Source organism: Nelumbo nucifera, chromosome 8, assembly GCF_055504915.1.
Source record: "Nelumbo nucifera cultivar China Antique chromosome 8, China Antique-T2T, whole genome shotgun sequence".
Lineage (NCBI taxonomy): Eukaryota > Viridiplantae > Streptophyta > Magnoliopsida > Proteales > Nelumbonaceae > Nelumbo > Nelumbo nucifera.
Genome location: NC_142656.1, coordinates 2,874,299 through 2,940,401, shown reverse-complemented (window position 1 = coordinate 2,940,401; position 66,103 = coordinate 2,874,299). Strand labels below are relative to the sequence as shown.

The 66,103-nt window shown below is 39.0% G+C and overlaps 4 protein-coding genes across 9 annotated transcripts; 3 read left to right on the top strand and 1 right to left on the bottom strand.

Moving 5' to 3' along the window:
* Nucleotides 1-7,270: 7,270 nt before the first annotated feature.
* LOC104600577 (P-loop containing nucleoside triphosphate hydrolases superfamily protein) lies at nt 7,271-17,923 on the bottom strand. 2 transcript variants are annotated; one of them, XM_019198334.2, is made up of 11 exons: nt 17,793-17,923; nt 17,637-17,672; nt 16,437-16,867; nt 16,147-16,255; nt 15,958-16,039; nt 15,382-15,467; nt 9,648-9,751; nt 9,378-9,508; nt 9,186-9,279; nt 8,385-8,440; nt 7,271-7,527 (listed from the first exon to the last, which is right to left on the bottom strand). In XM_019198334.2, exons 3-11 carry the CDS (start codon nt 16,479-16,481, stop codon nt 7,428-7,430), a joined length of 807 nt encoding a protein of 268 aa, XP_019053879.1. In that variant the 5' UTR covers nt 16,482-16,867; nt 17,637-17,672; nt 17,793-17,923; the 3' UTR covers nt 7,271-7,427. The 2 variants fall into 2 exon arrangements, with proteins under 2 accessions (XP_019053879.1, XP_010261914.1); XM_010263612.3 differs by having other exon boundaries at nt 16,437-16,862.
* Nucleotides 17,924-29,655: 11,732 nt separating this feature from the next.
* On the top strand, nt 29,656-57,667 carry LOC104600575 (F-box/LRR-repeat protein 15-like). 5 transcript variants are annotated; one of them, XM_010263610.3, is made up of 18 exons: nt 29,657-30,020; nt 30,223-30,691; nt 47,017-47,290; nt 47,385-47,517; nt 51,796-51,895; nt 51,991-52,188; nt 52,270-52,540; nt 52,691-52,789; nt 52,897-52,985; nt 53,085-53,184; nt 53,293-53,463; nt 54,503-54,655; nt 54,916-55,076; nt 55,156-55,354; nt 55,729-56,192; nt 56,305-56,368; nt 57,048-57,134; nt 57,308-57,667. In XM_010263610.3, exons 2-18 carry the CDS (start codon nt 30,234-30,236, stop codon nt 57,386-57,388), a joined length of 3,102 nt encoding a protein of 1,033 aa, XP_010261912.1. In that variant the 5' UTR covers nt 29,657-30,020; nt 30,223-30,233; the 3' UTR covers nt 57,389-57,667. The 5 variants fall into 5 exon arrangements, 4 of the variants coding, with proteins under 4 accessions (XP_010261912.1, XP_088749035.1, XP_088749036.1 ...); XR_016079399.1 differs by having other exon boundaries at nt 29,656-30,691; nt 57,031-57,134; XM_088892909.1 differs by having other exon boundaries at nt 29,657-30,691.
* A 2,423-nt stretch (nt 57,668-60,090) lies between these two features.
* LOC104600574 (auxin-binding protein ABP19a-like) lies at nt 60,091-61,019 on the top strand. Its single transcript, XM_010263608.3, has one exon. It carries the CDS (start codon nt 60,158-60,160, stop codon nt 60,779-60,781), a length of 624 nt encoding a protein of 207 aa, XP_010261910.1. The 5' UTR covers nt 60,091-60,157; the 3' UTR covers nt 60,782-61,019.
* A 2,131-nt stretch (nt 61,020-63,150) lies between these two features.
* On the top strand, nt 63,151-64,121 carry LOC104600573 (auxin-binding protein ABP20-like). The gene has a single exon (XM_010263607.3). The coding sequence runs from the start codon at nt 63,353-63,355 to the stop codon at nt 63,974-63,976; it is 624 nt and encodes a 207-aa protein (XP_010261909.1). The 5' UTR covers nt 63,151-63,352; the 3' UTR covers nt 63,977-64,121.
* Nucleotides 64,122-66,103: the final 1,982 nt, after the last annotated feature.

Genomic DNA, 66,103 nt, shown 5'->3' with positions numbered 1-66,103 from the left:
GGCATGTTGGGACAGTGTTGGAAGTGTTTTGTTCCATTCAATAATCACGTGATATCAGAAAATTATAAGTTTGGAACTCTAAATCCTCTCCCAACAAAATATGTTCCAACACCGTTTGACATCAAACATTTCATACAAGTCAGGTTTCACTTTTTATTAAGGAGAAGTACGGACACCCTAATGCAGATTTCTGAATTACACTACAAATCTATAAATATTCAAAAGTCAAAAATCCACACTTTATTCATCTATATCCACTCGTAATTAGCATCAATTCCGAACTGGCACCTACCCCAATTATACTTTGGGCCTATGAATTCTAACCTTGGGTGGAATGGTCATTCTCCCCTTTTTATTATGATGGATATCTGGATCTCCTACCCATACATCGTTATAATTGCACATTGGGAACATCTCCCATATTAGCCCAGATCTCTTGGCCACAAGGATCCTACCTACATGGTACTACACTTGTATAATGGGAACATCTTTTGAATTTCCTTTGGGTAGGATCCTCATGAGTAGGAGATCCGAATTCCTTCCGTATTTACATGTTAGCATTAATGGTGATGATGTGCGATCTAGATATTCCTAGCTGGAAGATGATCTGAACTCCAGTTGCGTGGCGAGTTGGACCAAGCTGCAAAATAATAGATCAGAGAACCCGGGGTGGCTAACCTGACGAGGTCGCTCCGATGGTTAAGTCAGTTCTATACTGTGGATGCGAGGTGAACACTTTGATGCTTGAGTGCTAGTAAGTAAATAATCGTGCGTACCTTTGCCTTGGGGTTTGATGTCCTTATATAGTGCAATAGTCGTGGACTTAACGAAAAAGCTTCGGGATCTCCGGGTTGTGCGGATAAAGATCTATTCCGTTTTCGAATGAGAGCAATGTGTCAGTTGATAAGGTTTATTGTTTTCCTCCGATTCAGGCGGAGTTAGGATGAGTCTCGTCGTGATCCCGAGAAATTTGGGGTCCATTGGGGAGACCTTTGGAATTGATTATGTGGCGTTTTGGCTCTTTAGCTCCGAACTAGTACTTTGGTTCCTTAGTCCCGAACTGGATTGGGTCACAAGGTGTCTCTACGCCGAGGTGACGGAATACCCGAGCTCCGATTGTTGCAAACTGGGTTCCTTTGGTTGAGTTGTCACCCCTCGAGCAGATCGCGTCCACGTGACCCCTTCTTACTAGGTCATGCCAAATCACCCTTCATCAATTGCCCCCCACTCCTCGTGCTAGGGGTCCTGACCCGGTGCGAGGAGTTCATGACGAGTCCATGGGGATTTGGCACAAAGTCTAGGTGACTTGGAGGGCGGACCGTTGGTCAGACCTGTTCAATCATCTGGCTCAACCATGAAATGACCCAGATCGCGTATCGGTCACGTGCGAACGTCACACTGTTTATAAATTCCACGGACACCAAAGAGCGTGCTCAACCAATTTCGTCCTCGGGTAGCGCGTAGCCGGTTTTCATGGAAGTTGTCGGATCGCACAGATCTCAACCGTCGATTGTCAGATGTGGTGGATTATAAATAGAGGCCGAAGGGCCCATTATCCTCGCCATAAATCGTGTAACTGAGCTTTCTTGAGATCGCGTCGCAATCCTTCAGCTCGCCAACCCCTCCCCTTGTGTTTGAGGTCGTCATCGCCTTATTTAGTGAGTTTGTCTTCTTTCACTGGTTGTTTCCTTTTCCTTTTCCTGTCCAATATGTCTAGTGCTAGCATAGATAGGTTACTTAGTGATTCTAGCGAGCCTGGGGGTGCCAAGGAGCGGTCCTCAGCTCCCGCCGATGAGGCCAGTTCTTCGCTAGAGAGCTCCTCTTTGAACCTTTTAGAAGAAATGCCTTTACCTGACGTTGGGCCATCTTAGTTTGAGGGACCAAAACCTCAGGTAGAGCGGCTGACCTCCGGAGAGGGGGTCTCGTCTTCTACTTGAGGTCGGGATCCAGACAACTTCGGCCCTTCCACGATGACCTCGAACAGGTTATTATCCTTAATAGCTCATTACCGTCTCCCCGATACTCTCGTCTTCAGCATTCCTTTGGATTAGTACCCTTGGGTCCATGACCATTATGAACTCACAGTTTTTGAGAAGCAACTCGTAGCTGGGTTGCGCTTCCCACTCCACCCCTTCATCATAGAAATTATTAAGTTTTTTAACGTCACTATCGATCAACTACACCCGAACTCCATCCGTACTATCGTTGGTACAATCTCACTCTTCCACGAGTATAACCGACCTCTCACTCTAGACATCTTTAGCTTAATTTGTTCCATTAAGAAAAATTCTTCTCGCCTGTTCGATGACACCCGACAGAGCTACTATATCTCACCTCATCTCGGGTTCAAGGTCTTGTTCGATAACTCGAACAAGGTATCGACCTGTAAGAGAAGGTACTTTTTTGTTCGGAACACTGAAGGATGGCCATTCCTGACTCACTGGCGAGTGGCCATTAAGGACCCTGGGCTGAGGTTGGATGCAAAGACCAAGGCGGTCATCCATTCTTGGAGGGACCTCGACCTTGAGATGGAATATTTCCTAGCCGAGGAGAAGCTTGTACGAGCCGGGCTGAGTTCTCCTGGGAGGCCTCTACCTCGGCACGCACATTACTTCTCCCTTTTGTCTTTTTGTACTTACTTTAGTTCGCAGCTGACTGAAAAAATTCTCCTTTTCTTCTCTTTTGCAAGAGCTATGACAAGTATCGACGCCGCTAACCTCTTAAAGAGTGTTCAAAAGGGGAAGAAGAGAAAGGCTTCGAAAAGGTCCCGTCGAGAGGAAGCCACCTCTTTGGTTCCTGCCGAACCCGATGTCTCAGCGCCAGAGCCATCCTCTACCGAGCTCCCAGGGGAGGAGGTTCACCCCCAACCTCTGGTTGTTGACTTGGAAGAGGATCAATATGAGGAGACCCCACCTTGTGAGCCCGAAGGTACTTCAGTGCCTGAGCCTCAGCCCCCCTCAGCGAAGGAGAGTATAATGACTCCGAGGCTGGGGCTTCTTAAGAGAAAAGATGCAGTATTTCCTGTGGAGGTCGCAGAGTGGGCTAACATGCCAATAAGTCAGCTCGGAGGGAGAGCAGCTACCTAATGTATGGTGGTAAGTAACCTGCCCCTTCGTTTACTTTCTTATCCTTTTGCCAACGATACTTACGCTTGTTTTCTTCTTTTTTTTTTAGGTGAACTCTACTATCCACTCGCTAGTCTATCAATTTGAGATCTGCTTGAAGCGATCTCGGGAGGCCGAAAAGAACGCTCGGAAGCTTTACCGCGAGTTGGACTTAGCTCGGGGTGAAATTCTTAGGGTCAAAAAGGGAGCTCGGAGCCAGGAGGAGTTGATTCTAGTGCTAACGAAGGAAAAGAAGAAGCTCAAGGGGGAGAAGGAAGCTCTCCTCCAGGAGAATGAAAACCTTGAGGCGATGATCAAGGAGTGCATCGAAATCTTCGACACTGCAATTCGGAAGGCGAGGATTCAGGAAATAGATCGTGCCATCAAGGAGTTCAAAGAGTCCCTTGAGTTTCTCGACCTCCAGGTCGAGTACGGTTCTGGTTCGTATCGATCGGGCTTCAAGCTCTGCAGGTGGTTGGTGCGGCAGAAGTTCCCTAAGCTCGATCTCAGATCCATATCCATGTTTGTCGTTACTCCAGAGATGGCGAAGGAGGCTGACGAGGAACCTGACTCCTCCAAGGGAGAAAGCGATGACGAACTTCTCAAAAAGAGACCGTCAGGGGAGGCAGGTCGAGATGACGTGGAGGAGGACCACATGGAGACTGACCTACCTACTGGAGGAGATTCTAGAAAAACTGATGTTTGAACATGCCTCTTTTCTTGGACCCCCCCCATATAGTGTATGTCCCAGTCCTCTGAGCTCAGTTATAGTAATAGTTGTCAAGTACTCGAAACTTTTTGTAAATGAAGTATAATGATTCAAAAAGTCTTATGTGTGCACAAATTCTTGTGCAAAAATCTTTTTAAGTAAAAATTTTTCTAAGTGTCGATTATCCCGAAGTGTCAGGCTAGCGAGCTGGACTCCAGGTAGGAATAACCTTATGTTGTTGTATGCCGAAGTGGATAGACACTGTAGGGTATATACCCGACTTGTCTATGCACGGGCTACTTACTTGCCCAAGCCGAAGAGGCGATTGGGAATCGTTACGCCTATGCCGAGGAAGCGACTAGGACTTATCTACCCATGATGAAGAGGCGACTAGGACTTGTTTGCCTATGCCGATGAGGCGACTAGAACTTGTTTGCCTATGCCGAAGAGGCGACTAGGACTTATTGTAGTGTCGAGCTCTTTTTGTTAGCTTGGCACCATAGCCCTTAGGCTTCTGGGAGTGACTCACAGTCCTCTCTCCAATCGGTCATCTTTTTTGACCAGTTCGACGGTCTCATCAGCTTAAAGAAATTTTGCCTTGGAGTCATGGGCTCATAAGTAGTACCTTCTTAGGTTATCAATGTTCCATGCTCAAGGTAAGCGAGCTTCCCAGTTCAGTCCGATCTTACCTACGCCAGGCTCAAGTACCATAACTTTCCGGAGAACAAGGTCACCGACACGGAACTATCGTTTTCTAACCCAGGCGTTATAGTACCGAGCTACTCTCTACTGGTAGGCCGCGTCTGAATGTAAGCCAGGTCTCGCACCTCCTCACCAGGTCTAGGTTGGTACGGAGTTGTCATCGTTTGTTTCCTCATCATAAGCCTCAAATCACAATGTGGGCACATCGATCTCTACCGAGATCACCGCCTCTGTGTCATACATGAGGTTGAAGAGGGACTCACCCGTCACGGTCTTGATAATAGTTCAGTAGGCCCAAAGGACACTGGGCAGTTTGTTCACCCACAATCCCTTTGCTCGAGCTAAGCGAGCTTTCAATCCGCGAAGTATTGCCCTGTTAGTTACTTCTGCTTATCCGTTCGCTTGGGGGTGTGCCATCGAGGTAAAGTTTTTCTGAATCCCCATCTCGGCACACCAATTTTGAAACTTAACATCATTGAACTGCTTCCCATTGTCGAATATCAGCACTCGGGGTAGTCCGAAGTGGCATACTATGCTTTTCCATAAGAAATTATGTATGTTACGGGATGTGATTGTTACCAGGGGTTCGACTTCCACCCACTTTGTAAAATAATCTACTACTACAACCAAGAACCTCCTCTGCCCTGTTGCTGGCGGGAAAGGACCAAGGATGTCGATTCCCCATTGCACGAAGGGCCACGGGCTAGTGAGGTATTTCAAATCAGCAACAGGTTGGTGGTGGATATTGGCGTGCCTCTGACATTTGTCACATTTTTTGACGAAATCGAGTGCATCTGCCTTCATTGTGAGCCAATAGTAGTATTGCCTTAACACTTTCTAGGCGAGGGCTCTGCCCCCAAGTGTCCATCGCACAAGCCTTCATGGATGTCGTGAAGTACGTGCTCAACTTTTGAGGGTCGCAGGCAGCGTAGATAAGGGAGAGTGAAAGATTTTCTGTATAGCTGTCCGTCTATGAGGATGTACTTGGCTGACTGACGCTCTACCCTCCGAGCCACATTGCGTTCCGCAGGTAGGGACCCGTGGAGCAGATAACCAACGAGTGGGTCGATCTAGCTCGGTTTCGCTTGCAACACGGAAGCGACCTCTTCTGTCCCCCCGAGAATGTTGGGCCGAGGTTAATCCTCTATGTACACAGTTCGCATAGTGGTATTGCTCGTGCTTGCTAGACGAGACAAGGCATCGGCCTCAGTGTTCTCGGACCTCGGAATTTTCTTGACAAAGAAGGAGATGAAGCTATGTAGGATCTCTCTGGCTTTGGCCAAGTAAGCTGCCATAGTTGGGTCACGGGCTTCGTACTCGCTAGTGACTTGGTTGACCACCAGTTATGAGTCACTGCATATGATGACGTGCTTTGCTTTCATTTCCCTTACTAAGGTTAGCCCGACGACCAGTGCTTCATATTCTACCCCGTTGTTCAATGCCTCAAATCCAAACCGGAGAGCATACTCCAGCTTCACTTCGCTTGGGTCATACAGTATCAATCATGCATCGCTTCCCTACTGGTTGGACAAACCGTCGATGTGGAGGATTCAGGGCTCCTCGTGCTTGAGATGGAAGATTTCCTAGCCGAGGAGAAGCTTGTACGAGCCGGGCTGAGTTCTCCTAGGAGGCCTCTACCTCGACACGCACATTACTTCTCCCTTTTGTCTTTTTGTAGTTACTTCAGTTCGTAGCTGATTGAAAAAATTCTCCTTTTCTTCTCTTTTGCAAGAGCTATGACAAGTATCGATGCCGCTAACCTCTTAAAGAATGTTCAGAAGGGGAAGAAGAGAAAGGCTTCAAAAATGTCCCGTCAAGAGGAGGCCACCTCTTTGGTTCCTGCCGAACCCGATGTCTCAACGCCAGAGCCATCCTCTACCGAGCTCCCAGGGGAGGAGGTTCACCCCCAACCTCCAGTTGCTGACTTGGAAGATGATCAGTATGAGGAGACCCCACCTCGTGAGCCCGAAGATACTTCAGTGCCTGAGCCTCAGCCCCCCTCAGCGAAGGAGAGTATAATGACTCCGAGGTTAGGGCTTCTTAAGAAAAAAGATGCAATATTTCCTGTGGAGGTTGCAGAGTGGGCTAACATGCCAATAAGTCAGCTCGGAGCGAAAGTAGCTACCTACATTATTATCTTAGGTCATGTTCCATTGGTGGGTCCATATATTCATTTCTAAAAAAAAGGCCCCAATTTTATTGAAAGTGAAGGCATGATCTAATTTGTTTTTAAGTTTTGCACATGAACCATACGAGTTTTGTAGCTGAAACAGTCAATTTTTGAGTATTTAAAAAGGGGACCCATTTCCGACGGAGATAAACTACTCCTTGAGTTTTTTCCTAATTTCCCAACAACCCATGCATATAATCCAATGCAAAACGTGGTGTACCTTTTCACGTTAATTATACCCAATTAAATGCACTTTTCATACGATAAAGTCAAACTGCCTACAGCGTTTACAAAGGGGAAAAAAAGAAGCATGTCCTGTGTACTCAATAGAAGCGCATTGCTCTGATTTTAATTGTGGGACTGCACAGAAAATGTCACAAAAACTGATGTAATGATTTTGAAACCATAATTTGTTATTTATAGCCTAGTTTGGGAAGAGTGCAAATACAAATATGTACAGTTCAAATACAAGGTTTAGAAATATCGTTTATAAGGTTTTACACTCTACATATTTGTATTTGTAGTCTTTCCAAATGGAGCCTATGCAAAAATCTCCACCTATTCTTCAGTAATTGCCAAGCAAAATAAGTAATTGTACTACTATATTACTATGATAAGGTTTAAACAAAAGGAAACAAGTATTTTGTTTCTCAAAAACCAACTCTTCGTATACCATGCTGCCACAGTACTTGCAATGCCAATTAAGGTTTTCAAGCAACAAAGGGCCCCCTATAACTGTATTTTAATCATCTTCATCCTCCGGATCAAATTCCATAACTTTGACATCCGCATCTTCTCCATACTGAATGCAGTTGTCAATCTGGGACAATACATACTGTATACTGTATGGTTACAAAGATAAATATTAGCACAACTCAACAAGGTGCTCTTCTGAAACAATTATAACAAACAAGCGGTATAAATAAAGTCCACTGATAACGATATGTTTGTAACAATACAAATGAGTTACCCTTTTTTCCTTTTCTTTTTACTTGTACCATATGCAAGTGCATCATATACCATTTATCTGGAATATATCAAGTAAGCTCCTCATCTGTCATTTTGTGTGATCCAGATATGAGTGTATGATGCACTTGTACCCAATTCAAGAACAATATCATTACTCTTAAAAACATATCAAAGAGATAGTTCTTAATGGGGTAATTCACAAGATGATCCTACCAAAATATAATAAGTCAAACTGAACCAATTGTTGACAACTTTAAAGACTAATGCAACTCTTCTTTTCATCCCTATTTTCTCCCTTGCAAGGCCCAGAAACCCAAGAAGTCAAAAACAAGAAAATAATGTACTCTTTAGGTTGTTCCAACAACTCTTAGAAGATGTCACCCCAATTTCAATTGTTCAAAATGGTGATACCCCCCCCCCCCAACCCCACCAAAGATAGTGACCATAATTATCTTTCAATACTACTATAAGAAGGAAAAGAATAAAGAAACTACCACAAAAATTGAGAACAAGTAAAAATAAAGGGCCCAAAAAGGATGTCATGATCTCATTTTACCATTATTTGGCTCAACTAATATCAAGCTAACAAGCATGATAACACAAGATTAAAGTCAAGATGCAGGACGTTAGGTCCATATCTAGTCCACCCTCCCAACATCCTTGTTAGAACAGACCAGTTTTGGGTAAATAACCTGTCCAAACAGACACAGGCAGACAGATAAGAAAGTACCTGCTCTCCTTTCTCAAGTCAAGAGGCAAGAAGCTGACCATGCTATACTCGTCCACCTAATAAAGTGCAACATAAAAGTTAAAAATAATTAGGCATCAATCTAAATAAATAGACGCTTTACCAAAAAAATCTAAACAAATAGGCACATGCACCATACATAGAAAACTTGATATTGATATCTAACTCAGCCTTGTGATGGGAACCCTACTTTATTTACAGGATGTAGAACACAATCTTAACATAAGCCGTGAGGCATCCGAAGTTGCAATCTCAAACATGGGCCTCATGGTTGAATGTCAGGGCATTTTCCCTTAGCCTGCCTAGAAGCTGGCCTCAAGGCATTCTAGAACACTCCGTAGGCACACCATGAAATCCTCCATGAGGAAGGGCAAATAAAGGCACCTAATTGAATAGCTTTCAGATGCCATGCATAGTGAAAGAAAACCCCAGTTTTATTACCAGTAAGGTTGAAAGAGACAGCACCTCGAACTTGCAAGAAAACCAGTAGAGTGCCTTGGTAAAAATCTAACCTTCTGTCTATGAATCTTCAGTGCAATGTTATTTTCTCTCAATTAAAACAAAAACTGTGAGAAAAGAAAAGATTCTATTGCGGATATTTTTAACATCTGAAGATTTTATAGTCTTACTACAAAGACAGAACATAGGATGATTGAATTTCTTCATAACTCACTAACTCAATCAAAGCTTTGTTTGATTTTTCCATAAACTCATTCCACAGATGCAGGAAAGAAAGAAATAGAATTAGATAAGAGAGGGGGTCATTGCCTTCAACTTTCTTACCAGTTCAATTAAAGCTTTATTGAGCTTTTCAAACTGGGGTGCCATGTACTGATTCAACTCTGATAACAAAACCCGTGGCTCTGGATTTAAATAGCTGCAAAAAGTAAATAATAAAAAGAATGATTAGAAGGGGGGAAATGTATATACAAGTTGATAGAGGAAATTGCAGTGGACATTTTAAAAATGGCTCACTCTTCAATATCCCTTTTGTTTGTCACAAGGTCCATTTTGGAGAGAATATTGACATGGGGTAATTCAAGTTGAACCATTGCAGAAAGAGATGCCATGCAACCACTTATAAATTTGGTTACATCTGTAATAAACTGATAAAAAAAGAAAGAAAAAAAAAACAAGTTTTAGATCTATCAAGCGTACAGTGCAGTAGCAGTCAAACTTAATAAGAATATAAGACATTACTAGGTATAAAAATGACGAAATTTCACCAAAGAAACTACTACAAACCTGTGAATCAAGCAAGTATACAGCACAGATATTGAAATTCTTGCGCTTCAAATGGTCCACAAAATTCCGAAGCACTGGGACATGAGAAAAGAGTTCTATCTGGCCTATACATTATTCAAATAAACAACCAAGAAAACATATAGATTATTGACACTTATTTCCTCTCTAAAGAGCACATCTTATTTACAAATATATGCATATAAACAAACCTTTTTGAACTTGTATTGTTTTGCTGTCCTTAATGGTATTTTTATCAGCAACAAACAGAATATTTTATTAATATCAAAGAGATGTATACATTTTTTTTGGAAAATGGTAAAGTACTTAATCATCTTAATGAAGAGAGATACAACAAGACCCAGACCACTAGATCTGCCTGGGCACAATGCAAATTACAAGCTCATCCAAGACTTGGAACAAAACAAAAAGGGTACATTCTGGTTCTTAAATTCCTCATTCACCAACACCCAGGAGCAAAGCTTCCCCACGACTCTCTGCACAATTTCATCCAGGCTTTTAAGTTTACCACAGAAGATTATGTTATTCCTTTCAGTTCAAATGGACCAAAACACAGCTGTCGGGATGGAACTCCAAACAATCTTTCCTTTCTTGCTGAGACCCCTCAACTCTCCAACACATCAGCAGCTCCTTCATAGATTTTGGCATGGTCCAGCTAATCTCCAAAACCTTTAGAAAATGCCCCCAGATCAATGAAGATACCGGGCAGTGGATGCACAAGTGCTCTGTAGTTTCTGCACTCTTTCCACACAAACCACAAGAGAGATCCAGGATCTGAATACCTCGTCTCTCCACACTAGTCTTAGTCAGACATTTATCAAGGGCCATAGTCCAGACCAGAAAATTGATCTTAGAGGGACTAGTTGGATTCCAAATCTGTCTAACAGGGAAGTTCTCATGACCTGAACCGCACAACTTCAGAAATAGGGATTTGACTGAAAAGCTACCATCTGCATTCCACTTCCAAACCCATTCATCCTCTGAGTTCGAATCAATCATCTGATTTTGGAGCAGCCCCAACAACTCTCCATACTCTTCCACCTCCTCATCAAACAAATTTCTCCTACAAAGAGGAGTCCAAATGATAGAATCACCAGAAATGCTAAAATTTTCAGCAACTGAAGAATCTTGATTCACAGAAATTTGGAAAAGAAGGGGAAAAGCATCAGCCAGTGGACCCGCTAAACACCAGGGATCCTTCCAAAATTTGATTCTATCCCCCTTACCAGCTTTAAATCTGATCCCATCCAGAAAGAATTGAGTGCTCTTCAAGATACCTGCCCAGAGGGATCTTCCCCCATTGAGATTAGGCTCCTTAGATCTCCAATCACCCCATTCCACACCATACTTGGACGCAATAAGGCTTCTCCACCATGCATTCCTCTCAGAAGCAAATCTCCATAACCACTTGCTAAGAAGGGCAGAATTAAATTTCTTCAGCTTTCTTATTCCCAACCCACCAGCTTCCTTAGGGAGACATACTTGATCCCACTTTACAATGCGAATCTTCTTTTCATCCTCCCAACCCCTCCACAAGAAATTCCTTTGGAGTTGCTCACATCTATTTGCAATTTTGTTTGGCATGGGGAAAAGAAACAGGAAATAAGTAGGCAGGTTGGAGAGAGCACTCTTAATCAAGGTAACCCTACCCCCAAACGATAGATATTTTGCCTTCCACGAGGCCAGTTTCTTCTCCATTCCCTCAATAATTGAGCACCAAATTGAGGAAGAAGAAAATTTAGCCCCGAGAGGCAGTCCTATATATTTAACCGGGAGGGAATCAATTTGACAAGCCATCACATTTGCACATTCTTCCAAGTTTGAAACATGGCCCACTGGAATGATCTAGCTTTTATTCAAATTAACTTTAAGACCAGACACCACTTCAAACCAACTCAGAATCCCAAGCACTAATTCCAATGGAGGCACAGAGGCATCAACAAAACATAAGGTATCATCTGCAAATTGCAGGATATTTACCCTTTCCTTTCCATGGTAGATTGCAAACCCATTCCATAAACCAAATTCTGCAGCCTTTTTACTAAAAAGAGTGAGTTTCCATGACACAGATGAACAGCAAAGGGGACAAAGGATCTCCCTACTTCAAACCCCTAGAGCTACCGAAGAAACCCGTGGATTGACCATTAATTAGGATTGAGAATTTTGGTGTCTTAATACAAACTCTGATCCAATTTCTCCATTTCTATCCAAAGTTCATTATGTCCAACACACGATCCAGACAATTCTAGTTGATGAAGTCATATGCTTTCTCAATATCAAGTTTACAAATCACACCCGGAATTCCCTCTCTTCTTCTAGAATCAATTAGTTCATTAGCAATTAGAATTGAGACCACCATCTGCCACCCAGGAACAAATGCACTTTGATTATTGGAGATTACACTACCTAACACTCCTTTCATTCTTTCTGCCAAGACTTTAGCCAAGATTTTGTAAAAACTGTGCAGAAGACCGATTGGCCTAAAATCCTTAATATTTACAGCCCCTTCAATTTTTGGAATGAGAGTGATAAATGTGGCATTCAAGCTTCTTTGCAACGAGGCATTTGAATGAAATTCCTGGAACACTTTCATCAAATCTTCTTTCACAAAATTCCAGCACTTTAGGTAGAAAAGGTTTGCTTGTGAGAACATCTGGCCCAAGTAATTTATCTCCTTCTGAATTCTTAATTGTTGCACAAACTTCCTCTTCAGAAAAAGGTGTCTCAAGCCAAGCTTTTTGAACTTCATCCAGCTGCCTAAATGGGAGGTATGTAGGGAAGGGTCTAAACCTTCAACTCTCCTTATAGAGCTTCTTATAAAAAGAAGTCGCAAATGATTTAATCTCTGCCCATTAGTCCCCGCTCTTATCTTCCCACACCAGCTTGCTAATAGAAGCAATTCTAGCATGGGCATTTGCCATTTTGTGAAAGAAGTGTGTGTTTTTGTCACCCTCCTTTAACCAAGTGATTTTAGCTCTTTGTCTCCACTTAATTTCCTCCTTCACAACCAATTCATCAAAACTGTTTTTTGCTTGGGATCTTTTCAGCCTCAACTCATCAGAAATTGGACCCATCTCTTCAGCTCTATCAATCTCTTCAATGATACCCAGTAGAGCTTTCTTTTCAATGCCCAAATTTAACTTTTTCTCCAAATTCCAGATCTTTAGTTTCCTTTTAATAGCACCCAGTTTTTTGCCAAAATAAAGGAACTTGATCCCTCCACCTGAATATCATTCCATACAGAATTCATTAAAGGAATCAGCTTTTCATCCTCATACCAAGCATTTTCAAATTTGAAAGGAGCTCTAATTTTCTCACGGTGACCACATATTAGTTGGATAGGACAGTGGTCGGAAACAGGTCTGGGAAGAGTAATCTGTCTAAAATCAGGAAAGATATCATCCCAGTTTGAAGAAACCAAGAATCTGTCCAACCACACAAGGGTGGGAATTTCTTGATTATTGGTCCGGGTGAATTTGCTACCTTGAATAGGTATATTCATAAGTTCCATGTTATTTATAAAGTCTGCAAACAGCCTCATCTGCCTCGTTCTTCCACTCCTTGTTTTCTTCTCTTCCACCGAAAGAGTTACATTAAAGTCACAACCAATGACCCAAGGATGGTCCAAAGAACCTCTCACAGACTTAAATTGGTGTATAGCCTCAACTAGCCACTTCTAAAATTACAACTTAATGGACCACCCTTGATTTACCAACCCCCAAAATAAATTGTCCCTTGTAGCCCCCTTTTAGCCAAGTCATCTTTTATATTGTTTGCAGCCCTAGCCAAACCAAAACATATTTTTGGTAAATAAATAAAAAGGAAAAAAAGAAAAACAAAATCTCTTAGTGGTGTTTTTGCATCTTTTTTTGTATGAGGTGCCATCTCATCTCTTCAAGGATATTTTGTAATCTTTCTTAAGATCAATAAAGCTTTTTCTTTATGTTACCATTAAAAACAATCATAGTTATACAAATGAGAATAGAATAGAAGTTGGTTCAGCGGTCGGAACAGGGATAATTGCTCTTCAGAAGCTGAAAAAAGAAAAATAATAAAAGATAAAGGTTTTTAAGGTGGGAAAATGTGCTAGAGAACCTAGCAGTAACTGGAGTAGGAAGTCCCAAGGTCATGGAACAGTGCAATTTATGTTGAAGCTTAAAGGACAAAGTACAAAACCTTTTCTGGGGATTGGGGAGGGACGAAATAAAACAGAAAAGAAATACAAGAATAAGCAGAAGAGCAGTGGGAAGTTAATGAGAAGAACCTTCCAGTGTTCAAAGAATGGAGAACAACCTACAGCTATTTACCACTCCATCTTGGATTTTCAGGGCCACCAAACTTTTTGGCAGAATTTAAATATGACCACCTTATGTCTGGTGTAGGTACAAGTGCTCGCTCAGTCTCTTAGAGCACAGAAAACACTAGATTGATGCTACATGGACGCTTGCGATCAGCCTACAGCTCATCTTTCCCCTGCAATGAACTTAAAGTACATCACAAGTCTGCGATGAACCCGCGGTCCACCACACGCTTGCGATGAACCTACACTTAGCGCAAGCCCAAAACCGACTCGAGTTGAACCTGCGATGAGGTTTTACATGCTTTTGGCCTCATATCGCTAGGGGATCTCGATTCGTTAAGAACCGGGCTCGGATATTAGCTGCGCGCATAATTTCGAAGTGGCGAACGTGACAAAGCGCCACGTAGGTCTAATAAGATGTTGTCCGCCAAGCAGTGACGTCACTGGCGCCACATCAATTAAGTGAGGCGCATGGGTTATGAGAATATTCGAGTGAAAGGAAAGTCAATCCTCGAAGAGATCCCCATAGGAACACGTGGCGAAACCCTAGCAATGCTCCTTAACGACTGACAACGAATCCAATATTCCCTTTCCTAGTAGAAAACAAACACCTTTAGCTCCTTCCTTTCAGGATCTCAGGATCTCCCCCATAAATAGAGATCCTTCTCATAACGAAATTCATCCATTCACCCACTGATTAGCCCTGTCATTAGATCCCCTACTCGGATGTCTCATCACTTCCCTTTGCCCTAATCTCCCGGTTGGTTCCTGATTCTTATTCCTCCTACGTCCTTCAAGGAGACCACCCCCCTAGCCTGACCACCACCTTATTTACACCTGACAGGAATACCATTCTAAATATTTATTGAACCAAGATAGGCCAAACTTGTTAAGCACATCCCAGGCCTACAACGGATTTAGGCCTAACTTTGCCGTGAGTGGTAAGCCCAAGCTGCATTAGAAGGATACTTCAAATAGGTCCTAGGTCCATATCATCCATGTTGTGTCCTTGCCATATCCAAGGAACATGGGGCCCAACTTGACTATGACCAAGCCCAATGACAGCCCTAAGTATTTATTTTATCATTAAATATCTATCATTAGCACCCACAGATAGATTGCTTCTAACCCCAAAATGTGACAAATATCATGATGTTGCTTATGGTAGCTAAATGAAAAAAGAAAACATATCATGAATGATAATACAAAAAAACCAAAAAGGACAAGAATTGTAAATAGATACCTAGTTATCTAACGAACAATTACAGATAAGCAATAAAATAGATTAGACAATGAAGATAATAATAATAACAATGATAACAACAACAATAATACTAACATAAAAGAACTCTATTATCACAGACAGCCTTCTATCGCATGTTAGCATGAATAACCAAACCACATTAACTACAATACCTGGGCAGTCAAAAACTAGATAATCATCATCTAGGTAATTCTCCAATTCATCCGCCAACCAGTCATCCAAACTTTCTTCAAGATGTCTTGAAATAGTTGTTTAAGGCAAATCAAATTGAACCCATGGACTCCAATTAACCAATAAATATTACCTATCAAAGACTATATGATGGGATAGAGTATTTCAAGAAGAGGATTTTTTTATGGGTAATTGTATGCTTCATTTTTAATAAAGAATCAAATAATGAATATATACAATATGTCCAGCATCACTTTTGCAAGTGGTGTCTGTACCTCTACCCCAAATTATACTTTAAGAGGATTATTTTCATCCTGCCCTGATGTGAATGTAAGAACTAAGAAATAGTGACTGCCAATAACACATTTTGGGAATGTAAGCACTAGGGCTGACCAAGAACATCTAATGCATGATGTGTAGATTACAATAAAGTTACTTCCATTCTAAAATCAAGTAGCAAAAGCCTTCATAAAGATTAAGAAGAAAATGAAAAAAAAAAAACATTGAACCATGAAAAAGGAAAAGGAACAAAAAAAAGGACACACAAGGTAGGATACTCCATACAATAAATGAGGCCACCATTCGGACCCAACCCAAGCTCTTCCATAACATCATCCAAAGAAATGAGTTCCCTAACATCTGCAAGCACATGAGACTTTAGCTCTTTGAAATTAGAGAAAGGATGAAGTAGCAGCAAAAAAATAAAAATAAAAGCTCTGGTAACAAACTATTGAGATTCTAGCTACCCATGGCCACAGGATAGTCAAAACTTTCTGCTGCAGGATCTAGGTTCACAATATGGATAGTGCGCCCAATGGTTTCGCAGTGTTGATACAAACTAGAACAGTAAGTTGACTGGTTGAAAATGAAACAGAACACCAAAAGAAATAAATTTAAGTCAGAATGCAAAAATGGCCTAAAGAATATGAATAAAAAATGGCAATAAGAAATGGATTTTAAATCTATAAACTGAAGTGTAAAAACGATTAGTGGCAAAATAATAACATAACTCCAGATTTTTAAATAAGCTAATCACCTTTCCGCTGCCTGCAGGACCAATAACTAATTGTGCATAACCCATTATAAAAAGAGGTTTTTACTGTTCAATCCACCTCCACAAATCTTAGCTCCACCGTACAGTTGGGGCAGGTGCCAGCTCAGAATTGATGCCAATACACGGGCGGGTATTGGTGTTTAAGTGGAGGTGTTTGAAATTTTAAATTGTTGTAGGTCTGCAGTGGAATTCAGAATTCTGGGGTGGAGTACAGTCTGCTTATCTCTTACAGAAATCCAAACTGCTTTATCAATTCAAAACAGTGTGCGGATGAAATTGAAGATCCGAAATGACCCAATAACTGCTAAAGTAGCATATGCAGTACACCAAACACCAGCACCAAACAGTAAGCTCGGAAAAGCAGAGTAGACCATATGCAGTGGTAAGATTCAAATGCAATAGCCATGCCTGAACTGCACATTGAAAAATTAAGTTATTTTAAGCACACAAATTCGGAACAACATCCAATCACATCGGTTATATAAACTTAAGCAGGTAAAAAAATAAGTTAGATTTGGGAATAATGTAAACATGTTTATAACACTAAATTGTCTTTCCATATGGCTAAGTAGCAACCATGTAGCCGACCCCATATGGTCATGACAGCACTTAGTTGATGAATAAAGATCCAAGAAATCTATGCATAGGTGGATTAGTTCTACTTGGCCCAATATCCAAATATGAAGCATGACGTGTAGTCTCAAATCATACTCAAGTCAGAACAGAGTGTAGAGTAATCAAGAAGCAAAATGTCAAGATAAAAAAGCAGTGAGATGATGATGTTGAAAAGAATGAGTGATAAGACTAAAAAGGATAGTGTTGGAACAAGCTCATTTGAGAGAACAGATAGACGGCTCCATGTGTTGTTCATTTTCAAATGAATCAATTTTAACTTAGTTTTAAACTTCAAATCAGCATTCATGCGACCAAACGGTTCATATGATTGCAACAAAACAGATAGGCAATAATGCTGTGTATACGTAAATGTTTACGAGAAACTGACCAGGGCTCGTTACCAAGTCGAAGTTCCATTTTTTAAATAGGGCAAATTGGCTTGGCAAGCTGAACAAACAGGGCAAAACAAAAGCACAAAATCTACCAAAACAGACACCTCTAATCTTCAATGGAAGAAAAAAACCCTAAAGAAGTAAAGAGATTAAAGGTGGGTGAGGTCGGATGTACCTCGACTGTGTTTGTCTCCCTTCACCAACTAATGCCCTAAAATAGCAAAAAACACAGATGAATCCACCTGTAAAAGTGAAGAAGAAGAAGAAGAAGAGGAGGAGGAGGAAGAAGAAGAAACAAATCTCAGAGAGAGAGAGAGGTGATCGATCTTACCTGCTCTTCGTGCTGTGCAGAGAGAGAGAGAGGGACGAGAGTGCTGCGCAGCGAGAGGGAGGGTCCGGAGGGGGATGGGAGAAAGAATCGACTGTCGAAGAAAAATATGAAATGAACAGGCAGGCACGAATGTTGGGGACGGGATTGGCTGCGTACAATAGCGCGCCCCACAACCCATTACCTCCGTACATTGGGAATATCTTCCATCACAAGCACGGGGATGCTCCCAATACTCGGAGGGAACAGTTCAAATCAGCCCCACACAAAAAGGATGTGCGGTGGCACGTTGTGGGGTTTGATTTGAACTCTGGTGGGAATGGTTGTTGGGCGCGATGGGTGGGCAGCCGATCCGATCACTTTGCTAGAAGCACGTTTGCTGTAAGTAACATACGTTTTTTTGCCAATTCATTTCGAAGAGAATGTCCCGTGACTCCCCGTGGCAAGAAATTTTTGGGAAAATTCCGATTAGAATCAGGAATTTGGGGGGTAGTGTCAAATTAATACTTGAATCTTTAAACATGTAACTGTAGTATTTGAATTTTCAAAAAATGTTAAGTTGGTGTTTCACCTTTACCGACCATCAGCTATTTGAAGATGTCAAAACTATCCTTCAAAATAAGACACTATTTATTGTCTTCTACCTTAATATTAAATTAGTTATTTTCAAAGAAAAAGAGAAAAAAAATATGAAATATGATAAATGGAAACAATAACTAAAAGCAAAAGAAATAACTAAACAATAATGTGTTTCAGATTTAAAGGTAAAAGACAATGACTTCATTAGTTTAGAATCTTAAACAACTCAGCCCATTTCAATCTCAATGTAGAAGATAATGACAATGTCTTTTTTTGAAGGGTATTTTTGGCATTTTCAACAAACAATTGAAGATCGGTTAATGGCAGATATCAACTTGACACTTTTTGGAAGTTTAGGTACTACAATGACACACTTGAAAATTCGGGTACTAACTTGACACTACCTCCAAAGTTTATGATACTAAAATGGAATTTTCTTAAATTTGAGAATGCACATGAATCCGAATTGGATTCTGATGTGCATGAATGTAAGTTTGATTCAATAATGAAATTCTCTCATCGGGATTTGACCCAAAATCCGATCAGATATGGGGGTAAGTTTTGAATTTGGGTTCGATCTAATGGATTGGGTTCCGGATTATCATCCGAGTTCGATAGAATGTAACAAAAGAAAATTTAACTTGGAAATAAATAAAATCCTAACATAAGAACCAGAACTAAACGCTTAGATACAAAGTTGAAATGGTTGGTTCCAAAACAAACTTGCACTATCATTTCATCCCTTTATTGGCTACTCAGGCTGTTGCAAGTTGCAACTTTTCCTCGCCTAGACACAATGTGAGATAGGAAGAGAAAAAGTCCACATGAATTTAAAAAAAAAAAAAAAAAGTTTAATTTGGAAAGAGTACAAATGCAAATACGTATAGTATAAATACATTAAAAATATAAGGATTTGCACTCTAAATATGTGCATTTATATTCCTTCCAAACTAAGCCAAAAGGGTAAAGCCACGTATCATTTTTTAAGCTCATTCATTTGTTCTCATTTTTGCTTTAACCTCTTGCAACCTTTTACTAGTTTTATATTCTAGTACACCGTCAAATAAAGCCAAAACACTATTATTAGTGGCAAGGGGTTAGAGAGATTAAACGTTGTTTCATGACCTAAGGGCAACAACGATTAAACAATGCATATTAAATACAGGTGATCATGGGTCGGGTCGGGCTTTGTATTTATGATAAGGGCTATAACTTAGGCCTGGGGTTTTGGGCCTGAAACATAAACCCTAGCCCAGGTCTATACGGGCCTAGGCCTGATTCCCAGCCAATGTCACTTATATATAAAACATTACATATCTATATATTAAATGACATGACATGCATATATACTTATTTTATACATTATATAATATAAAAGATTACATATAATATAAATTATACATGTCATGTTAATAATATTTATATATATATAATATATAATATATTGTAAAATAGCATGTATACATTATACACAAAATGCGTAAGTTTAAATATATGCGAGCCGAGCCGGGCTTGAAGTATTAAGCCCAAGCTTGACCCTAAAATTTGCGGGCTTGATGTGAGCGTGGGCTCAGGCCCAGCTTGTGCAGGTCGGGTTAAAATGATCACCCATAATACTAAAGTGTTTCACAACCGATGGTAGGTGAAGAAAATATTGTAGTGGTTTCATCAGGGAAGGGGTTGGGTGAAAAATGAAGCGTCTATTTGGCATCATTGCCATTGCTCCAAAAAACGATGCCACATCAGTGCCACGTTGGAAAAAACGATGCTCCAGGAAACAATGCTCCAAGCCATGTCTTGAAAATTGGGAAGGCATGGCTTTGAGCAATGCCAAATTTGGCATTTCCTGGACCTGTAACTCGTTGCTACCAACAAAGCAATGATGTGGCATTGGATAATGGGTACCAGTGATAAAAAACGTTTTCTTGGAGCGTTGGTACCAAACAGAAAAAAATTGTTGCTCCAAGACATACTTGACAGCAACAATTCCAAACGGGGAAATAAAACATTTTATCAGAAAACGGTGCTTCCAACCCACACATCAGCAATACCATTTATTTTTTCGAATGCTTGATGCCAAACATATACGAAATGAATAGTGTTTAAGTTTATTTCATTGTATAATTGATGGGAAAAGGGAAATAAAAACCATGGTTTTCAAAACCAGACCAAACCAAACGGTCAGACCATTCTTCCCCAAAACCGTTGATTTTGGTCAGCAAACCACTGAATCGGTCGGTTAATCGTTCAAACGATTTTGACCATTTTTCAAATTTTTTAATTTTTTTATCATAACGGGCTAGTTAACGTTATCTGATCGGTTCAATCGAACGGTTTACGCGGACATAAACCGGTTCGTGCGGACATGAACTGATATGAAACACAGACAAAAGAGCCTCATTTCTTTGATTTTGTTTCCCTTGGAGAGCTCCTTCCACCGAACCCTACCCTTCCTCCATCGGTGGCGACAGAGTTCTGGCGGTTGATCGACAGCGACAATAAGGTCGTCGGCGGTGATGTGTTCTTCTCTCTTATTCTTCTCCTCTTCTCTTCTTCTACTTATCCTCTTTTCATCGTCTTCTTCGATGGTTGGTCTGGTCTTTTATTGAAAAACAATAGTTTTTTTTTGTTAATATATTAACTAATGCAAATTCTCATTCTCGGACATATAAAATCGTACCATGTCCTAAAAAATAGTGAGACAACGCAAGCTGAAGTTGTAATGATTTTGAAGTTGCTTTTTTTTTTGTCTGTACAAAATCTAAAATTGGAAATTAAGGTTTTGCTGTGAAGCCTACAGAACATTTGGATGGATGGATGCAACCAATCATTTCGAAAAATTCAACAAATCCCTAATCTCTTAATACTCTGTTTTCTGATGCCATTAAACCCTAAAATTTCCTATTGATAAGCAATTGCTACACCTACCATATGCCATATGATGCTTAGATATTCATTCTGAATACTTTGATTTTTCTTTTCTTTCTTTTTCTTTTTTTGTTGATATATAATTAGGTTTAGGACCGTATACTAGCACGGGATGTAATTCGCTCATTTTGTTTATGGAGTGGAATCCTCACTCACGCTCATCTAGTACTGTGTTTCAGTATCAGTCCTATCACCTGTACCTGTTCGTCCTTTAGATTGGCCTATCAATGGAGGAGAAGAAGAATAAGAAAAAGAAGAAGAATGATCCCCGGCCCTACCACCGGAGTTATTTGTCGAAAAAGAAGAATGAAGAGTAGAAGGAGAAGAATACATCGCCGCTGAAGGTCATTTTGTTGCTGTCAATGAATCGCTGAAGCTCTATCGCCGCTGATGGAGGAAAGGTTTGGTGTATGGGTATGATTCAGTGGAATGAGGTCTTTTGTCCCAGACTGGTTCGTATCCGTTTGAACCGTCCGAATAAGCCGACCAGACCGCGTTAACGCTCAAACGGATGTTAATGTTGGCCTAGTCAACATGTCATTATCTCATTCGTGGGTTCACGCATCCAGTGCACCCACGGGTGCACATAACGCGAACTCTATTAAACGAAGTCGATTTTTTAATGGAGCGAATGGTTATGTCTGAATTCGATCCATTTATTAATCGAACTATATCAACCGCATCCAAATTTGATTTGATGATGTATAAGGCCCATCCAACTATAAGATAATTTAATTGAATGTCGATTTGGGTTACAAGTTTTCAGGTGCTACTACCAACATAAAGACATTGTCAAATTGTGTGATAATATATAGTAAGGACCACAATATTTTCATGTCCCCACCAATTATAACTCAAAGGTAACACGTTTAGCGAGATGCACAACAAAATTACACGGCTCATCATATGCGCATGCCTTTGTCTACGCTTTTTTTGAAAGGAGTCGGGTCTGGATTTCCTACCCAGTAACATCGCATCCATACACAGGGAACATCTCATCCTCTTCAAGTTATTATGCACATGGAAATGTTCCCAATGCACAAAGGTAGCATTTTTATGGTAAGACAGTTTTTTGTGCGTAGGAGATCCAAAGTCTTTTGGAAGAGAGATATGCCTCACATGTTTCCAAGCTTCTCTCATGCACTATTAAGCACTAATAAGCTTCTCTCATGCACTATTCAATGCCTTTTAAATCACGAATTTCACCATTATTGCGATTAATGCCACATTCACTTGTAATTTATGAGCGATCATTCTTACTACTTTCTACCATCCTACTAGGCCACTAGCCCTAGCCCTTATTGGCCTTTCACCTTATAATTTTTTTTACTTATTAGTGTAAGAGCACCTGTATAAGATAGGGTTCAACTATGAGATGGAAAAGTTATAATATTCCAAAATAACTAACTATTACTATAATCATAAGAGTGGCAGTGAATAAGGTGTTATTTATCAAAATTCATGGGTGAATTTTGATTGGTTAAAACTATTTTTCGTACCATATATTTCTCACCAAGGGTATAAATGGAGCGAATTCGAATTGAACCAGGCTTGGTTCGAATTTGAAACCGATTAAATAGATGCATATTCGAATTCGATTCGATATTTGACGGTTTCTTAAAATAATGCATCAAATTCGAATTCATCTAAATAATCAAATATTCGAATTTGATTTGAATTCAAAATACACTTTTAACACCAACATCTTTACCAGGGGAATAAGTAGAAAACTAGTTTGCTCTTTTTTTTCATTCCTTGTCGATCTAATATTCAAAAAACAACTTGTTCCTTTTTTTGAATCATATCCATCTATTTGATGCTGTTGCAACAAGCGTCGCCATTAGTGTGGTATGCAACAGAGAGATTGCCCACCATGTTCATGTGCTCTACAACGTCGAGGGATAGAGAACAATAGATGACGGAGAGAGAGGAAGAGAGAGAAAGTAACTAAGAAACAAATTATAAAAACACTAGTATGTAAAAAAAAAGGAATGAAAAAGGGAGATTAACATTAAAACTTATAAGTTGCAATGGACCAAAAGAAAAGAAGCTGCGAAAAAGAAATGTTACAAGGTAAGAACCGAGGAAGAAGAAAGATGAATAGTAAATTAAAAGTGATTGAAATGAAAAGTACAAAATAATTAATGAAATTCAGGCCTTTTGATAAAAAATATTAAAATATTAATTTACTTGTTCCAAAAACCGTCATAACATTTGCATCGATTTTATTAAAATATAATTTTATTTGACCGAAAAATCATCATAGTGTCTCTGTCTTCATTCAATTCTTTGTTATTAAAATAATATTATAAAATAAAATGTTCAAAATTCATCATTCATTGTACTCCAACAAAATAATATATTAATATATATCCATATATCCATATATACGTATAATATTATCAAATCGGATTGACTCCTATTCGAATTTGGTTCAATTAATTGATTGGTAAAAATGCATCATTCGAATTCGACCATCAATGGCATTTGAATAATTTGAATTCGATTCGATTATGTCAAGTTTTTTAATACCGTTTACACATCTATTTCATGCATCATATATTTTGTCATACAAGATAATATAACACGAGTTTATCAAATTTAATTTTTATCATCTATACCAAAACAAATGCAAGTATCTACTTTATAATAATACTAGTGGGTCTACATACAATACACGAGCTTTATTAGATGAAACTAAAATAGGATAGCCATATATGACATTCCAAATTATTTATATAAATTAACTAATTAACAAATTTGGTTAAAGAATATTCATTTAGTATTGTTATTGAGCGTATTTTATGTGAAATTGAAATTCTTATTATATTTTGTATGAATACAAATTAATGATAATTTATTTCTTTTACAATTTTTGAAAATGTACAATAATTTGAGTACATCTAAAAGTATTCATTTCATTAGTTGTTCTTGATCTATATGAAAATTAATAAGTTTATTGTTGTTGTTTCTTTTCCTTATACTAGTAATTAAGCAAATATATTGCATGTGTGAAATTTTTCTTCATATCAATTACTTGAATTTTAGATATATCATAGTTAAGATATAATTTGAAAATTAAAAAAAAGTATCAATATGATTAAAAATAAACTTAAATATTTATTATTCAATTATGACATCATGCATTTTTTTTTTAAGTTGGATCATTGACCCACCATCTAGATAAGAAATAGCATTGCTTTTGGATTAATTTTAAATTAGGGAAAATTATAGTTAGAGCCGACTGTACATTTAAATTTTAGTTACAATGTTGGTCCATAAACTAACAAAACTCTCACAAATGGCTCTACATTTCAAGTTATAAAAACCCTCGCCATATCATCGGAGGGTTATGTGACTAATTGCCAACATGGGACTCTTAATCCATATTTGACACAATAAAAAGTTTATACTAAAATTGCCCTTTAATGTGGGGTGATTGGGAAAAAAAAAAGGTTTTTAATTTATCTCTCTCTCAATCTCCCTCACACTCTTTCACTCACAGTTATATTTATCTGCTCAACAACTATGCGATTTGAAAATAAATAAAAATTGTTTTTGGTTTCTGTATTTACATTATCTATATCAATTTCTCTCATTCTCTCTCTACCTATTGTTCTCCCTCAATCTCTTTATCGATTGATCTCTCATTCTCCCTTAATTTATATCGTTCTCCCTCAGTTTCTCTCCTTCTCCCTCTCTATTTTTTTTTTATTTTTATTTTCTTACACACTTATATGATATTAATCAAATTGTATAAAAGAACATGAGACCAACTTGGTATGGTTCAAAAATGATTACACCAATTTGATAAAATTCACAAGAAACTCTTGGCTATGAAATTTACACCAATTGGAGAACGATATTGATTGGGGGAGAAGGAAATTTTGACCAAAAAGGAGAGTGAGGGAAAAAATTGGGATGCATCAGTGGGGTCCCGATTTTCGAGACATGCTCGATTTTTTAATAAATGATTGAACCAAACAATAAGATACATATGCATTTGTTGAAACACCTATGTGGATCCGACGTGGCACTGTTTTTTTTTTAAATGGCCACAGTTCCAAATATCCCCTCAATTATTTCATTTTAAAGTAGAATGTTTTGACTTGGGTTCAGCCATAATCAATTGGGTCTACATATGCAATGCCACATACACTATACATATAGTGGTTAAAAGTATCAACAAAATAATGTTGTCGTTATTATTGTTGATGTTTTAGATAACATATTATTTTTTTAGGGGAGGGGTTAACGGTGGCAAAGAAAAATCAAATCCATGGGTAAACCTTGAAATCAATCTTGAAACCGCTAAGGCCAGAACCAAATCCATGGGTAAACCGATTCCTCAGCATAAGCAAAACAGATGATACGGGCTGATACATTGTCACTTTTTTAAACATTATCATTACTCACCCATTAAATAATAAGATTATTACCCAAAAAATAATAAGATTATTTGCAGTATTAGTCTAAATCAACTTTAAATCTTTATACACCTATTATCTCTCTCATCCCTCGAACTCACACCAATAAAAATGAACGACCCCTTTATTTGCCCAGACTTGATCTATCATATTATTGAAGATATATAATATTCACATTTGTTCACTAAAAGAATTAATCTTAGAGCTTTATAAGCAACAACTCTTTATATATGCAAACCACATAAAATTCCCAAAACCCAGACCCTCCCTGGTATTAATCCAATTTAGTGGTTGTATTTATTTGTTGCTTTTTATGTTTTCCGTAAAAGGGTATTACCATCCCTATGTTCGTTGGAGTCAAATAGTCTAGGCTTGGTTTAAGGTCAAACCGGACACAATTGGGCATAAGGCTTAAGGTCAGGCATAGACTAAAATTTGATAGATTCCGATTAGGTTTGGAGGCCAGTTAGATTGTAATGAAAATATATATACATATATATATGTATATATGTATGTATACTTGGTTTAGACTCGAACTGAATTAAGATTGAGCTGGGCTAATGATGGGCATAAGCTACCTAAGGACTAGCTTGAGTTCAGCCAGAAAAACAGAAAGGCTAATGTTTTGGGACAAACCAAATCCAACGACCAAGATTTCGAGCCCAGTTCATGTAAAATAGTGGACTTAATTGGTCTGAGCTTTTGATTGGGCCTGCCCAAATTACACTCCGTATAAATAGTATGGACAATTAAAAAAAAAAAATTATCATATTGAATATAAAATTTCAACAGTGTTGTGGATTCTATTTTTGTTTAAGAAAAACCTAAAACAACATAAAAGATCAAAATTATTTATTTGGTTATAACATCTTCAATTTGATGGAGTAAAAGTTTTATGGAAAGAAACAAAAACTATCATTCAACGGCTCTACAGTTTTACTTGCTACTTCATCAAGCGGTACCCGATACTGCATTCTACTCCACTTGAAGCCCAAGCCCATAATAAGGGTTGAAGCTAGTAGCTAGATTTTGAATTTTTTATTGAATAAGGATGCATGCCTTAAAACTTAAAAGTTAAAAGTCATTTGGACCGTTTGTCAGATCATTAACAACAAGATATTAGATTCCCCTAAATTAAGGAGTCCGGATCTGTCCTTTTATACCAACTTAATATGTCCCCGCCATATATTGGGAACATCTTCATTACATGTGCATCCCAATACACGAGTTCGGATATGCTCCTCATAGCATCATGTGCGAGAGATGTTCTCAACACATAACTGCAATGCACTGTGAGGCACTTTCTATGAGAAGCAGATCTAATCTCCCAATATACTGTGGGATGTGTTGTGAAAGAGCAACAAATGACTGTCTGCCAGCACTCCATATTCCATGAGGTGCACTATGTGAGGAGGAGATATGGACTCTTCAGAGACAGTGGATATATTTTGCCAAGACAAGCCTAATTGGTTGCACCATCATAACAAATTGGGATCTACTCATCATAGAGTGCATCTCACACTGAACTTCACTGGCACATATCACTGTAAATTAGGAGCATCTCCCATGAATAATAACACATAAATGTGGGAAATGTTCATAATACATAATACACGGTGAGATCAGAGATGTACCTGTGAGATTGATGTGAAAAGTATTGTGTTAGAAGCAAATCTGGTCTCCGTCATAACACACGATACACATCACATGTTTGGTTCTTGTTCATGCGAGTTTTTTCCTCGAAGCCCTAATTTTTTTAATGGGCCCCAGCCTCAAAACCGAAAGTATCATACATGGATGATGGACATCATATCATTCACACCTGCTCCATCTAAAAGAGGATAGCGAAAAGGTATTCATTCTTTTTTGCATACCCGATGTTTAATTTTGATTGGTATGTTGCGTGTGCACCGTAGCCTTTTCCATTGGCTGTTTTTTTGGTAGTTTTTCCATTGGGTGCCAAAAAACGTAACTGCATTCATCAAAATGACAAAAAGGGGTCTGAATGGATTGATGTATCATGTGAATATCACTATGATCTCCTACCCAACAATTCTACCCATAAAACACTATCTTCGTGAATTGGGAACATTTTCCCATGTATAATGTGTGGCTGTAACATGGTTTTTAAAACCGGATTGGATCGGGCGGTTAGACCGAAAAAACTGGAAATCGGTCACCAGTTCCATTTTACCCCATAACCGTTATCTCACAAAAAAATAAAAAATCATTGATTTAGTTAGCAAACCGCTTACCTGGGTGGTCAAACCATTTGAACCGTCCAATAGTTTGGCCGTTTTTTTTAATCATAACAGGCCATTCATTCGGTTCAAACAGACTGATTGTTCAACCCATGAACCGGAACCCTTACCAGTTTGTTGTCCGTTTTGGTTTTAAAAGCCTTTTGGCTATGATGTTATGTAGGTGGATGTGGGTAGAAAAATCCATACTATGCTAAAAACCCTCTTCAACAACTTGGGCTGTTGGGCCCCATTACCCAAAGTATTATCCATGTCCAAGCTCACAAAACTCCCTCTTAATACGGGCCAACATGATTTGTGCCTACACATCTTATATCAAACTAGGACCCATTATGCATGTGATATGGGGAATTAGGGCTCCTTGCACCAAGCTCACAACCACATCCCACCATATACTAGTAACATCTCCCATGAACAATGTATATTTTGAAAAAGTGGTTAATAAAATCTTTTTTTTTTTGTATTTGTTGATAGCTATATGCCATTAGGCACCACATAAGCATAATAGTAAATAAACATCTTTGTGTTGGGGGAAATGTTTAAATGAAGCTTCCCCCAATGATTAATTTGCATGTAAACCAAGACAAACATTTATAAGATAAATAAACATACGAAGTAGCATCATGGGACAAATGTTCACATGGTACCATTTATTAAATAAAAGGAAACCATACCAAATACCCTGAATAGTATACAAGTATTGGAGATATTCACAATGTGGGGGGTGCTCTATAAGGAGCAAATCATAATTTGATATGGGGATACAAATTATATTGGGAATCTGGATCACCTGCCAACAAAATACGCTTAAAACTCTCTAACAACATCATTTGACATCGCACATCTCATACATGGAAGGTTCCACTTTTATGGTAAGCCCCAATTTCATGGTGGGATGTGTGATGTAAGATCAAGTTGGTTGGGTGTTGGGACATGTTTTGCAGGCATGATATCCTAATTATTATGTTCCAACATGTTAAAGGGATTTTTATTGAGTTCAAATTTGCTACCAATTAGTGCTCACAATGTACCAATTAGCCATTATAATCCCATACATATCCCATGAATGAGAAGGGTGTTGGGACATGTTTTGCAGGCATGATATCCTAATTATTATGTTCCAACATGTTAAAGGGATTTTTATTGAGTTCAAATTTGCTACCAATTAGTGCTCACAATGTACCAATTAGCCATTATAATCCCATACATATCCCATGAATGAGAAGGGAGATGTTGGGTTGCAGTAGCCTGTTGGGAGCGTTTATTGCTCACAATTCCCTATCTATTTTGTTGGTCTAACAAGAAAACTTCCGTACAATGTTTTAAAAACCAACCTAAAGGCTGAACCTTTTTTGCCTTTGGGTTGCAAGTCATCAATTCGATCAATCAAGTTGAACAGTTTAGACTATACCACGTCAGCATATATATATATATATTAATGTGCCAGGTTGGGATCTCCTACCCACAAGAACCCAACCTCGCATACTAAGAATATCTCACGTACCATTCATAGGAAGATATTCCCATGTATAATTGTAATATCCTATCCAGTGTGGGTGGGTAGGATTATTGTGGGCAGGAGATCTGATTATCTGAATTGCGAGCTGATAAAGTTATGTTGGGCCAGTGTTGGGAGGAGGTGATTCTTAAATCGGTGCAAAACAATCTAATAACTCACAATCTGAAAAAAACTCGCCATCCATTGGCCACTTGAAAAGGAGAGAGATTTTTTGGTAGGAGGGAGAGATCAATTACGAAGAAATATAATTAGAACAAATTTTCAGTCCGTGCGAGTTTTGCCCAAAAAACTGCCACATATAAGTACGAATTCTTTCCAATATCACCATTAGCGCCGATCTCTTTCAGAAAGAGGGCGGTAGAGGGCAGAGGTAGACTAGAGAGAGAGAGAGAGAGGAGATGGTCAGTGTAGGTCAAGTCGGATCAGATCTGTAAAATCATCTCCAGCAGCAATTTCAGGTGTGGAGCCTTGGAGAATTCTTGTTTACATCGTTTGGCATTTGAAGCGTTTCGAATAGGTACCTTTTTAAATTTATTTTTGCTTTGATTTACGTGGAATGGGAACCGCTGGATTGCAAGGGCTTTGGAAATGTAGAAAGTGGTTCATTAGTTTATACAAGACAGGATTAGATGGGATCTTGATCTAGGGTTTGTGAAGGTAACATCTTCTGTGTGGAAAAACAACGTTCTATTTAGGGTTTTGGTTTCGATTTTGCGCAGTTGCATCTTGCATGAGGCTTTGGTGTTGTTTTGGTTTTGGGGATGAAATAGAAGAGAAAGAAGAAAACATCAGGTGCATGAAAAAAGTCTATATTGCGGTTGAAGGTAAATCTGAGGAGTTTTCGTATGCGGATATGGAAGACGAGGAATCTGGCACTTCAAGAATGGGGGGGCGTGGAACATTGGATGATTCGCCTGATGGGGAAAGTGCCGTTGAAGAATTGCTATCGGAAATAGAAGTTGCCGCGAGAGATCGTCGGGATAACGACACGGCTGGTGACTGTTTCGCTGCATGGGAACTTGCCTTTGGGACTCCTCGTTGTTTTGACCGCTATGCTTCAGCCAGTAGTCAGGGTCTTGTGGATGTTGACGGCTTGGGTATAGCTGAAGAATCTTCCTTGGGTTTGGCAAGAGGGAATCACAATCGGGATTTCCAGCACAAACGGGCTAAAGTTCATTCTGATTCTCCGTGAGTTCCCTCTCGCTATCTCCTTCTTTTGCCTTCTCATTTTACTGAAAAAGTGTGTACATTTTTTTTTAGAATTTTATTTAGGCAAGTAAATTAGCTGGTCGTGGAACTTTTTTTTTTTACTGGGCAAAGTCAATATTTGTTGATTCATTGGATTATAAGCTAATATCTGTCACGTTTGTAGATAAATTTTCCTTCATACTTTTGGTACTTGAGCAAATGTCCCATACTTGCCATAGCTTATCAGCCTTTGATCTCAAACAATCATACGATGCCCACTGTGGGACTGTAAGACTGCATGTATAGGCTGTTGGTTGAACATAGAATCATTGGGAAGAAATAATTTCCTTGGAAAATTCTATTCAGTGGGAAAATGAATTGTTTCCCTAATTTTCATAGTGATTGGTTTAACTTGGAAAACAAGCCCGAATGGTTGAGAGATAATGAATACGTGGGTGTTTTGAACTTTGGATCCAGAGGATCAACCATGTATTTAGAAATAACTGAGAACTAGAAGGAATGTCAATTTTCTAAACCTGCTGCCCACATTTTGGAAAATGTCTGTTTTTCTATGGCCATTGTACAAGCAATCAGCCACTTGAAATAGCAATTTCCAGGAAATTGGTCATCTTCATTTTACGTGCAACTAAATGGTTCCTATTTTTTTCCGAAGTTTTTATTAAGAAAACAAGAAGGTACACACATGGTGGTTCCTGTTCCCAATTGCTTCATAATTTGTGCTTCATGTCTTTTAAGAGTCAATGGAATATGGTACTTTTTTGAGAAGGTAAAGCATTGTATTCTATTAATATAGTAAGCAAAAGAGTACATCATCCCATGTATACTGAGAACCTATACATTGGGAATATACAAAACATGGATGACATATGGTATTTTAGATGGATTATCAACTTTTCTTTGTGATACATGCCCCTTAATTGTTATAGACGTGTCTCACATCTGGTGTATTTATTTGCATGTACCCAACAATTGTATTAAAACCTGTAATTGACTAATTGCCTCATACGTGTCTTTTGAAATTGATCTTCCCCTTGGCCCACTCATTTCAGGTAATTGGCATTAAAAGATTAGAGCATATAGTTTTTTATTCTTTGTTATTATGTTATTTAATACATAGTTTTTTTGCTTGGTATTACATATTACACATTACAAGGGGATTGAGGGGGTGGGACAGGGCAGGATACATGTGAGGTTCACTAAAACATAGTGTTAGATACAATCATATTACACCATTTCAACTGCAGATTACTCTAACCGAACAGTTTGTCTGACATCAGAAGCAGGTTGTGTGGCAGGCCTGGTGTCACACCAACCTAAAGAAACATCTGAAACCACCAGACGTGCACAACCCAGCTATGAACTGTCAACCATCAACATGACAAGTCTGGTGGGTTCGAATCCAATTGATCAGATCATGTGACAAGTGTAAACATGTTTATGCAAAAAAATATTTGTTTTTGGTGCACATGAGGCTTTTGTAATTAGTCTGTCATTTTCATGTAGACATCCATACTTTTTCTTCAAAATTAACAGAACTTTGATCACATTTCCATGGTTCATATATAATTACTTACATATAAGTGAATATACATACACATAGTTTGTCAATCATAAACATGCATGTAATATGTCAATCATATAGCTTAAGTTTTTTTTTTTTTTTTTTTTTTTTTTTTTTTTTTTTTATGGGTGATTTTAGAGAGGTATTCATGTTCCATTAAGTGGTTTCTATGTGATTCAAAACAAATAAATGATTTTATTTATAGGCATAGATATATCGGGGCGAAGAAGTAGTGAGATAGAGTTCGAGGCAAAGAAGTTTATTTTGGAGGAGGGGAAAAGTAGGAAACAATTGGTATTGAAGATTAGAGAGGAAGGTAAGGCTTCTATTTTCTTGATTGGTGTAGCGGTGCTGTGGTTGAAGGGATTCATTGATGGAGGTCTATTCTCTGCGAAGTTTAATGGATGGAGAAGCTCATCAAAGCTACCGAGAGAAATGTATCAGGTGTTTATGAAGTGCAACGAAAAGGGTTGGTTTGTGGAAGTTTAGAGTTTTTTGGTGATAATAATAGAAAACAGTTGATTTGCTTCCCAGAAGGAAAACAAGGGTTAGGCTGGCGGTTGATGTTAGAGAAATTCCAAGATTTTTTATTGTCAAAAGGTATTCGCTTGTTTGAAGGAATGAAGTCGGGAGTTAATCAGGAGAATTCACCTGATAGTTGATTATGGTGTTTCGATGTTTCCCTTCGATGGTAGTAGGGCAAATTTGAATACATGGGATAATATTGTAAACTTCAAAACAGTGGAGACGGATTTGGGGGGTGATGTTAATCAAATGATGGTCTTCTTCTTGTAATAGTAAGGAGTTTAATATTGAAACATTTGAGGTCTTGTTGTTTGGTATCCCTTTCACTCTGTGGAAGAGGACCACCATTAACAAAATCGTAAAAGCTCTGGGAGGTGTGGAAGAGGATTGAAAGGTTAAAGAGAGATGTGGAAGAGGATAAGAAATTTAGTGGGAGAAGGGGAATGGTAGGGGAGTACGTAAGAAGGGAAGAAAGAATAAAAGAGTGGAACAAATTGACCTTTGGGAGACTCGAGGAAAAGAAAGCTAGTACGATTTCTTTGATTGAGGCAATTGAGGGCCCCTATCAGATAGTGATAGAGATTTGCGGTGGTCTATGAAGAAGGAACTAGAAGTTACTCTTCTCAGAGAGTAAATTTGTTGGAAACAATAGTCTAGGGAGAAATGGATCAAGGAAGGGGATGGTAATAAGATATTTTTTTCATGCCATTGCAAATGAAAGGAGGAAAACCCTAATTATTTCCTTAAGCTTGGGGGAGACTTAGATTACTAATCGCACAGAGATAGCTAGGGCCTTTGTAGATCACTTTAGGTCAACCCTTCCTAGCCACTTACTAATAGTTGGTCAATTGAGCGACTTGATTGGTAGACTTTGGGGAATGATCAAGTAGAGATCCGGGAGAAAAGGTATGAAGAGGAGGAAACCAAGGAAGCAAATTTTTCAATGGACAAATCTATAGCTCCGCAACCTGATGGCTTTCCATAGGAGGGGTAAAATTAGCCTGGGAATGAACTTAACTTTTATAGCTTTGGTTTGCAAGAAAATTGGTGCTTCCCACCCCAAGGATTTCCGTCCTATCATCCTGGTTACGAGCATTTATAAGATAATTGCTAAGGTTCTGTCCTTTAGAGTCAAGATGGTTCTTCCCTCACTCATATCTCAGTTTCAAGGGTCTTTTGTTCAAGATAGGCAAATCGTAGATCAGATCCTAATTGCAAATAGCGTGTCGAGGTCCAAAAGTGACTAAGGAAGAAAGGAGTTGTGGTGAAACTAGATGTGGAGAAAGCTTATGATCTCATGCACTAGGAGTTTTTTTATCAAGATCATTAGAAGTTGTGGGTTTGGAGAGTTTTGGTGCAAATGGATAAGAGGGTGTTTGTAGTCTACTCATTATTCAATTCTTGTCAATAGGTCGGTGGTGGATTTCTTTGAAGGAATTAGAGGCCTTAGACAAGGTGTTCCATAAGAGCCAATGCGCTTAGCAAGCTGATCATAAGAGCCAATAACTTGCAGCTGTTTAAGGGCTGGTTAGTTGGAAGGGATAGATTTCAGATAACTCACCTACAATTTGTAGATGATATTCTAGTTTTTTGTGAGGGGGACAATAGGACTAGAGTGGAAAACTTGAAGTTGGTAGTGAATCTCTTCGAGAGGGTCTCCAACCTGAGACTTAATTGGAATACAAGTGTTTTAGTTGGAGCTAATGTGGATGAAGATTTGTTGGGGGAGATGGCAAGTTTTTTGGGTTGTGAGAAAGGCAATTGGCCGATCAAGTACTTAGGGCTCACTCTTGGTGACAACCTCAAATCTTTGAATTTTTGGAACCTAGTGGTGGTAAGGTTTGAGGAGAGGCTTGCTGGCCGGAAAAGGAATTATATATTGTTAGGTGGGAGGATAGCTCTGATCAAGTTTGCTTTAGTAAACCTTCCTGTTTATTTTATGTCGGTTTTTTGGATGCCCCAAGCTATTGTGAGAATTTGAAAAGATCAAGAGAGATTTTTTTTTTTTGTGGGAACTTGATCAAGGGAAGAAAGATCACTTGATTATGTGGGAAAAGGTGTCAAAGTTGAATGCAGAAGGAGGGTTGGGGATTGGGAATATTAGATTGAAAATTTGGGCTTTATTGAGTAAATGGTTCTGGAGGTTCCCAAGGGAGAGTGATAGACTTTGGCACAAAGTGATAGCAAGCATTTATGGGATGCCAAACAATGGTTGGGATGCTTGTTATCTTCATAGAGCTTCCTTGGGAAGCCATCCACGATTGTCTTCTTGTCTTCCTCAATCACATAAGGTATGACTTGGTCTCGGGTCAAAAGGTTAGGTTTTGGGAGGATATCTAGGTTGGGGAAACCCCTTTAGTGGAGGTTTTCCCTTCTCTTTATGATTAGGCTGGTGGCTGATTCCTTTGTTCCTCTCCATTTCCTTTTGATCTAAATTGGAACTTTGGTTTCATTAGGAATCTAAGAGAGTTTGAAGTTCCCCTTGCTTCTGATTTGCTCTCCTTGATGAACTTTGTGGTTCTTGGGGATAGGGGTGTGGATCAGTGTTTTAAAAGCGCAAGGCGCAAGGCGGGGCACGCACCTTTTTAAGAAAGGCACAAAATTACAAAAAAATCTAAAAAAATAAAAAATTCAGAAAATAAATGTTCAAAATTAAAAAATGCAAAAAATATTAAACATAATGTTAATAAAAAATATAAACATAAATTTTAAAATAAATGTTTTATAAAACCAATTATCTAAAATTAAAATACATAAACATAACATGTAAAGCGTATTCAAATGAAAATTTAAAAATAAAAGCAAACATATAAACCATTTTCAAGCATGTAAAACCCACAATCTCTTTTTTAGTCACCTTTGTACCACGCCCCTCGAGGCAAGCCCAAACAAGAAGATATTTTATTTGAAAGGGGTGCGCCTAGGACCTGGGTGAGGTGCATACCCCAAAATGCGCCTCGCTTGTGCGCCTAGGTGCGCTTGAGGCACGCCTTTTAAATCACTGGTGTGGATAGTAGGATCTGAACCCTTAACTCGGCTGGGGCATTCTCTTGCAAATCCTTTTTTAATTCCCTTGTTGCTTCTTCCCCCTCCCCTTCCCCTTCCCCTTCTTTCCCTATGAAGGAATGCCCTCCCATTCCCCGTAGAGTGAGTGCCTTTTGTTGGGAAGTGTTTCATGGTTGCATTAATACTTGTGATAAGCTTCAAAGAAAAAGGCCAAACTGGTGCTTGTCCCCCAACTGGTGCAGCTTGTGCAAGGTTAATGTTGAGGCTGCTTTTCATCTTTTAATCTCCTGTCCTTTTGTTGGCTTTATCTGGGAGTGGTTTCCCTCACTTTTTGGTTGCAGGTGGCTTTCTCCTGTTAGCTTGGAAGGGTGGTTTTCCCCTTCTGTTTGCAGGTGCACTACTAAATGAGGTAGACTGATGTGGAGATGTACAAGGGCAACAATTGTTTGAACAGTCTGGGAGGAAGGAAACTCTAGAATTTTTGGTGAAAAGGAAAGAACTTAGGTAGCTTTGATTGAGGCCATAACCCTTCGAGTGAATCATTGGGTTAAGATCTTGAGCTTGTTCTCAGATTTTCAGATTGATGGTTTTTTAGTGCTTGGGGGATTCTTCTAGAAGACAAGTTGAATCAGTGGTCTGGTCTCCCTCGTCCCGTGGCTGGTTCAAATTGAACTTTGATGGCAGCAGTGTGGCCAATCCAGGTCCTGTAGGTATTGGAGGAGCTATCAGGGATGAGGAAGGCAACATTTGTGTTTTATTCTTGGGTCTAGCTGGGCATAGTGATGTGGCATCTATAGGATTCTTAGCTTTCTGTATTTGGGGTTGAGAAGGCTAAGGAATTGGGCTTGGAAAGGCTAATTGTTGAAGGTGACTCCAAATCAGTTCTGGATTGATTAAAAAAAGGGGAAGGAGTCTGTTGGCACCTAACGGATGGCCTTAAGAGATTCAAAATGCTCTCCTGGGATATGTTGATTCAAATGAATTGGATTAGAAGATCAGCCAACAATTTGGCAGATGGTTTGGCTAAACAGGGGGTACAAAGATAATCTATGTTTTGGGCCTATTTGTAATTTTGGGGGGTTTGGACATCTGGTATCCTCTTTGTTTCCTTCACGACTTCCATTAAGGCAATGTTGAATGTTGAGAAAAGAGATGCTTGATGTTGTGCTATTACAAGAATTCAAATTGCTGAATTTGATAATTGATGGGCAAGAAGTATTTGGAAAAATAGGGGAATCAAATGGGCGATATCCCAATCTTGGAGATCTTCGTGGGGGATAATCATGCTTTGGGATGGTGGGTCTTTGATTGGGATGGAGGAACTTGTTGGTAAATTCACTGTATCAATCAAATTTCGACAAGTCATTGATGGGATTGAATGGGTCTCTGACAAAGGTTTATGGTCCCAATGGATATGGGGAAAGGAGGGAGTTTTGTGAAGAGTTGGAGGAGGTTGGGTTGGACTAAGATAGAGGATTCTAAAAATTGGCTGGAAAGAACCTATGAGTTGGAAGAGATCCAAGAAGTTGTGTTCTCAATGGATAGATCCAAAGCACCGAGACCTGATGGTTTTATAGTGGTCTTCTTCTATTAAGATTGTTGGGATGTGATTAAGGATGATTTGTTGAAAGTGTTTGATGAATTTTTTATGAGGGGTGTGATCAATCCGTGGGTTAATTCCACCTTTATAGCTTTAATCCCAAAGAAAGACGATGCAACACATCTAAAAGATTTTAGGCCAGCCAGCTTGATTAACAACTTGTATAAAATCATGGGTAAGGTGTTGTCTCGAAGAATTAAGGAGGTTCTTCCTTCCTTGATTTCTCCCTTTCAAGGAACTTTCATTAAAGACAGGCAAATCATTGACCAGATTTTGATTGCTCGTGAAAGTGTTGTTGAGATGAAGAAATTTGGGAGGAAATGTTTGGTTTGTAAGTTGGACTTGGAAAAGGCCTTTGATTTGGTTGATCGGAACTTTTTGCTGGAGGTTATGAAAAATTTTGGTTTTGGTGATAGATGGTGCCAATGGATCTTAGGACGTGTTAGGACTTGCCACCGATTTTGGTGAATGGTAAAGTGGTGGATCATTTTCCGGCCATTAGGTGAATAAGGCAAGAGATTTCTCTCTCCTCATTCTTGTTTACTTTGATTGCTGATGTGTTTGGAAGATGAATCTCTAGGGTAGATGCTAGAAATTTGATGAGGGGATGGAGAGTTGGTAGAGAGGAAATTTCTATCACCTATCTACAGTTTGCAGATGACACGATTATATTTTGTGTTGGGGATGATCCTAGGTGGATGTGTAATCTGAAGATGATTGGTTTCATATTTGAAAAAAAGTGTTGAATTTGAAGATTAATTGGGATAAAAGTTGGCTTGTGGGTGTAAATATTGGGGAGGGGGCGGAGAAGTTGAAGGGGGAGTGAAGTTCTTGGAATGCAATGTTTCTCAATGGTCAATGAACTATCTAGGGCTACCTTTTGGGGATAATCCTAGCGGTAGTAATTTTTTGAATTTGGTAATTGAGTGGTTTACCGAAAGACTGGCTTCTTGGAAGAAAAATTATCTATCTTTGGGGGGAAGGATTACTTTAATCAGGTCTACTCTTGCCAAGTTGCCAGTATACTTTTTGTTGGTTTTTAGGATCCCTGGAGGGGTTAGTAAAAGGCTAGAAAAACTTATGAGGGATTATTTTGTGGGAGCTAGGGGAGGAAAAATGGGTTCGTAGAGTTAGTTGGGATGGGGAGAAGAATATACGATCAGCACTTGGAAATACAAATTTGCATTTAGGGAGATTGGTCATCTTGCAAGAAAGGTATGCAAAGTTTGGATGGGTAAGAAGAACAACAAACGGAATGGTAGATGCTCTAGCAAAACGGGGGGCATATAGACCAATATTATTTTAGGAAAAGCTGTAGCTGCTGCAGTGAAAAAGAAACTGGGTGGCCTATGTGCTTGAAAGCTTTTGTTTTCTTTATAAATTGGGCAGCTCTTTAGTAAAAACAATTGTAATCTTACTTCAAATTAATAAATAATGTTTATTTGCTAATAAAAAAGGGGACCGTAGAGTTAGTTGGGTTGTGGTTAGAAGAAGTAAGAATTTTGGTGGGCTAGGTTTGGGAAATATTTAGGAAAGGTGTTTTATCAGGATTGTTGGGACTTCTTAAAGCTGGGCATTTAAAAGGTGTTCAATGAATTCTTTGGGAGAGGAGTGATCAACCCGACGCTGAATTCTACTTTTATTGCCCTTATTCCGAAGAAGCCTGATACAATTCATCCTATTGAGTACAAACCCCATCAACATGGTGAATAGCCTCTATAAGATAATCGTTAAGGTCCTGTCTCGGAGAATTAGAACAATACTTCCTTCTTTAATCTCTTTGAATCGAGGGGCTTTTGTAGGGAATAGACAAATCACTGATCAAATTCTTAATGCCAATGAAAGTTTGGAGGATTTTAGAAGAAATGGAAAGAAAGGATTAGTGTGTAAGCTTGACTTGGAAAAGGTGTATGATTTGGTGGATTGATACTTTCTTTTGGAGGTGTTGAGGAATTTTGGGTTTGAAGAAAAGTGGTGCAAATGGATTAAGGGTTGCCTTGAGTCTTGTCATTACTTAGTATTGGTGAATGGAATAGTAGTGGATCACTTTCTTGCCATTAGAGGGATTAGACAAGTTGATTCTCTCTCCCCTTTCCTGTTTACCCTTGTAACTGAGTTGCTTGGGAAGTTAATTGACAGAGCTGACACAAAAGGTTTGGTGAGAGGTTGGAGAGTTGGTAGGGATAGGGTTTTGGTTACACATCTACAATTTGCGGATCACACCATCTTTTTTTTTTGTGAAGGAGATGACTTTAGCAGGGTATTTAAAAATAAGCTTCAGCAAAAGCTGTGTGGTGGTGGTGAATATGGATGAGGGGGAGTTATAGGTTTGTGCCTCTTACTGGGCTATGAGGTCTCTTAGTGGCTGATGAAGTATTTGGGACTCCCTTTGGGCGATAATTCGATGAATAACAATTTTTGGAACCCTGTGGTAGACAAATTCACTAAAAGGTTGGCCACTTGGAAGAAAAATTATGTATCTTTGGGAGGGAGAATAACATTGATTAGATCTACCTTGGTAAATTTACCTTTGTATTTCCTATTTGTCTTTAAAACTCCAATGGGTGTGGGCAAAAGGATAGAAAAATTAATGAGAGATTTTTTGTGGGAGCCTGGAGAAGAAAGGAAGGACCGAATCGTTAGTTGGGAGCTAGTGTGTAGGAATAGAAGTGATGGAGGCCTAGGTCTAGGGAACATTTTGAAGAGAAAATCATCTTGGGAAGCGGCTGTGGAGGCTGCCTTTGGACAAGGATAAATTGTGGGGTAAAGTGATTCTTAGCATACATGGGCTGTCGTTATACGGTTGGGATGCTGAAGTGCTCGATCGGGCTACAAATACTTTCCTTGGAGGGCTATACAGACTGTCCTTCCTCTCTTTCTTCCCTTTGTCAGATACAACATTTGCTTCGGGGACCGTATTAAATTTTGGGAACATGTTTGGGTGGGTGAGTCACCACTAAAAGTCCAGTTTTTTTCCTTGTACTCTATTTCAAATTTTAAGGATGAGCCAATTTCTTCTTTCTTGATTCCTTCTGCCTCGTACTCGGAGTTTGATGGGGATTTGGGATTTAGGAGAGGCCTTAGAGATTCAGAAATGAACCATGTGTTGGTTTTGATTAGACTTATTCAAGGAATCTTTTTGGACCCTTTTAATATTGATAGTAGAATTTGGACTCTAGCTCCTTCTATTTCCTTTTCCTGTGCCTCTTTTTTTAGAGGCTTGACCCAACCTTCTGTCAATTTGGGCTTACCCTTACCTGTTAAAGAAGTGTGGGGGAAGCCAATTCCTCTGAGAGTAGGGGCCTTTTATTGGAAATCTTTTTTGGGAAAGATTAATACATGTGACTCTGTTATCACTTGTTAATTTCTTGCCCTTTTGTTCTATCTATTTGGAGTTGGTTTTCTTCTTTGTTTGGTTGCAGATGGACTTCTCCTCTGGACTTCCAAGCCTCATCGGCTATAAGTGGGATGAAGAGAAGGGGAAAAACTCTATGGAGATGCACCAGAGCTGCTATATGTTGGACAATTTGGGAAGAAAGAAATCAAAGGGTATTCCAGGATATGGAAAGGAGCTTAAGTGCAATTCTGGAGGTTGCTACAATTAGAGTGTTGCAATGGGTGAAGTCTCTGTAAATGTTTGAGGATATTGCAACCAGGCTGCTGCTGAATAATTGGGAGGAAGTGGCTAAATCAGCTCCAAGGAGAGCTGTCTTTACTCCTTTTGTGGTCTCCACTTACTAAAGGGTTTATAAAGTTAAATTGTGATGGGAGGAAGGACAAGTTTTGTCTTTATTTTCCGAGTCAGTTGGTGTAGGTGACTTTCTTAGGGCTGAGATTTTGGTTGTTTTGGAAGGGCTAACAAGAGCAAAATAGTTAAAATTTCACAACCTAATCATTGAAGGCGACTCCAAGATAATTATTGGTTGCTTGGAAAAAGAAGAGAATGGGCTATGGGAATGTGCAAATGAAAAGAAGGAAATTAAATGGCTTTCAAGGGCTATGGTAGTAAGACTTCAGTGGGTTAAAAGGAGTGCTAACTCCTTTGCAGATGCCTTAGCCAAACAGGGGGTGGGAAGGGCTCAATAAGTTGTGGGTAAAGGTTATCACCAATATTCATAGGCTTGTGGTTGAGGTCTGGGATGCTGGGGTTGCGGCTAGGGCTTCAAGAGCATCTCCTTGGAAGTCTATCCATTCTATCCTTCTTGCCACGTATCAGATATAATCCATGCTTAGGTAACCTTGTTAAATTCTGGGAGCATGTTTGAATGTGTAATTCATCTTTAAAAGAACAATTCCCTTCCATCTATGCTATTTCTAACAGGAAGGAAGAGTCTATTGCTTCTTTTGTGGTTTCTTCTAATTCTGTCTCTGGGCTTGATTGGGATTTGGGGCTGAGACGTGGTTTGTGTGACCAAGAATTAGGTTGTGCTTTATCTTTGTTCCATGGCCTTGAATGCATATTCTTAGATCCCTCTAGAGGTGATTGTCGAGTTTGGACTTTCATCCGAGTGATGATCTTGGCCCAACATTTCCAAAAAGAGGTTTGGAGTAAATCTATTTTGCCTAGGGTTGTTGGCTTCTGTTGGGAAGTGCTTCTAGAAAGAATTAATACATGTGATCTTCTCCAAAGAAAAATAACTAATTGGTGTTTATCTCCTCATTGGTGTATTATTTGCAAGGCTAATGGTAAGTCTCCTATCACTTATTAATATCTTCTCCCCTTGTATCTCCAATTTGGGAATGGTTTCTTTCCTTGTTTGGATGTAGGTGGAACCCCCTGCCAAATTTGCAATGCCTAGTTGGTCCTACTATTATAATTGGCAAAAGAAGAGGGGAAGGATTCTTTTGGAGATGTACGAGAGCAGCAGTGTATTGGACAATATGGGAAGAAAGGAACCAAAGAATATTTAATGAGAAAGAGAGGAGTATGGAAGCTTTAATTGAAGCTATCACCCTTAAAGTGGTTCAATGGTAAAAACATTAAAGCTATTTGAGGATGTTTCTTCAGCTAGTTTGATGAGAAACTGGAAGGTGGTGTAGGGATGGCAATTTTCCCCATTTCCCCGATCCTTGTGGGGATCTGCCTCGAATGGGGCAGGGATGGGGATGATTTTCCCCCCATGGGGACGGGGATGGGGAAATTTTCATCCCTGTTAGCATGGACGGGGAATGGGGATCCCCGCGGGGATGGGGAGAGGGTCCCCGTTCCCGTCCCCGCCCCGCCCGGTGCCATTTCTAAGGAGGTGGCTGATTCAGTTCCCTTGAAAGATGTTTGAGGGCTGAAATTCGTGCTGGCATGGAAGGGTGCTAAAAAAGCCAAGGAGTTAAATATTTCGAAATTATTAATTGAAAGTGACTCAAAACTTGTTATCAGCTGCGTTCAGAAAGAGGAGGAGATGGGTTGGTGGGACCGTACTAATGAAAAAAGAATTTAAAGTGGCTGACACAAGGAATGGAAGTTGTCTTGAGATGGACAAAAAGAGATGCTAATTGCTTTGCTGATTTTTTTTTGGGCTAAACAAGGGGTGGTTAGAAATCATATGTTTTGGGCTGTTTTGTAAGTCTGTACATTTGTTTGGGGGAGAGTTAAGAGCGTTTGCCTCTCTTCCTCTTACTTTTTATTTTCCTTCTTAGCGATATTTGGTTATTGATAAAGTGTTGATTTTTCCCATGCACTATCTCTCAACGGAAGGCCCTAATTATGTCTGGAATAGAGCTACTGCAAACAGCCTCAACTGGGAAAGGTTGAGGAAGCGGACAATCTGAAGAAAAGGTACAAGAGAAGCAACTAGAAACACTAGGAATTCAGATCCTACAATCTCTGATGGTGTTTAGGGAGACCTCACTTAAAGAGTCAATGAGAAGGGATGAGAGGGTGGTCTCCGCACCTTACATCAGACCAAAATTTGACTATTATTTTTGAAGAGCATTCAAATTTTCTTTAATATTTAATTTTGTATTCAAATTTAAAAGATATATTTTTTGATCAGCAACTTGCAAATCCTTCTTGAACTCTCTTGTTGCCACCTCCTCCTCCTCTCCTTCTTTCCCTGTTATGGAGGTTTGGTCTCAGCCCATTCCTCCAAAAGGCAGTGTGTTTTGTTGGGAAGTATTCCATGGTTCCACCAACACTTGTGACGTGCTTCAGAGAAAAAAGACCAAAGTGGTGCTTATCCCCAAATTGGTGCTCCTTATGTAAGCTGAGTGGCGAGACTGCTCTTCACCTCTTTATCTCCTGCCCTTTTGCTAACTCTATTTGGGAGTGGTTTTCCTCTTAGTTTGGTTGCAGTTGGAATCCTCCTGCTATTCTGGAAGATCTTTTTAGCTCAAACATTTTCAGGTGCTCTAAAAGGAGAGGAAAAGCGATGGGAAAATGCACTTGAGCAGCAGTGGCCTGGATAATCTAGGAGGAAAGAAATCTGAGGATATTTGATGATAACGACAGAGGCAGAGATGCTGTGATTGAAGTGATAACTATAAGGGTGGCCCGTTGGGTGAAAACTCTGAAAATATTATCAGATTTTAAGACAAAAGATTTCTTCAGATCATGGGGAACAATTGCACATTTGGCTTCTAGAGGATCTATTGTAACTGAATTCTGGTCCTCTCAAGATGTTGGGTAGAAGAAAGTAAACTTTGATGGGAGCTGTTTGGGAAACCCTGGCCCAGCGGTCATTGGTGGGGTAATAAGGGAGGAGAATGGAGATATCAGTACCATGTTCTCAGGCCCTACCTAGTATGGTGATGTGGTGAATTCAGAATTGAAGGCAGCAATGTTTGGTGTTGAGAAAGCTAAAGAGTTGGGGATTAACAGGTTGATTATTGAAGGGGACTCAGAAGTCATTGTAAACTGGCTGAAAACAGAGGAAGGAGCAATCTGGAGATTAAGAAATTAGTTCAGGCGCTTTAAGCAGGCTTCTAAAGACATGGAAATTCACATAAGATGGAATAGGAGGTCAGCTAATAGCATAGCTGATGTTCTAGCTAAGCAAGGAGTCCTAAGGTAATCTATGACTAGAAGTTTAAAAGAGGCTCTTGGGGGAGTGAGGAGTTTGCTAGGGCCTTTGAGGAGTTTGAAAGGAGGTCGCGACGTTGATGTGTTCAATGACTAGAAGAAAAATTAGAGCAAGAAGGATAGAGTTGTCAAGATTAAGAATGGAAGATGTTAGGTCTTAATATACCAAATTTTAAAAGGGGTGGGATGCCGAGTTTAGTGTTTCGTCTAGGTGTAGAAAGAGAGGGAGAAAAGTGGACTTGGGTGATCACCAAGTATGATAAGGGTGGTAACAAGAGGACTTTTGGTGGAACAGGTGTGAATGTTGTTGAGTGTCCAATTTCTTTAGTAATGGCGATACTTGACAAAGTTCAGAGGCTCTGAGGTGATGTGCATCACTGCTGAACCTGGGGTTTCAGATGATGCTCCTCTTGAGATCAGACATGATTCTGGAGGACCAGCTCTGTTTATCTTGGAAGCTGATTCTTCTATTGGTTTAGAGAGGCTGGAAAGGAGTGCCATTAATGGTGATGAGGCTGAGATTGATGGTGAGATTGGAGGAAAGGGGTGACGGTGGAGCTGTTGGGAGTCATGCTGAGATTTACGTCGAGGATTATTTTTAGTTCGAGGAGGTGAAGAATACAAAGGTGGGTGTTGATTTGGGCCGAAGGAGCAAGTCCGAGGAAAAGGTGGAACAGATTAACGAGGTGATAGTAAGAAACCACGTAGTTTGAGAAACCATAATGTAGTGCACGTGATAAAGATCTTCTCTAGGCTAAAACTTGGTTTGTAGGGTCAAGAACTACAAAAAACTACATATGGGTTTAAAGGAGGAAAAGAACAGGAGGCAATGGGATAGTTGGTACTGATCATAGAGGGGCAACAATGCAAGTTCAGCCATCAGTCTCCCATTTGGGGAAGGAGCACTATGAGAACAAAGTGAGTGGCATTGACTCTAATTCTAGTGTGAGTTGGATGATGCAAAATAATGATGGTAATGTCAGTAGCTCGGGATATGTGACTATCCAAAATTAGTGGATAGAGAGGTCACAATTGGTAAGAGCCTAGGTCTGTTTTTTGGGGGGAGTGAGGAGTTTTCTAGGGCCTTTGAGGAGTTTGAAAGGAGGAGATGGCAAGTGAAGGAGAAAAAAAGTTCATTGGGAAGGAGGCAAGGTTTGGGACGAAGATGTTTCAAGCTAGGAGGATGAGCTCATAGATGAAGTTTAAGGTCTCGGTTGATGTGCGAGGAGGGCTTGCGTTTCTGATCAGGTGTCAGGCTGGCTGTCTGTTATGGGCCCGCGAATAGGATCTCGTCACGGGTCGGTCCACGGGGAAAACCTCCTGTTTTCCTTTGTTCCTCCCTGCTCTTGATGAACCTGTCTTGGCGCCCTAATGGTGATTTGTCCAAGAGATCACCTAACTCTCCTTGCTCTCTTTCTTGACTGAAATTTTTGATGCCTTCATTCAATAATAGTGGCTCCTTAAATAGGAGATTACAAGAGTCCTGCTCTAAGGGAGACTCCTTGCTGAATAGGGAGACCTCCAGCTCTATCTTGATAAGATAAGATAAGTCTCTCTTAATCCTAATCTAATAAGATAAGATAATCTAATCTACTAACTTAATAAGATAAGATAAGAATAACAAGATAGTCTAATCTAATCTGCCGAATGGATAAGACTGTTGCTGCCGAATTGGATAGGATGAGAACACCGGATCATTGCTGCTGCTGCTCCCAATACGTGTCCACATCACTGTCGATGTGCAAGGAGGGCCTGGTCTTTGGTCGGGGTTGATTGGGTTATAACTACAGGTGTCAGGCTGGCTGTTGATGTGCAAGGAGGGCCTGATCTTTTTATAACTAAATATTCGTTATTTAGTTATTTTATAATTAACCCAACTTCAGCTTCAGCGATTCAGGAGTTCAAAATCTTTTTAGAAACTCATTCACTAAAAGATAAAGTAATGAAGTCATTCAGTTCAACCATTTCAGCTGTTATCAGATGGGGCCTTACTATGCTTTAAATTTTAGAATCATCCAAGTTTGCTGTTTTTCTTTTCAAAGGCAGTTTTTCACTAAGAAGTCTAGTCTTGGTTTATACAAGACAGACGATGAAAATAAACTTTAGTTATATCAACTAAGGACCTGTAGATGGTTCATTAGGTGCTAGATCAAGATGATCCATCTAGTTTTATTCCAAAATGCTGAGAAAATTTTTGATGGGAGTTGAAATACCTGTAAGAAAAGGGAAAATATTATTGGATGCTGGGAAATATCTGATAGTTGATCTTTTGGTTAGAAGATAACTGATGGTTAATATTATCATAAAATTGATTCCATGGATGGTATTGAGCAATTTGGTAATGAACTTTCCTTGTGACATGTCTCCCTGTAAATCTTATTGAGTTTGTCAATTTTTGGCACCTAAGTTGGGCTTTCAAGATTTGGTATTTTGAATGGAATTTGAACAACATCATGTGTTAGTTGAGATTTCGATCTTTAGGACAAGGAATGTAGTTTGTTGAAATATATTACATTGTTGTAACGGTGCTGTCTTGTTTTGCTGGCTGCTAATGATGGGAGCTATTTTTTCTTTCCACCACCCCCTTTGTTTTGCAGAGAATGTCGTTATGCATGTGCAACAACCTCATGTGCTGATCCTTGTGTTTCAGTCACTGATGGCAATCATGACACTTCTCAGAGTACCTCAATTTCATTTGAAAATGACATGTTTTTTCTTGGTTCCACCCCAAATGATGGTGGTAATGGAAGACCTGTTGATTTAAATTGTGGTGGTGGTGGTGATGATGATGGTGATGGAGAGGGGGGTAGTTCTTCAAAAGTGGAAGATTCAGAAGTTAGGATGGATCTTACAGATGATTTATTGCACATGGTATCTGCAAGCATTCCCTTTCAGTTAGTTTTAATTGTTACTTCTTTCATCATTTGACTTACTTTATGTTAATCATCTCCCAATGCCATTCCAGGTTTTCTCTTTCCTGGACCACATTAATTTGTGCCGAGCTGCTAGGGTCTGCAGGCAGTGGCGGATAGCTAGTACTCATGAAGATTTCTGGAAGTCTTTGAATTTTCAAGATCGGAATATTTCTGCACTCCAATGTAAGTCTTCTGTGTTCCTTGTGGTATTAAAATACCCTAACCTACATTCTTTGAAAGGATTAGTTTAAAGCTAGAAGTATTAATTTGATATGAAGTTGGTCTTGACGTCTTGTGCATTATGTAGCATCTGAGACACGAGGATATGATTTTTTTATGCGAAAGTATAGTATATTAGAAATTTAAAAGCAAGAAGCTATACACGGGGAATTTATCAAAATAAAAAAAAGAAGCTATACACAGGGATTATACAAAAGCTGCCCTTGCAGCACTAAACCCTCAATCCCTGCTTTACCAAAAAACATGATGATATGATCATCTGTGCAGACTGTCTCTACCCATCTGTTTATGTATCCTTGTGCACATGGTTTTCAAGGCGCCAAGGTGAGGCTAGGCAACGGGGGGGGGGTGCCTTGTTGCCTAGGCGACGCCTAGGTGATGGATTTATTTTTAAAGTAAAACCATATATCCTAGGGTAGTTCCCTAGGTTCCATAACCATCTTTCCATAATAATTATCCATAATTTCCATAGGAGAAGTATAAATTTGATGCTTAAGTCTAGAAAATTAACATTTTATGAGAAGAAAAAGAACCAAGGAAAGAAAATTGTAAAAAAATATAGGGCCTGAACCCCTATTTTTGTTATAGGAAAAATAGAAAAGAGAAGGTGGAAGAAGAAAATGTGTTGATTTAGACAACATTTTAATTTCTTCCCTTTGCTAATTGGTTCAGGTTTTTAAATCTTTGAGGGTTCAATCAAGTATCAAAATTTTGATACGATACGCCCCGTATTGGGTGTATTGTATTGTATCTTTGGGGTCCTGGTACACCTGTTTACAGGTGTTTCCAGGGATCCTTTTTTTAAATTATATATATATATATATATAAATGAAATTGAAAACCAAAGAAATAAAAAAATAGGGGGAGTATCGTTATAAGTACCGATACACCTATGCTGATACACAGAGGTGTATTGATACTTTGAACCATGGGTTCAATACAACAGTTAGCAAGGTTTGTGTTGATTAAACCCTAATAAATAAGAAAATAATAAAAAAAATTAGTATATAAACACAAAATGAACATTCTAGTTTAATAATGTCTATTTTATAATTATAATGTCAAAAATTAAAAAATATAATGGTATTTTATAACATAGTGCACAAAAACTGCTTGGTGACTGGGCGAGGCGTGCCTTCAAGGGCGCCTTGTCGCCTAGGCATCGCCTTGACAACCGTGCATGTGCATGCTTGTGTCTGATGATGTTTTAGGCCTATTGTCTATAAATTTAACCAAACCCATACAAACCATTAAAACTGACTTTGGTGCAGTGGTGCAGCCCTGTAAAATCCATTCAATCTACCTTTTTGCCCTTTTGCAAAGCAACTTGAAATATTGAATCCATTTCCTATTGTTGATTCTAATACAACGTACACATCTGACTGCAGATCCCCTTTGTTAACATCTTTAAATTCCTTGTGACAGAGTCGATTCTGCCAACATTGAAACAAATACTGCCAACACTCTCCTTCTTGACTTTTACTTCACTAAGTCACCTATTTCTTTTGTTCCAAAATCTCAAATATACCACAAAAGGGATTGCACTCCATAAAATATTCAACCTTTTGCTATGTCACACTAGGTAAGTTTCACTAAAAGAAATAAAGTATGGGCCTTCTTGACTTTTACTTCAATAATTCACCTATTTCTTTTGTTCCAAAATCTCAAATATACCACAAAAGGGATTGCGCTCCATAACATATTCTACCTTTTGCTAAGTCTGATTGTGGGTGAATGAGCAAAAACTTCATTCTGATGATTTGTATCTGATCTCTGATTATTGAGAGTTGGGAACAGAAATGCTCAAATGAACGGAAACTCCCTTCTGCATGTTAAACACTTTTATTCTGTTCTTCTCTTTTAGAAACACTAGGTAAATTTCACTAAAAGAAAAAGTATGGACCTCTGAACAATGATGTGCTGTACATATATATCAATTTAGGGCCCTCCAAAAAAATCCACCCTTAAAAAAGCAGAAAAATTGTTAAGACACTGTCCATTGCCTCAACCATGCAAATGCTTCCACTCTTGGAGTAATGGGATTATCTCATACCCCATAATGTTTTATCTCTTTCCCCCATATGTCTTACCAGAACCCCATTATTTGACTATGAATTTACAATGAGCATCTTCTTTCCACCATCTTTCATTTGAGTTGCCTTTGTGTCTTAATCTATACAATCTTGGACATAATTCCCACAGTTTTCCTTCTTCACATCACTCCCAAAATCTAACATTGTTACCCTTCCCTAACACAAACTTCATTGACTGCAATGCAAAATGCAGTTTGAAATTTCATTATACCCTTCAATTCACTCACCATGTAAATAGAATAATTATCCCTTGTATCCCACCTAAATCTGACTATGCCATAATGATATCCTACCACACCTCTCCATAACACCTCCCTTTCCTTCCCAAATTTCCCCCAACCACTTTGCCAACAATGTGTTGTTTTAATTCTCTAATTCTCCTAGTGCCTGGATCCACCAAATTTCTTTGAGCTACGTACTTTCTTCCACCCCACCAAATGAAACATCTTCCCTTTCCTTTCCGTGAGAAATTTCTTTGAATCTTCTAATTTTGGTTAGCAATATGTTTTTGTCTCCCTACTTTAACCAATATGCTCTCAACCTTTGTTTCCAAAACACCACTTCTCAACCTTTGTTTCCAAAACACCACTTCTCTATGTATAATTGCTTTTAATTCCTTTTTCACCATCTCCTTTTTCTGCCCTCAAAATCCAGTCCATTTTCCAACAGATGTCTGGTTCCAACTTTTTATTTTGGCTTTTAAACCCTGCAATTTTCCAATAAGAGGTTTATGTTATCTGTGTCCTCTATGCAGCTCCGCCCACCAGTCATCCACCAACTCCAAAATTTCTAGATGATGAAGCAACATGCTCAACCTTAATGCAGACAAATCTCTTCTTCAATAATATTATTGTTGATGTTCTTCCCATGATCTACAAAGCAAAAACCTATCCAGACTTTGGAGGAAGCTGCCCCATAGGCTATGTGAACCTAGATCCCTTTTGTGGTGGATCAATCAGCCCCTTTTTTGATATAAGCTCCCCAAACATCCTCATTCACTTTCATTTCCCATCATCCTTTATCCTTTCATTTCACCTATTCTTCTAACTACATTAAAATCACCTCTATCACCCATGGATCTCCCATCTATTCCCAACTTCATCCTACTGTTCCCATTTCAATTCTCTCTCCATCTTCATTGTGACTACATATGTTTTAGATCACCTAAACCTAATAAATAGAGAAGATCTCCCCTTTGCTGAACCTTTCCTCCCTACTACTCTAAGATCCCCCTTCACCAACAACTCCCCAATAACCTTACGACATCAAAAGATTCTCACTCCCGAATGTTTGACTCTCCAAATTTCATTTCTCATCTTCATATCAAAGCCTTCCAATTTTTGATTCCTAAGGATGCCCACTTTATTCCTGACTAAATTCTGAGCTGATTCTCTTCATGTAGGATCTCCCAATCCTCCTTTGTTCCTTGAAAGATTCTCACATTACTCCTTTTTTCCCTTCTCTATTCTCTCTCTCTCTCTCTCTAGTGAGCCAACATAAAAGATGATAGGAATCGATCAGCACCCGAAGACTTATTCTAGAAAGAAGGCCTTACAACAAGTCCTGATATGGCAGTGATGGTACTTGGGATTTGGACTGAATTGAACACCAAGGGTATTTTTGCCATTTTATAATTTTCTGTAGGGTCCAATTATAGGGTTTGATTATCTAGTTATAGTTTGTTTATGTTTAAAATTTCAGAGTCATTGCACAAGTAGGATTAGAGTTATTGAGTCTTCTTTGAATTGAAATAGGATATGACAACTTTGACTCCTAGGATTATTATGAGTTTAGAGTCTATATGTATGGACGTTTACACAGACAATGAATCATGTTGAGTTTTCTTCAGCTTATGCTAGCTATGGTGTGTGATTCCCATGCCCTAGAGTGATTCTAGGCACCCTGTGAGTGATTCCAAGCAATTTCTCTCTTCTCTCTCCCTATTCTCTCTTATTCCTTCAAGAAGCCATTATATCCATTGACAGCCATAAAACTCTGATCAAGAAGACCATTCAACATTCTCTAAGGACTAGAATTGAGCTGGTCCTACATCACAAAAATTCCTTTAGTCTTTGTTTTGGTTACTGAGGGTCGGTATAAAACTCTTATTGGTTATATTGATTTGCAGTTGTGGCTATGTGTCATCGGTATCCAAATGCAAGTGAAGTGAATATTTTGGGCGCTCTCTCTATTGATGACCATGTTATGATTGCAATAACCTCCTTAAGGTATTGACCATTTTGTGTTACTTTGCATATATCTGCATATGCTCTTTTTGATGTTACCTTACCATAATAAGCTTATACTCATGGTTGATCTTCAGGAACATTGAGGCTTTGACTTTGGGCAAGGAGCAATTAAGAGATGATTTTTTTCATTCCCTAGCTGATTTTTCTATGTTGAAAACTTTGCGTGTCGTTGATGCAACACTTGGTAATGGCATTCAAGAGATATCTGTGTACCATGATAGATTGCGCCATCTTCAAATTCTTAAGTGCCGTGTGCTCCGTATTTCCGTGAGGTGACAAAAATGCCAAGTTTGTGAACAATGTTTTACTGTGCTTGGTTATTCTGATTTTTATGTTGAAACAAAATTCTGCAGGTGCCCCCAGCTTGAAACTTTGTCTTTGAAGCGCACCAACATGACACATGCAATGCTTGCTTGTCCTCAGTTACATGAATTAGATATAGGCTCCTGCCACAAGCTATCAGATGCTGGAATCCGTTCTGCAGCAACATCATGCCCATTATTAGCATCTTTGGATATGTCAAATTGTTCATGTGTAAGTGATGAAACACTTCGGGAAATAGCCCTCACTTGTGTTCATCTTCGTGTCCTCAATGCCTCGTACTGCCCAAACATCTCTCTTGAGGTTAGTTTTCTCCATGTTTTTTTTCTTGATCAGTCAATCTTTTCTGTGCTTCAATAGTTTGTTTTGTTCCCACCAAAACAACAGTACTTTGTTTTGACGATGCCTGATTACTCTTTATCTGATATTATTTGGTATTGCTGCTGCTGCTAGTCTGTTAGACTGCCCATGTTGACAGTTTTGAAGCTTGATAGTTGTGAGGGCATAACTTCTGCTTCAATGGCTGCAATATCCCATAGTTATTTACTGGAGGTTTGGATTAGCTTTGCTATTTTTTATATTGGTGATTCTCAAACATTTTTCTGCAACTTTTGTTCGACTCTTTTTACTTATTAAAAGAAAATATCATTTTGTTCTAGGTCTTGGAGCTTGATAACTGTATCTTGTTGACATCAGTTTCCTTGGACCTTCCACGATTGCAGAACATCAGATTAGTACATTGTCGCAAGTAAAATATATTGCCTATTTTGTTTTCCCCTTGTTGTTTTTTACTCGTGTTCTGTCATTAAGTTATGGATATTTGGAATCTGTTGATTCCTTTTCACAGATTTGTTGATTTAAATTTGCGAAGCCCCATGCTTTCATCTATAACAATTTCTAATTGCCCTGCACTTCATCGCATTAGCATTATGTCAAGTTCACTTCAGGTTTGTCTTCATCAAAATAATCAAGTTCCTTTTTTTATCCCTCCAACCTGAAAAAACCTTGTCATTGCTTAAAGGGTGGGAATCTTGAAAAGTTTTTTGGTCATGCAGAAATTAGTATTGCAAAAGCAGGAAAGCTTGACAACTTTGGCATTGCAATGCCAGTGTTTGCAAGAAGTGGACTTAACACGTTGTGAATCTTTGACAAATTCTGTTTGTGAAGTTTTTAGTGATGGTGGTGGTTGCCCGATGCTCAGGTCACTGATTCTCGACAGTTGTGAGGTTAGTGGCTTCTCTTTTCCTGTTTCTGCATTGTTTTTCCATTTAAATCCGTTTATGCTTTACACACATTTTGTTTATATTGGTATTATTGAATGGAGTGGGGGATAATCAATTAATACAGCTGGTCAAAATGGTTTGCCAATGCAATGAATGGTCATACTGGCAATGACAGCTGGATTCATTATGGTTGTGGTTGGTGAAATCTCTACACATTTTGAATGATAAAAAAACTCTAGACATTTTGTTGTAACCTTTTATTTCTTTTAATAGAAAATTAAACGTATAAAAATGCCTCACTTGAGGTTTGTGAAGTTATGTGGAATATTTATGATAGTGTTTAACTAAGATGGTGTTTGATTTTGAGACGCTAATTCTTAATTTGTTTGCTTCTCAAATTTTTACCTGTATTTATATTTACCAAAAAAAAATTTACCTATATTTATTGTTTGTGTTAGTTGATTTTTTGATGCCTTGATATAGTTCCTAGTTCTTTTGTTGATTCAGTTGATTGGTAAATCTTCACTTGTTTAACTGAGTAGTAGTATTTCTCAGTTCCTTTCGGTTTGACAGACAGCCAATATGACCAATAATTTTTCTTTAAATCCTGAACCAGCAAAACCATTTGTTCCGTTATTCCATTGATGTTGCAGGTATAGGGGTTATGTTTTTTACTTGAATCTATAAAGCATGAACTGACAGATATTTTTGATCTTGTTATCATAAAAAAGGTATTTTCTTCTCCAAAAAGCCAACAACTCATTGAGGGTTGTTTTCATGAAGTTATTGTGATTTGACATTTTCACCCATAGAAGGATGGTCCATGTAACTAGAAGGATAGCTTCCATTTATCTGTGCATTCCGTGTGTCTTCAACATTGGTTGGCTTAGACCTGATTGCTTTTTTGTTTGGTTCGTTTAAAACATTCTACTGTTTTAAACACAAGGAAAAATTTATTGTTCATAACATGTTCATTCTGCTAATAGTTCTTGTCGACTCTTCTACCTCATCAAACTGAAAATACCTATTTAATTTTGTATAGAGTCTGACAGCGGTAGGATTCAGCAGCACTTCTTTGACCAAGCTTTCCCTTGCTAGCTGCCGTGCTATGACTTATCTTGAACTCACTTGCCCGTATCTTGAGCAAGTCTATTTAGATTGCTGTGATCATCTGGAAAGAGCATTGTTTTGTCCGGTAAGTGTACTTACAACATGATTTCTTGCTATGCTCAAGTCTATTGTTAAACCTTTGCATAATACTTGTTGGTTGTTGAATATATGTGGCTGATGAGCCATAATATTGCAGAGTTTGGTTATTAACATTTTGAATGCTACAAGGCTCTCAAAATATCACGAGTCTCTATTGATACTTTAAAGACATCTTACATTGATGTGATTTTGTGTGTTCTCTGCTTTTTAAACTCTTTCAGCTGACTAATAAATTGTATTATGTAGGTCGGCCTTCGGTCCCTGAATTTGGGGATATGCCCCAAATTGAATGTACTCCAAATTGAAGCACCACAAATGGTTGTGTTGGAGTTGAAGGGATGTGGTGTGTTGTCTGAGGCATCCATAAACTGCCCTCGTTTAATGTCTTTAGATGCCTCCTTTTGCAGGTGATGTTCTAAGTTCTCAATATGATATCTCTAATTTTCACCCCAAAAAACTGATAGTTGTACTGTTTTTCATATACAGCCAGCTCAAGGATGATTGCTTGTCTGCAACAACTGCGTCATGCCCTCTCATTGAGTCACTGATATTGATGTCCTGCCCATCTGTTGGTCCTGATGGTCTTTCTTCTTTGCACCGGCTTTCATGTTTGACATTGCTCGACTTATCCTACACTTTCTTGATGAACTTGCAGCCAATTTTTGAGTCATGTTTGCAGCTGAAGGTAATTGTGGCATACTTTAACCAAAGGTGGATATGCACCATGGAAGTGCCATCATAAATTCTCACTTTAGCTTTTACCAAAAAAAATCTCACTTTAGCCATCTTTTCTGACTAAGCTTGACTTTTACTTGCATAGTAAAAGTCAAGCTTAGTCAGAAAAGATGGCTAAAGTGATTAAAAACACATGGATCACACTGACCTCTCTCTCTCTCACAACAAATTGTAAAAATAGTGAAGCTGATAAAAAAAGTGAATAAAAAAACAACCATAGATTGCAAATGTTTGCACCTTCTATCATCATTTTTTTTCTGGTTGAAATAATGATGTTGGCTTCACTAAATGGCTGATGATCATCTCTCCATATGGAAAAAACAGGTATTGAAATTGCAGGCATGCAAGTATCTTACGGACTCTTCATTGGAGGCTTTGTATAAAGATGGTGCTCTCCCAGCCCTTCGTGAATTGGACTTGTCCTATGGAAGCATCTGTCAATCAGCCATAGAGGAACTCCTTGCTTGCTGTACACATCTTACTCACGTGAGCTTAAATGGATGTGTGAATATGCATGATCTTAATTGGGGTTCTAGTGGTGGTCAGCTTGCTCAGGTGCCAAGCATCAAGGGTTCATCTGGTTTGTCTTCAGAAGCCATGCATGAGCCAATTGAGCAGCCTGACCGGTTACTGCAGAATTTGAACTGTGTTGGGTGTCCAAATATTAAAAAGGTTGTCATTCCTCCGAGGGCCCGTTGTTTTCATTTGTCTTCATTGAACCTTTCTTTGTCAGCAAATCTAAAGGAAGTTGATGTTGCTTGTTTCAATCTGAGCTTTCTCAATTTGAGGTATGCTCCACTTCCCCTCTACTCAGACTGGGTTTGGTTGGACAAATCTCTACTTTGTGCTGTTATTTTGCGTAATAAATTAAAATTTCCATCTTTACTGTTTACCCTTCAGCAATTGTTGCTCTTTGGAGGTTCTAAAGCTCAACTGTCCAAGATTAACTAGCCTCTTTCTTCAGGTATGCATTTTCTGGTGCAGTCAAGTTATTGTATAAATTTTTGGTCTCCAACAGTTTCATTTCGCTGAAGGAAATTCTATTCTTAGATATCAATGCCACTACAATGCGCTGTGTTAAATATTTCTTGGGTCAAAATTCAAAATGAGTGGGCGTTCATTACCAGCGGATCATTGTTCAGATTTCCAGAAAAAATCTTCAAAACAGTCAAACTACAGAATAGATCATCTGATATTGGGTTTTGGCACCTAAGATGCTAGCGTGGCTAGAAATTTTTTTTTATAGCAGCTATCCTGATTCACCAATCACCACGCACAAGGAACAGTGCTCTATTATTTAAATTGATTAGCCACTCGGCCCCCATAGTACTCCTTGTGTGTGGCTTGAGCTGCAACATATAATGCACATTTTTTAATCATTGCCATATATTACATACTTGAACTCCAATGCAGCAACGCCCCCTCCCAAAGATTTTTTTCCCGTATATTGTGGGTTAATAGAATTATAGAAATCAAGAAAACATTGAAATGTCTAAATTTGGATATCCACTTCATCTGATTAGCTGTCAAATGATATCAGAGTAAACACCTGCCGAGTTGTTAGACCTGCCTCTGTTTCCTGCTGATTAGTTTTTTCTTTTTCTTATTTTTCCATATAAACATTAGTGGTTGGTTTGATATAGTCTTGCAGCATTGCTGAAGAAGTAGTTGAAGCTGCCATATCAAACTGCCACATGCTGGAAACACTAGATGTCCGCTACTGTCCAAAGGTAGGAGAATCCTTCGTGGAATCAATTGAGCTTGTTTATTAGCCATTGCTAGTGAAACAAAATTGGTAGCTACTCTTTTGAAAATTGAAAGTTTGGATCAAAGAGATTTCTGATCATTCATTCCTATGGTTCATTCTTTCCCATATAGTCATTATTTTTCCTTATTTGAGCAGATATATTCTGTGGGCATGGGGAGGTTACGCATGGTATGCCCGAGTCTGAAACGTATATTCAGCAGTCTGTCTGCAACATGATGCGATCTGCATATACCACGCATCAGTTTTCCCTTGAAGGTCAGATTGTTTCAAAATGTCTTTCCAGTGCATGCTTGCTCTCGTCTATCCCGAGGAAATCAAGCCATTTGTTCCCATTTTGTAAATAACCAAGTTCCTTTCCCATTTATTCTGGTGCCATCTGTGTTTGTATGAGTTACTGGTTACGAATTGCTGCTTTTGGTTCAGCTTCCAGCAGATGTAAACGATATAATAAAATTTTATTTAATGTTCATCTTTTATTGTTTGGCCTGTCATAAATTGAAATTTCTTTCTAGACTAGATATATTTTTCTGAATGTTAAATTGCTAACAAGCAGTCTGTAGTCTTGAGTCTTGACAACATAAACATCAGCTCTTGCCTACAATATAAAAGAAACCAACATTTTTCTTCAATGTTTTAATTAATGGATTTGGTTACATGTTAACAATCTGGTTGTACCAGTTATTCTATGATTCTATCCATTCAAATCACTCCGACGAGGCTAAGCTCAGCATTTTGACTCGTTTTACGACGTTTTCCTTTGCTAATAGAAAGAATCCCAGCTCTCCAGTATCTCACTTCATTGAAATCGAAACCATTATTTTCAACCCATCGTTGATCAGGACGGTTGAACCGTTAATCTAGTCAGTCCAGGTCAATGATTCATTTAACCGGATCGTTGAATTCTTGACCTTTTTATCGGATCACAATTCTTGACCTGGACAGATGAACCAATGACTCATCCGCCTAGAGCCCAAATCAATCTAAAATTTGAGTGGGCGGCCCGAGCCCAAAGCAGTGCAAAATGCTAACTCGGGCCAACCCAAGTTGCAAACATTGATTGAAACACCAGCATCTCTCTCTACAGCTTACATTGAAAAGAAAACATTGAATAATGTACAATTAGCAAATTATCATCATAAAAATGCCATTACTGCACCCGTGGGTGCACTGACGAGTGAACCCGCGAATCAGAGTCCTCCACGTCAACCAGGAAAAGGAACGCGTATCGTTAACGTTTCAAGTGCCGTTAGTCGGGTTTAGCGGTTCAACCAGCTGCAAAATGACAAAAATGAAAATCAAAAACCCTGACAAACCTCATTTTTGACTTTTCCCTCTATGTTTTCCCCTGGAGACCGAACCCTACCCACACTATGATTCGAACCAGTGGCCGCCGGCGGCGATGGTGAGAGCTCCAACTGTACGTTTATCTTTTCCTCTTCTTCTTCTTTTCTTCTTTTCTTCTTCGTCATCAGATGCTCTGGTTTTGAGTGCGCGTTTATTTATATTGACAGTAGACCTCTTCATAGCCGGGCTCGAGTTTAGTTTTTGCCATATACACAACACCGAATCTATTCAACTGGAAGTTCTTTGAGTTCGGGCCTCTAATAAATAGTTTGGCCACTTGGTGGTTAGTGATAATAAAAAATTTTGAAAGATTCAAGATGATTGAACATGCAAAGAAGAGATGGAAGGTACCCTAATTTTGGACTATGCAAAGGAGAATTAGAAGAGCACTTGAACCCGTGGAACTAAGCGGAAGATTCAAAAGGAGGTTGAACCCGTGTTGTTGCCTATGAATAAATCGGTTTTTGGTGGTGGATTTGATTTCATCCCATCGCCGCCTCTGATGCTTTATCAGAATTTGAAGGACAGAACCGAAAAATTATCAATGGACGAGCAAATAATTGGGCCAAAGGGGTGTGAAGTGTGAACTGTGAAGAGCTGGGGGCTTCGGTGAATATTGAATAGAGATGATCAGGGTATCACCGTACCAAATCATATACTTGCTTTGGTACTTAATTTGAGGTGATAAAAAGATACGCCGGCATGGTCAGGGTCTCAGGGAGGAGTCCAGATCAGATTCTCACAAAGGAGCGCTCTGTGAGGGACAGGGATAGTATCATTTGAGTCTGAACTCCGAATTGCACACAACAAAAACCGTGGAGCTCTCCTTGTCGCCGTCGATGGCCGCCAGAGAATACAGGGGAAATGCAAACAGGGTTTACTGCATCGGCCACTTGAAGGTTTTGGTGGAACTACTACTACTGGGAGGAGGAAAGTTCTAGGGAAAATCACTCAAAAATCTCGCAGTATGGGTTTGGCTCTGGTTCATGTCCGGTTGAACCGTTGAATCCAAAATAACGGCGCAATTGACTGTTAATATTTGAATGGTCGACGTGGTCAAATCCAATTGGCGGGTACACTCGTCGAGTACACCCATGGGTGCACAGAACGCGGACTCGATGGGCTATATGGGATTTTGTGAGGGGTGGACTACATACAGACAGAAAACCCAACATATTCGGCCCAAGGTTTTACCATAATACCAAGCAATGGCCCACCACTAACATAAAGAATGCGTGAATTCGGGGATGGGGTTGCGGGGGTCTCTATAATACCGTAATCCAGTAGTTTTTTTTTTTTTAATATTAATTTATTCTAAAATCCTATTTGTTGATATATAAACTATAAAATAAGGCACCTGTTCCTAAAGAATTTGAGCTGACCTCATTATATCATGTCAGAAAACCCAAATAAATCCTTCTTGAATCAATACAGATAAGCTGAAAAGAGTCTTCTTGTTTTTAGTTTGGAACATTTAATTGTGAAAAATGGAAGTTTACGGATTCACATGCCTCTGGAAAAAAATAAAAATAAAATCTATCCAAGCTATCCCCCGCTTATATATACAGGACCAAATCCTATCAAAACAAGCCTACCCAAGAATACAAGCAGAAGCAATAAACAACGATTGCTCCGGCGAAGATGCTTCACATTCTCTTCCTCTTTTCCCTCCTCTTCTCCGCTGCTCGCGGCTCCGTCCAGGATTTCTGCGTTGCAGACCTGACGGCCCCTGAAGGTCCGGCAGGCTACTCCTGCAAGAAGCCCGCCAAGGTCACTGTCAATGACTTTGTGTACTCTCTTAGCGCCGCAGGGAACACCTCCAACATTATCAAGGCTGCTGTAACTCCAGCTTTCGCCGCCCAATTCCCAGGACTCAACGGTCTCGGCATTTCAATGGCTCGTTTAGACCTTGCCCCTGGTGGCGTTGTACCAATGCACACCCACCCTGGTGCTACGGAGCTCCTCCTCGTCGTGCAGGGGACGATCACCACTGCTTTTATCGATTCGGCCAGTTCTGTTTACTTGAAAACGCTTAAGAAGGGAGATATCATGGTCTACCCTCAAGGATTGTTGCACTTCCAGGTGAACGCTGGTGGAATTCCAGCCATCGCTTTTGTTAGCTTCAGTAGCTCCAATCCTGGCCTCCAGATTCTTGACTTCGCCTTGTTCGCCAACAGCTTACCCACTCCATTGGTGGAGAAGACCACCTTCCTCGATGAAGCTCAGGTGAAGAAGCTCAAGGCCGTACTCGGAGGTTCAGGCTAAGCCCGCCAAATTTCCTTGTTCTCGTTCCCAACTCCTCCTCCACCACCTCTTCTTCCTGCTGTTGTTCCATTTTTTTGGTGTTTCCGTTATTTTCCTTTTCTTGTAATTGACGAGTGTTCTTGTAACGAATCGTGTCTGTCTGAATTTCAGTTCATCGTAATTTTCTTCTTTATCAGAAAATTACTTTCTGTTTATCTTCTCATTCGAATTAAGTGAAGGTTCCTTATTTGTCTAGAAACCTAATGAGATTCTAAGCCAACAAGTTAATTATAACAATATATAACTCAACAAATTAATGGTCCCTCATAAGCACCATTTTCTCAACCAATGCGATTCTGAGTTTGTCTAGAAAACTGATGCCCTTGACTTTATAACGTTAATTAATTAGAAATGATATATACCCTTTCCATGGTATAACATAAATTCTTTTGATGATCAGGAAAAGGAAAAAAAAAACATGGCTGAATCTTCCACCAAAAGAGACTCCAGTGCAGAAATAATTGCACTAGCTAGAGCTAAGGACGATAGAAGGAGTAACACTAGTAGGGAGGGAGCTTGTCGCATGCATGCACTATCACAGACGCAATCACACAGAGGAAGTTTCCTCTTGTTGTAGTAGACTTGTAGTTTAGAGAGAAGAAACTGTGGTTGAAGATTGGGAGTTAAGAGAAAATTAGGAGATATCATTCTTATCATGACTTCTATGGCTGATATCTTTCTCTATGTCAACATACATAAGCCAACGGTTTTCACAGACGTCGTAGTGTCGTCCCCCACAGCTTTAATGGCATAAAGTGTATTGGCTTTTGGCGTTCCTCCAGGGATACTGAGACTTGCCAGCTGTAAAACATAAGAAACAAGGAAATTAAAAAGGGTTACCATTTATTAAAGCTTACTTGGATAGTTGGATGTTGTCCAACAATGGAGTGGATCTATACCTCTGTTCTATTTTGCACGTCCGAATATTCGAAGGCATCATCGATCAGTTACTCAATAATACTTTCCTAGCTAATTCCTGTTGTTGAATATATATGCACTCAGCTCAATATAATATAAGTACGAGAAAAAGTATTATGTTTTAATTAAAAACCGATCACTCCTTATATCAGCAGATATATATTTTTGATGAGGCTTGTGGGAAAGATTATGATTTTAAATTTTCTTAATTAAGTAAAGTTTCTTAGAACCTACCGATGATAAGATGCCTTATCATCAGCTATTCCTTTCTTTGAATGTATTAATTTTATGTTTGTTATTAATTCATTGTCGTGGACTTTGGGATGGTAGAGACATTGCCAAACATTGTCAAAGAGAAAGGCTTTTTTTGTTAGCCTCCCAACTGGGTACATCAGCAGAAGTTTTATTCTAAAACTTCAGAGGCAAGTCTTGAACCCCCATCTGTGGAATCAGCTTTATAAGGGCTTTAAAAAGCATAAAAACATTGTCTATAAACAGTTTGATGAAAGTTTTAAATGTGAAATATACCTAACTTTAAGTGTTATAGAACTGCAAATGCAATTCTTGTTAACACCCTGCACTGAGCTAGTTTTGATGTCCTCGTGCTCTAGTTAGACTTGTCAGAGTCCATTGTTCCTGGAGGACAGCTTCTCCTTTTGCACCACAAGTCACGTGAACCCTAAACTGGGCATTCTGTCCTAATGCCCATCTCTACTCTCATGGGTGTCCCTATACTACACACCTGTCTGTATTGTCGCTGTGTGTCATTCTGTCCTCTTTCCTTTGACGCTCAGAGAAGTGTCTGTTAGTTACAACTGTAGCGTTGAAGCATAGTTTTGCTCAAACTATATATTGTTCAGGAGTACAAAAACCAGTGACCCAAATGATAACCTCTCTGGTTTATAAAAATAATCTTGATAGCCCATCCCAATCGTGGACGTCTTATCATCATCAGCTGCTTGGCTTGACTCTTCAGAAGTTGTGTGGATGTGAGTGGATGAAGGTCAGGAGGTCTGTATATGTTCTGTATTCATCGATCCCTTTGTCCAACTATGCGAATATTCTTATTCATATAACATATCAACCCAAACTAATCACTGTATGCTTGAGAAGATATTTATATATTGGTTTACAGACAAAGAAGAATCTAACCAGCATTTGATCAAGCAGTGGTGATATAAAATCCCAGATAAGGATTGGTTGTGTTGATGAGCAAATTCGAAGGATATATATCGGAATTATTCAGTTAAAACATGCCTTTATTAGCTTTTTTCTCAAACAATATAAACCAAACAGAGGCTTCTCGATCGTTTTTAATTACTTTGGAGCTACCATTTGAAGAGTAGATCACAACAAATATTCACATGCTCCACTGCTCAAAATCTGTCTTTTTTTCTAGTACCAGATCAGCATTACTCTTCACGTACGTGGGCTAGAGCTCCTCTCTCAGTCTCTCCATTGCCGAATGCCAAGCCAATATATTAAACTGTACGATTAAAGCTATGCCTCAGAAAGTCTGAAGATCTCTATATAAATAGAGCACCAACCAAATCACAAGCAGAAGCAGAAGCAATACCGACCAACGTATAACAATCCTTGGTGATCATATCAAAGATGCTTCACATTCTCTTCTTCCTTTCTCTTCTCTTCTACGCCTCTAATGGCGCAGTACAGGACTTCTGCGTTGCAGACCTGACTGCTCCTGAAGGCCCGGCGGGCTACTCCTGCAAGAAACCGGCCAAAGTCACAGTCGACGACTTTGTGTTCTCTCTAGGCACTGTCGGCAACACTTCAAACATCATCAAAGCTGCTGTTACCCCAGCTTTCGCAACCCAATTCCCAGGAGTTAACGGACTTGGGATCTCCATGGCTCGTTTAGACCTTGCGCCAGACGGGGTGGTTCCAATGCATACTCACCCTGGTGCTACAGAGGTCCTCATCGTCGCCCAGGGGACCATCTGCACCGGATTCATTTCTTCGGCCAATTCTGTGTACCTGGCGACACTTAAGCAGGGAGATATAATGGTTTACCCTCGAGGATTGCTACACTTCCAGATAAATTCTGGCAAGACTCCTGCTTTGGCTTTCGTTAGCTTCAGTAGCGCCAATCCCGGCCTCCAGATCCTCGACTTCGCCTTGTTTGCCAACAACTTGCCTTCTGCACTGGTTGAGAAGACTACTTTTCTCGATGATGCTCAGGTGAAGAAGCTCAAGGCCGTACTTGGTGGTTCAGGCTAAGCTCGCTCGCCCAAAATCCTTACTTGTTTGGTCTTCTACGTTAATTTCTTTGTTGTCATTGGCTCATTAATTTCTTTTTCCAAGGCTTTTTGTAATGAACCGTTGCTTTAATTTATGGAAGTATGATCTTTCGTCTTTGCTCTGATCCATCAGAGACAAGAAATTACGTGATAGTTCTTTAATTAGCTTCTAAACTTTGAATCGTTGCATTAGCTCATGAGCCTTTTTTTTTAAGAAGTGAAAAAAATTATATACATTGGGCCAAGCCAATCAAGTCAGTTTCACCCTGGGTTTGAATGTTTGGTTGCATACGTACATGGATAAGGAAGGATTGGCTTCTATTTTGCATGTCAGAATATTCCAAATTTGATGCGCAGTGTTTGGATGCAACTTGATTCATGAATGCTGGTCCTACTCTGTAGAGCTGATGAGAGATCTATTTGTGGTACCACTAATAATTTGCCACGTGGCTCTAGTGATTGAAGCAACCAGTCAAGAGTAGACACGTCAACAAATAAAATTTAGAAATTGTCTAAAACTCACCGTGAGTTTTCTGCATTTCTCTTAAATTCGTCACAACTTTTTAAAATGTCTAAAACTCACCATGTCACTAACTTGACGTTAAATAGACTAACAGGTGTTAATATATTACTAATTTTATCTTCATAGATAAATATAAAATATATACATATATATTTTAATATTTAAACATGAAAAAACAAAAAAAGTTCAAAAAATATTTTCAAATATAAAATACATAAAAACATAGAAATTATAATAGAATATAAAAATTTATAAATATTGCAAATAAAATAAAAAATTATTTTCAAATTATAGAAACTATAGAAATTGAAAAACAAAATCAGAAAATAAAAATTGTAGAAAAAACATAAGAAATTATAGAAAAACATAGAAATCGCAAATAAATACAGGAAAATTTATAGATTGTAGAAAATAGAAAAATGTAAAAAAACAGAAATTATAAAAAACATTAGAAATTATAACAATGCACTAAAAATGTAAAAAAAAAGAAAATGAAAACTAAAAAAGACAAAAAAAAACTCGAATAATATAAAGATTGGATAACGGTGCACCCTTTTCCTCTAACTCACCATTTAAGGGTTTGGTCATGAAAATTGTTGTTTATACTGACATGATCACCTCTTTTAAGAAGCATTGACGGTGCACTAACGGAAGGTGAATTTTGGAAAATATAAACTTACTGCCATGGTGAGTTTTAAATATTTTGAAAAGTTGTGGTGAATTTAAGAGAAATGCTGAAAATTCATGATGAATTTTAAACAATTTCCCTATTTAAATGGACCAATAAATACAAATAGATAATAGAACAAGAAAGTTAGAGCTTATATCCATTCTATCCAAATCTCTCTGTGACTCTGTCATGTATTCCTTCTCATATGTGACATAATATCAAACCACTAGAGGAAAATTTGCAATCTGGATCTCTGCTAGTAACAAAAAATGCTAGGTACACATGAGAAACACTGCACTACTGTTATCACTTCACATATGAGAATTATTCAACTAGAAAAATGCATATGGAAAAGGTAATTGAATTTGATGAAAGCAACAATTTGTATCCATCAACCCAAAACAGTTTGGTTCAGTTTGGGAAGAGTACAAATACAAATATGCACGGTGTAAAACATTATTTTAGGTATTTCTAACCTTACATTTGTAATTGCACTATTCCCAAACTTAGCCTATGTAGAGACAGTAAAGGTACCGAACCTCAGTTATACATGGTGATCATCCATGTATCTAATTCGTTTAAATTTCTTTTTGAGCTTGTATTTTCTAATTTCTTATGTTTTAAACTTTTTATCAATGTATTTTATATTGTCAGAAAATTTTATATTTTTCCCAGGTTAACTTTGTTGAATCGTGTAGTTTTCCCCTTTTCCGTGTGTGTTGCAAGCGATTGATTCAACCGAATCATGATCCGCTAGACTAAAAGCATTCTCAGAGTGTTCAAGAATTTACTTTCGACATGTATTAGGAATTTTGGATTTCGAATGGACACTCCTTTAGGCCCAAATGGAGGTACTCATTTCATGTTGGCCCATAACTCTGGCCTGCAAATTGTTCAACTTGGGCCTAAATTTT

Coding starts and splice junctions, on each gene's coding strand:
- LOC104600573 (XM_010263607.3), top strand. CDS start 63,353: ATGCTTCACATTCTCTTCTTCCTTTCTCTTCTCTTCTACGCCTCTAAT.
- LOC104600574 (XM_010263608.3), top strand. CDS start 60,158: ATGCTTCACATTCTCTTCCTCTTTTCCCTCCTCTTCTCCGCTGCTCGC.
- LOC104600575 (XM_010263610.3), top strand. CDS start 30,234: ATGAGGCTTTGGTGTTGTTTTGGTTTTGGGGATGAAATAGAAGAGAAA. Junction 55,355..55,728: donor AGTCATGTTTGCAGCTGAAG/GTAATTGTGGCA, acceptor TGGAAAAAACAG/GTATTGAAATTGCAGGCATG. Junction 56,369..57,047: donor TAACTAGCCTCTTTCTTCAG/GTATGCATTTTC, acceptor GGTTTGATATAG/TCTTGCAGCATTGCTGAAGA.
- LOC104600577 (XM_019198334.2), bottom strand. CDS start 16,481: ATGGGTTATGCACAATTAGTTATTGGTCCTGCAGGCAGCGGAAAG. Junction 16,256..16,436: donor GTCCTGCAGGCAGCGGAAAG/GTGATTAGCTTA, acceptor ATTTTCAACCAG/TCAACTTACTGTTCTAGTTT. Junction 7,528..8,384: donor GACTTGAGAAAGGAGAGCAG/GTACTTTCTTAT, acceptor GTAACCATACAG/TATACAGTATGTATTGTCCC.